Below are 60,948 nucleotides of genomic sequence, written 5' to 3'. Positions count from 1 at the left end.
GGCCATGAACACTCACAGCCTGGGGAAGAAAACTCAGGGAGTTTTCCAGGGGAAGAAACAATGAAGGTCCAAAAGGGAAAGTGGAGTTGCTGCAGAGCTGCAAGTGGAGAAAAGTGAAAAGAGACAGTATTGTTTTGATCATTTTAAGGGCCTGGGACAAGGCCAGAACAATCTGTTAGCACCAGGAGAATCTACAGCCCTGGTGCTGGAGGACTCCAGAAGAAGATCTCAGCATGAAAAAGCAGGTACAAGGGTCTTCTGAGAGCCACAGCATTCTGGGGAGGCTGCCAGGGGGAACAGGGCCTTGGATTGGCCTTGTGGACATTTGAGACTGCTGAAACTGCAGCTGGGTGCTAAAGGACACTTGGAAAGCTGTCAAACATTTGCAGAGAGCCTCTGGAGACTTGGCTTAATGCTTTGGATGTCCAGGTGATGGCAGTGGGGCCACAAGAGTTCAGGCCATCAACATAACCCACCTACACTGAAGAATTTCCATCCCATACCACAACCATGGACACAGCAGGCGGTGGAATTTGTTTTCTGGGTCTTGGGAAATTCTCCACTCACTTTAAACACCTAAGCAGAAGAAAGCGAGGATCTTCCTCACTGATTTAACTCACATTGCTGGAATTCACTGCAGAAAAAGTGGTTTACTGAGCAGGTGAAATTTAGGTGGCAAATGGGTACTTTGCCCCAGCATATGACCTTTCAGCAGCTGCTTTCCCTAGTAGTGCCTGTGTTTGTTCACATAGGAAGAGGAGTACAGGCCCATCTGTCCCTGTGTGTTCCTGCAGCACTTAGTGATGACAGATGAAATGTAGCAGTAATGCCAAAAAAAAAAAAAAAAAAAAGCATTTCAAGCTTCCAAACACATGATAGATGAGAAAATCATGGCAAGAACCCAGCAAGTGTTGCAGAGTAATGCAATCTGCCTGGATCCCATCTGACCACACATGTCTGGAGGATGAATGTATATCTGGAAGCATTTAATACAGCTGTCTTACAAATACGTTGCAATACTTATTTAATTTACAGGCTGCTTCCAGTGTAAAATCCCAGCAGAGTTTAGATGGAAATTGCTGGTGCCATCTGACAGTGAGTTTTCCCGGAGAGCGGGGTGGGTCCTGCGCAGGGACTGCATCCCCGGTGCTGTGAGCCAGCGGCTCTTCCTGCTGGTCCTGCTGCTTCCACCATGCCTGGCAGCATCCAAAAAAGTGCCACCACCGCACTGAGACAGACAGACACCCTTCACGTGATCGGGACGTGGCCGCACAGCGCCGGTGATAACCTGTGGGGAAAGGAAAACCTGCAGGAGTAGGTGGCACCTTTGCCCTGCTACTGTCGGAAAACCAATCCGCAAGGAGAAAAATCCGAGACGTTTTTAACTGAAACAAAGACTTTACTTGTTGCACCTCGTACAGCCACTCCCATGAGCTCTTGCTGAAAGAGTTATCTGAAGGTCTGAATCGCACAGTCCAAGGTCAGCCTAACATTTTTGCAATTACCCTTTCTGCAGAAAGTAGGTAATGTTTGAAGAAGGAGGTAAACTTCCTGCAGCTGGTCCTTGGCTGTTTTTATTGCAGTGAACCGTGACCAGGTCTTTTTATTAATACTATATCTCTAATACCTAGGAGGGGAAAGGTAACTGCAGGGAATTGCTCTGAGGAATCACATTCTGGGGAGATCTGGCTCGCTCTGGCACTGGGGCACAGTAGCTCCAGAAGTCCTGCTGCAGCCTCAGCCTTGCTCTCCTGTTGAGAAGCAGGGCAGCCATGGGAGATCTGTGATGCAGGACATGAGATAATGCAGGATATGGGATGTGGGATGCAGGATGTGGGATGCAGGCAAGCTGGCCTGGCGTGGAGAGCTGGCCTGGCACGCAGTGCTGGCTCTTGTGGCTCAGGGAAATTGTGAGCTAGGCTGCCATGTATGGGCTGTCATTTAGCAGAGTGTCTCCAGTTCCTGGGCTTGGGAGGTGCCAGCACCAAGGAGAGATTTGTAAGCAGATTTTATGCTGGGTTTGGGTGGCTGCAGGGGGAAACCAGGCTCTGCTCCCTTCTCATGCAAAGAAGCCACAAGCACAACTCTGACAGGACAGTGAGAATGCTGCAGAGTGTCTTCCCTTTCCCTCTTCAGATATGAAGAGGCAGGTTTTCAGTGAATCCTGAAAGCCATGAGGAAGACAATGAACAAGATGAAGACAGGAGCAGTCAGACTTTTCCATCCTAGGGCCAGGAACTTTCATGTGTTAGATGGTCCAGTTGGGGCAACAGCAGTGCAGCTTTTCCTGTACCCCAAATTCAGTCCACTCACAAAACCCAAACAAAACCAAACCTTCCCCAGCCTTCTACCACATCCATTACCTCCTCTGGGCTTCTGGAGTATTCAGCAAAACCAGTCACCAACTTTTAAAACCTCTGCAGACTCCCCAGATAACCTGTGCCAGGGCTTGAGAAATCTTAGGGAGTGCTTGATGTTGTGTAATCCATATCTACCCAGATGCAATTTAGCAGCTGCCGTTTATTTACCTGAGGACTGTTATGTCAAGTTCACCGAGCATGATCCCCTTTAACCTGCTTTCTTTCAGCAGGTACACCATGATTTCAGCCTTTGCTCTTGCTCATTAGATGCTTGTCCTTTAGTCTTTCATGCTGGAATGCCAAGGTTCATCCACTCCTTTTTAGATGGTATTTTTTTTCAAATCTTGTCTTTATAAGAAAATTGCATCCAATACAGAGATGTATGTAATTTACTTCTGGTAACTTCAGTTATTTTGATTAAAAATTTTCTCATTTTGCACTTTAGAGTATGTAAGCTTGGAGTAGATGCAGTTGCTTTCATACTTAAATCTCCAAGCAGGGTTGAAGGACACTGTCTCATTTCATCTGCTGAAAGAGACAGAAGTGGAAAATTTTTTAGAAATACTTGTGTTTATGCATCCAAGTAAGACGTTTGCTGTGATTGCAAACAGCAGGGTATTTTTGATTCATATTACCTTTTCTGTCTCTCCATGTACAGAATATCCACTGGAGAGATTGCTGCCCATCAGTCATTTTTCCTCTTGGTTTTGTGCAATGCCTGTGCCTGTTCTTGTGCTCATGGACTCAGATCCCATTCACTGCAGCAGTTTTTCAATTTACCAAGATAATTTTGTATCCTGACATGGCCCTCCAAAGAGCTTGTGGTGTCTCATAGTTTCATAACTTCTGACATTTTGATAAACATTCTCTGTCTCTCTCCATTGCATAATTCTGATTTCAACTCGAGAGCTGCATCTCTTGTCTGAAGAGGGGACAGGCAGCTGGAGCAAGTGGATTTTCTCCTGGGCTGTCCAAGCACATCCCTGCAAACCAGACTCTGCAGGTGAAGGCTGTATGAAGTCAGCTGCTGTCTAACTGCACAGCAGCCTTCTCACAGTCCTGGAACTGCAGCTGACATCACTGTGATGATAATTGCAACAGCAGCTTTTGGGATTTCAGTTTGATGTGTGATATTTTACTCCAATAATGATTCCTGCAGAGGCAGAGGACAGCTCACTAGTGTCCTCCAGTGTACGAACTCTACTAATTTTATCAGCTTAAGAATATAAAATAATACTAAAAAAAGAAGGGATCCCCACCCCCTCAGACATACTTTCTAACTATCAGAACTATGACTGATTATTGGACCCCTGTTAAAGAGCTGCCCATGGAAGGAGATGCTGTGCTGGCTGGAGACCCACAGGCAGTTTCCTGGCCTGTCCAGGGTGGTCTCTTGCTGCTCATGGAGTTCCTCTCCATATTCCATTTCTAAAGGGGTTTTACACAGCATTTGTGATGAAGCAGGCAAGCACCAACAATATAAACAACACAGCTGTTGCTGCAGGAAAAAATTATTGGTTTATTAAGACAAAAATTACAGAATATTTTGCAGTTTGGGCACGATTTCAGAGCCCAACCTGGAATCAGTGCTTTCAACAAAACAGAGACCCACTGAGTGTGAGAAGTGAGACAGAGGTCTGTCACAGGCTGTCCCCACTGCAGGAGAGGAGGGCTGACCTCTAGGCACTGAGGAAGGTGCTGATGACAGAGCAGGGCTGGAGATGGTCACAGATTTGGCCAGGGCACGAGTGTGAAGGCAGGATTTGGTAAGAAGGAAGCTGGCAGGACCTGTAGAGGTTCCCAGACCAGGCCAGGCCAGCCCTTATGGCAGTGCAAAGGGACAGAGAGCGTGGCCATGCCCGGCTGCTCTCAGATCAGAGCCCTGGAGCAGAGGGCAGTGGGTCTGTGCAATGTCATCCCAGCCTGGGCCTAGCCTGGAAAGGGCTTTCAGCTGGTGGACAGAGCACTGAAATCAGGAATTCCCATCCCCAAACCCTGCCCTGCACTTCTGCCCCAGGGGAAACGCTGTCCCATCATCCGCTTGGTCCCTCCCCCTGGTGAAGGCAACATGTTTTCCAGTATCAGCGGATTTTCTTTAAATACAGGGGAATCCCGTTCTTGGAGCGAAGGATGATCCGAGTGATTTTGAGGGGAGGCGCGGCAGGATCGGGCAAGAGTTCGAAGCGCAGCAGGGTCAGCGCCAGCGCCACCTTCATCTCGTTCATGGCAAACTGCTGCCCGATGCAGTTCCTGCGGAGAAACGGAGCAGCTGAGCCAACTCCACCCCTGTGGAGTCAGCACAGGGCAAAGGGAAGGACTGGGAGGAGGGGTGAAGGGGTGCATGAAGGGGCAGGAGGGTGGGGTGAAGGGGTGAATGAAAGGGCAGGAGGGTGGGGTGCAGTCTCTGCGTTGATGAGAGGAGAGCAGGTGAGCTCAGAACGCTGCAGGCTCCCTGCAGGATGCCAACAGGAAGTTCCACAGCTTTGGGACCCAGTTCCCTGCCCCCAGAAGGGGCTTGGCAATGCTGCCTTCCCATTTCGCCTACTGGTATCAGAACCCCTCTGTTGCACAAACACTTATATGCTCATTTAACTATTTAACTATGTAATTCTGCAGGGCCAGGACTGCAGGTGGTGGTGTCTGCCCACTACTCCTTCAGTGTTCAATTCCCTTTACCTCATTCCAGCAGAAAAAGGCAGAAAGGCATGAGAGTGCCTGCCAGAGACATTCTCCGGGGAAAAACGCAAAGGGTCAAACACCTGGAAATGAAGAAAATGCAACAAGAAAAAGCAATTATTTAAAGAACACTTTAAATTATTTAAAGACTGGTATCTTGAGAAATGTGACACCCCTAAATTTCTGAAGAACCCCATGGTAGAGAGAGAATTCTTCTCTCCTGTCAACAGGTGAAGGGGACATGGAAAGAGTTATATCACATACGGAAAAAAATATTAGGAGATCAAAACAAAACTCACCAAAGGATCTTTCCATACTGCAGGGTTTCTGTGAATGAGGTAAATGCTTATTGCAATGACGCTGCCTGGAAAACAATTGATGAGGAGAAAAGGGCTCAGTGACAAACAAACAAGTCAACATCTGCACAGCCCTGGCTGAACATCTGTGCCAGTGAGGACACAGCTGGTGCCTGAGAGCAGGGGTTTGTGCAGCAGGAGTGGGATTTACAGACCTTCAGGCAAGGTGCGTCCGTCGGGGAAGGTGATGGGTTTGCTGAGCTGCCGGGACACGCCGGGCACTGGGGGGTAAAGGCGCAGGCTCTCCTTGATGCACATGGTGCTGTAAGTCATCTTGCCCAGGTCTTCCCTGTTGGGACAGGCAGGCTGAGCTCTACACTCCCCCCACCATGCCCAGCCACAGACTACTGGAGGCTGGGGATGCCAGGACATCCTGAACAGCCACTGAACAAGCTCAAGTGCAAAGTGACAGTGAGAAGTGAAAAGCACATCTGTGATGTCCTGTGGTGAGGAAACAGGAGAGAGCAAAGAGCAGTGCTGGTGGCCCAGGACTTGGGATGGCATCCAGAATGTCCCTTCCAGGGTGGCAGACTTATCTGAAGGATCTGCTCCATCCTGTGAAGTCCCTGTGCATGCAGCAACCTTTAGCATCCCAGCTTTTGAGCCTTGAAGACGTCCCTCACTTAGAAATGGCAGTGATAGGAAAAGAGTTACCAGCAGAGGAAATGGTGCAACCTTACCACTGGATTGTGTCCCGGTCCCCCAGGATGCCCTGGATCTCCTCCCTGCACTGTTGCTGGTGCTCAGGGTGCATTGCCAGGCAGTATAAGAGCCAGGAGATGCCACTGGCTGTCGTGTCATGGCCCTCAAACATGAACGTGTCCACCTCAGCACGCAGGTCCTCATCAGACAGTGCAGCTCCATTCTCATCCTAACAGTCCAGAGACACTCTCAGTGGCCCATATATATAACATATATATATATATATAACATATATATATATATACGGTTATATTACAGTAACACACACAAATATATTAAAATATGTAAATATCCCAGTAGGGGCCATTATATTCTTTCAGCTATTGCAAAAGGGGCATGATGATGCCTGTGGGATACCTGTAAACAAAATCAATGTCAGTTTACACTGAATTCAGAGCCCCTTTCCCTTCACTTTAAAATCTCTTTATCCCTCATATTAAACCACTAGGACTACAAAATCCCTCTGCATTTTGTATCCCCAAAAAGGTGCCTTCAACTGGGAGGGACAGGGCTAATTTTTTTTAATGGCTTGTGCAGTCCTGAGGGTCTCTGGTGGTTTGTGGCACCCTTGCAAAGGCTTTTGCACTCTGTGCCCTGCCATACACACACTCCTTGCCACTCACCCTGGCACACAGCAGAATATCCAAGAAGTCCAAATGTCTCTTCTTCTGGATCTTTTCAAATTCCCGTTCATCTTTAAGGGATTCCTTTCGCTCGTGGATCACCTTGTCTGGGGGAGAAAGGGTTAAAGGTTCAGCAGAGTCAGGAGATGCCAAGCTGCAAAACTGTCCTTGCTTTGAATGCAAACCTCACCAAGGAAGTGAGCACTGCTCAGTCCATGATGCATTTGACCTGTGCTTCTGCATTACAGGCACTTTGGTTTTTTCAGCAGCATGGCAACAAATGCCATGGATACTGTCATCCTTTTCTGCAAACGTCTTTGTTCACCATGAACTTCTCACCTACTTCACACACCCCTTGTGCATTAAAATCACACCTGGCTTGAAATGGAAAATCATTCCTTGCACTGGTGTTGCCTGCAGTGCTCATCCCAGTCTACAGGAGCATTTCCAGAGGGAAATTCCTCCATTAGTCCAGTTTAATTACCCAGGAGCTGGAGACCCCTTTGCTTCATGCCTGGATCAGGTCACTACTGCAAGCTGATGCCCTGCTTGGATCTCAGCTCTAAGCCTCTGGGCTGGATCACTGCACAGGCCAGGAGATGACCTGACTGCCTCTGTCCCAAGTTTTGGGAGAGGATGACAGCAGGGAATACCTGTGTGGTCATGAGCAATCCTGCAGGCCTTCCTGAACCGAAATCCATGGGGGCTGAGCCAGTAAATGATGTCATTGTGGTAGGGGAAGATGCGGAGGCGCTGGTGCACCATGTGGCAGAGGTCGTAGACAGCCTGGATGTAGGTGTTCTTCCTGGGGAGAGGGGAATAGGAAGCTTGTAAATTTGGGAGCACAGTGACCAGCAATTTGCCCACTTCCCTTCTGAACTGCAAACTTCCTGCCAGGGTTTGGGGCAGCCAGCACTGACCTGTCAGTCTGGCAGTTGCTGTCACAACTGAAGGCACATTTCATGATGCTGTCAAGAGTCATCAAGCTGACATGCTCAAAGAGCTCCACTGGCTTCCCATCTGCTGTCAGCTTTTCCCACTTATCCTAGGGCACAAAGGAGACAGAAATGAGAAGACAAGGGTTAACTCTGCATGATCTGCAGTCACCCCCTGGTTAAACGAGTGCTCAGATAGAGATTCATCCCAGAGAAAAAGAAAAAAAAAAGGGGGGGGGGGGGGATCTCTTAGTTGCCAGCAAAAACCCAGAGAAGAGAAGCCAAGAGTGGGATAGATAATAGGAGATTTGCCTCAGGCAGCTGCTATTGTTGGATCCTGGTGGTGGTGAGCCCTGCTACGCCTTATCCTGAGGCAATGGCACCCTGGAGAAGCCCAGGAGAGGTGCATTTCTGGGTGATGGGGAGTTACCTATGTCTTTCTCAGGATGCAGTGTATTTTTCTGTACAGGAGCAGCATATGCTGGCATTTGGCTTCACCAGGTGTGTTCCTGAGCACATTTGAGCTTGGTGCCCAAGATGCAAGCCTCGGAGCAAGGTTTTTTCTGTGTCACACGATCTCTGTGCCAGTGTTTTGCCAGCAAGTAATACAGGAGCTCTTGCTCAACTCTTCGCATAGGGGATCCCCAAAGAAACTATAAATCCTGTCTCTATTCCCCAGCAGACATGAAGTGATGACGAATCCTCTGTCCCCTCGTGGCTTTAAGGAACGAGTGGACTTAAAAGCTGAGAAAGTGAGGGGAGGGCGGAGCATGGTCAAATCTGAGCTCCACGGCACCAAACCAGGCTTATGGGGACAGATGCACGTCCGTAGCACGTGCAACGATTGCCACCTGGTGGCACGGGCTCACACAGCTGGCGTTCTGCACAAGGAATTTCAAACTCCCGGGCACTTCTCAGCCTTGCAAAAGCTGTCCTGGCTCTCCAGCCCCCGGCTCCTGGCTGTTCCCTGGTCCAGAAGGAGGAATCCAGCCAGGATCTATTTGAAGCTGCTGAGCAGGTTGGAGTGAGGGAGGTGAAGGAATAGATCCAGCATCCAAACTCCTCCAGTTCACATGCACAAAGCCTGGTGCCCTTCTCCTGTAATTCCTACTGGTTTCTATCCTGCCCAGCACCAGTGGATTGAAGAATAACACATTTTCACTGTTTATGAGGCATGGCAGGATTGAAGTCCAGTCATGGGTATGTTGACAAAAAACATTACCCTTTAGCCCTAGGTCACAGTTTAGCTCTTCGCCAACCTTTATTTTTGGCAGATTTATTGTGAACATTTATTTACCTAAATCCTTTACTTAGACAAATACCTTATAAAAAGTGGCCATTGGATCTGAGCTCATGCACAGTTTGGGGATGGCAGTAATATTAATCCTAAAATCTCAGCCAGAGATCCCAAGGCAGTACCAGAACACTGTCATTGCAGGGAGGCTCAGCCTGCAAGGGTTGATAAACTTCCAAGGGATGCTCATCCCTTCCAGCTCAAGGGCAGGGATTTGGGGTGGCCCAGAAAGATTGACCACCAGGACATACCTTACAATTACCAGATAAAGAAAACCCTGCTCCAGCATTTACCTCCTAACCAGACAGGATGGGGAAAAGAAAACGGGAGAGAGAGGAGCATCATGAGTCCTACCAGCATCACGTTTGTAGACTCTGCCATCAGGCCCACGTACGGCTTCAAGACGTCGTAGTGAAACCCTGGAGTCAGGAGTTTTCGGTGTTGGTGCCATTTGGGTCCATGTAAGATCAGCAACCCTTTCCCTGGGGAAACACAGGCAAAGCATGTTTTGCTTGGCACAAGCAGGATCTCTCAGCTGCCTGCAGACACAGCCTCAGCCTGCACAGGGTGTGGTTAAATCTGCCATCTGAGCTGCTGTGAGAGGGTATTTCCAAATGCTGCCATCAGCCCCAGGGCTCCTGGAGCTGAGCAAAGCCGTGCTCATCAAAATGGCACAATGGTGTGTCTGAAAAGAAACACCAACACTACTGGAAAAGAAAATTTCAGAACAGCAGAAATATTTTTCACCAGTCCTCCAATGAATTTAAGATTCTCCTAACACCAGCCTTTGCTATTTATGGACATATTTATGTTATGTCTGAACTTTACTTCCTTGAAAACAAATAGAACTACATAGCACCTTTTCCAGTAAATGTAATAATTTCAGGAAGCTTTTAGCTACAACTCTATCAAGGAACAGGTACAGTGCTATTTATAGCGTGGTTTTGACTAACTTCAGAATCATTCCTCCCAGGCAAAGCCCTGGGAATACATACCAATCCATGGGACAAGGTGTTTATAGCTGATGTTATCCTTAGGATCTGTTAAAAAAAAAAAACAAAAAACAAACAAACAAAAACAAACAAACAAAAAAACACAACATAAAGAAAGAGAAAATAAAATGGTAAATATTTCAATAGCATGAATACAGGTTTGCAGTTGAAAGCTCCCTCTGGGCTCTCACTTATGGTTGGGTATGAAGCAAAATCAGTGGCATCCCTGCAGAACTCCCAGTAATTCAACACTAAACAACTTAGTCTCTGCCAAGTGCAATAAACATATATAAAAGCAGATGCTCACACTGGAAAAAATAAGAATAATGGTAGTCCAAAGTCTGTGCAGTGTGACAAATGATTAACCCTCTCAGACACCACGGTTCAGCAACTTTTCTCCTTGATGCACTAAAGATACTTCTCTGCACTAGGAGCCAGAACCTAGAAAAAAGCTCCCAGGTGTCTTCTTGCTGGGATCAGGCACTGAGTAGTTAAACTTTCAAGTAGCACATGAAGAAGTCTGATTTTCCAGCAATGGATTTGGAGCCAGGTCAGCCCTGAAGCCCTGTGCCTTTAGTACCCAGGGCACAGCATGAAGGAGGGGTATCTCTCCATGCCTTTAGATGATTTGTGCAAGAAAACCTCTGTGTGAAACCCTGCCCTTCTGTAAATTTTGAGGCTGGCACAGGAAATCTGCAGGCTGGTATTGCTGCTCCCCAGCTGAAGCCATAATCTCTCACCTCCTCTGCTCAACAGCACCTTGGCATAGTTGGGATCAGTGATAACCAGGAATGCTGAGAAACTCCCAAACCACATAGGGTGAGCATGTGGGTACTTCTGTGCCCAGACCTCTGCCTTGTCCAGCACCTCTTCCTCCTTGAGAAACTAGTTGAGAAGAAAAAAGAGAAAGAATACACAGATTTGGAGGGGAAAAAAAAAATCTCCCAATACATTGTTGTAAAAGTTCAATGTCTTTCTGAGCACAAAACCAGGTAAGGCCAAAAAAGGTGGTTTTCCTCTGTGTTTGCAGAGCATGGGAAGTAGAGATGTTTGCTACTTTTAAAGTTCCTGTAAAATAATTCTTCCTTATCACTTGACCTTAAGCTAGAGAACATCCTTAGGCACCGTGGTGGTGCCTATCAGCTCATATGTGTTATCTGCTCTTTTTCCATGGCTACCCCATGGAAGACTCAGATTTGCCCCAGACAGCATCTGCATCTTGTGGCATGCAACTACAATCTCACTTGAACATGGCTGAGCAATTAGCACCCCACCGCTGGGGGAAAATACAGCAGCCAACAGCATCACTGCTGGGTCTGCCCCATTGCAGCCGTGGGAAACCACAGCCCCCTCCAGATATTTAGGTGGAGAAGGCCAGTGTCCAGGAAAAATTCAACATAACTACTCCAAATGGATTGTAGAGAGAAAGGAATGCTGCTTAATAACATTACATTTAGAATACATTGATTCCTGGGAATTGAATTTTAAAGGCAATGAAGAGCTGGCACTCCTAGAAAGATTTATCTCCTGTCCTTGGAAGCTGCAATCTGAGGAGCAACATGAGCACCAGCTTTCATATCAGCAGCAATGGCAGGTTCACTCCAAAGTAATCACTGCTTTATTGCTTTTATAGCCTATATTGTTATGTACAGACAATAGACAAAGAATAAGTGGAAAGATCCACAATCACAGGCAGAGAAAAAAAATCACAGAGACAAAGCCATGTAAAATTCTTTTTTCTTTGAAGAGAAACTACTCTGGGCCAATATGCAGGGGGAAGAATTTTGGCAAGCCACATCTGACATAGCTGCTGCTGCTTTGACTTGAAGCTTGAAGGTTAATTAAATCAGCATACTGGTGCAGAAATCAGCCTCAAAGTGACCCTATTGACTGCATCAAGTGAATATTTGCTCAGTTGCTTTAGTGCTGAGTTATCTCAGCTTTTAGTCTGGCTGGTGTTTCTCAACCCAGGACACGGCTGGTAGTCAAATGATCACCCACATCAAATAATCAGCCACGTGTGGTCTTGGAGAGGGTGCTCATGAGTCATGGAGTGTCTGCCAGGGGAATGTCCAGGTTCAGCTCCAAGACTCAGCCCCCCTTCCTCACAAGCCGGGGGTCCCTGCAGCACATCCCACGTGACTCCCACATTCAGCAGAATTATGAACTACAATCAGTTATTTCTTGTTACAGAAAGCTCAACTTCACTTACTCAAGTTCAAGATGTTGAATAAATAGAACCATCAATTTCTCTGATTTCAGGAATCAAGTTCTGGGGCAAAAGGAGGCAGCCCTCCTCAGCACTCAACTCTTCAGCAAATGCCAGCAGAAACAGGGCTTGGCATAGTGCCTTTAGCTAAGTGACACATGAACATGTGAAAGCCCTTTGGATACAACTGCCTGTGCTTGTCCTGTCATGAATCACAAAAAACATAATGGGAGTAACTGGGAGATGCTGAGCAAGTCTTGCTGGCAGAAGTCCTAATCCTAGAAGCCTTTGCATCCAACCTTGTTTTGGAGCACCATCCTTGGCTTGCGCTATCGAGAACCATCTCTGTGCAGGCAGAGGGTTGGACGGGTTTATTTCAGAGGAGAGGTTACCCTCAAGGTGAGTAACCTGCGGCACCAAGCACTCCTGGAGCAGAGGGTGCAAAGTGTTCCTCTGTGAGCTGCAGAGGAATAGAAAGCTCTCATGCCTTAATTAGGGCTCCAGCTACCCGGCTCTGCATGAAAGACCATTACTTCTACTTCCCTTGGGAGCTTGAACAGAAAAGTATAAACCCCACTTGGGTCTAAGAAAGAAAGGTAATTGCCTGATCTCCTGCTGAAATGCACGCTTTGAAATAGATCCAACACTAAAAAGCATCTGGGAAGAGGCTTAAGGGCACTTTTAATGACTACACACTGATAGCAAATTAAAGAGAAAACACAGGAGCTGAAATCGGAGCATGAAAGTGTGCTGCATGCAGCCAGAGCCTGGCTGGCTCCTCCCCACACGGGGCAGAAGTGGACAAAGGGCTGCCGAGGGACTGACACCCTCCCTGGGCCAGCAGGGCAGTGACCCTGCTCTCCTCTGCTGCCCACCAACCCCGGCCATGGGGAGTCAGTTTGGTCAGCTCAGGGCTGGCACTCTGGGTTTTAACTTAGTCGTGCTGCTGCAGTGAGACTGAATAGCTCTACATAAGCTCTTCCTGATATTTTAATGTTATTTCTACTGAGTGATTTGGATAAGCAGAGACTAATACCCAGAGAATGCCTTAAAACAAAGCGATGTTTTCCCAGGAGATCCACCCAGAGCATGACAAATACGTTTGATATTCTAAACTGGCCTGGATCAAACCTGGGAAACAATCAGGTAAATCAGCAGAACAGGAAATGCCAGTGCTCTCCCTCTGCTCACAGGTCCTCCTCCAGGTGTGGGCAAACTTTGTGTTCAGTGTGTGTCAGAGCATTGCCGGTTTCTTTGCTGACTCGGAGAACTGTTAGGCTTTGGGGAATTCAGCAGCATCAATCAGCAAATTATCAAATCTTCAAAAAAGGAATTCTCAAAAAAAGTTTGTCTGAGTTAAAAGTTGAACAACCTAGGCATGATGACAGCAAGCACTTGGCACAAATGATCAAATTTCCGCCAGGACAAACAGTCATATCTAACAAACAGGAGAATATACTTTATTTAATCGCAGTTTTAAAGTCTAACTGGAAGTGTAGCAAAGCCCTGAACTGGCCCATCTTCATGCTTACATTGCCAAAAGACTCCTTGTCCCGTCCAGCACAGCAAAACTGGCGCTGCCACAGCACAGAGACAAGCCCTGTGAGGTCTCTTGATTTCCCAGACATTTTACAGGGTGCCAGTTTTTAATGTGCCACAGAGGCGGCCACGGCAGGACATCAGCGGAGCCCAGCAGAGGGCAAGGTGATTCTAAGTGGCATTCAGCACGTATGGAAAAGCCGTTTGCATCAGGCAAGCTCAGTTACACCTCCTGAGGCTGCTGCTGAGGTGTGAAAATCTGTTTGCCAAGGCAGCCATGGTGATCTGTGTGGGCAAGTGCATACCTCGGGGAATAGTCATCCCTACCACCAGACAAGGCTCGCCTATGTAAGTGGGCTTAGTTAGTCATGACCTTAATGCAATGAAGACCCACAGCCCGTGCACTGGATGCAATGCCTGTGTTGTGTTTTGTGGCTGAAATGTGGCCCAGAATTGCCTGGTTCACCTGGCCGTGAGGCCGATGTAAGCCGGCAGGGGAAAGTGCCTTCGGATGCCGAGAGCAGCGAGCATCAGCCCAGCGCCGTCGGGAGAGCGGCAGCGGCCCTGCCCTTGCTGTCAGAGGAGCAGAGAAGTGACATCGGAGCCTGCCCCGGGACAGAGCAGCGCGGCTGTGCTGCCTCCAGCACCGCTGCCGGCTCACACCGCGGGATGACCTTGCCCATACCACACTGTGTTACCGCTCTCTGCTTGCGAGCCAGCCACCACCCTTTTCCACCGTGCATTCAGTCTGCAGCAGCCTGCGGGAGCTCTGCGTGAGCCATGCTCTCGCTAAGCATCACAGACAGGGAAAGCACATTGATCCGGCTGGGAAAAGGGATGCCCGGCTCTCACCTACCAAGCAATTCTCGCGGACCACGGGGACAAGTCCCACCAGCATCATTCCCACACGCCCCTCGGGAAAGGAAGCTGCTCCCCGCACTCCCCCCGCTCCCGGCAGCGCAGACCCGGCTCTCCCCCACCTCGTGGACGTGGCCGAAGAGCCAGTGGGTCGGGTGCCCGGGGAAGTCGGCCAGCGCCCGGAGCAGCTCCCGCCGCCGGTGGAACAGCTGGATGGCTTTCAGCAGCACGCAGGTCAGGCAGAAGACGGCGGCCAGGTGCAGCACCCTGGAGACATCCACGCCCAGCCACAGGAGCTTCATCGTCCCGGTGAGAGCCACCAGCCGCTGCCTCCGGTGTCCCCCAGCGCCCCGGCGGCACCGGCCGCGGCAGCCAATGCGAGGCGGAGAGGCAGGTCCAGAGTCCGAGCGGCTGCCAAATCACGGCAGCGCTTGTTGGGAGGGAAGGGAAAGGAAGGGGAGCATCGCGCGGGAACGCTTCGCTCGCCGCCGCACCGGCTGGGAGTTGCTGCCCGCCCCGAGTCCCCGCCGCCGGCACCGGCTGGCTCCGCGCCGGGCCCTCAGGCTGAAGAGAAAGACCGCACCATGGGATTCCTCCTCCCGAGGTCTTCATCACATATTCCTGCCTCACGAGGTTACACCCTCATCTCCACCCACACTCATCCCGCATCCCGGCTGACAGCTCCCGCTCTCCTTCCCTGTCTCCCTCCCGGCTGCTGACGCTGTGAGCCGCATCCCGGGACAGCATCTCCCGGCAGCGAGCGCGGGGAATCCCGCACCGCGCCGGGCTGGCGATGCCGCGCGTCAGCCGAGGGCCGGGTACCGCGGCCGCTTTGGCACGGCCGTTGCACGGTTTGGTGGCAAGTAGAGGGGAAGCAGCTGCCGGGCAACAGCGCTTCCATGCCACCACTATCTCTGCGAGCAGCAGCCCCCGCCGAGCCTGGTGGGCGAGGGGTCGGAGCGCAGCCACGGCGGGCAGCAGCGACCGGGCCGAGTCCCCCGGCGTCTCCCCGCCCCCTTCCCCGCCCGTCCCACCCGCCGGGGGCGGGACTCGAACCCGCGGCCCTGCCCGCGCGGGGCGGCCCGCGCGGGGCGGTCCCGCGGCGGCCAGTGGCAGCGCGGCTTGCTGGCAGGCGGGCGCGGCGCGGCCCGAGCGGCCATGGCGCGGGCGGGGCGGGCGGCGGCCGCGGGGCCGGGCGAGCCACCGCGGGGCCGGCCGGGGAGCAACAGCCGCGGCCCCGCGGAGCGCTTGTAGCCGCCGCCGGGCCGCAGGCTGGCGAGCCGGGGCGCGCTGGCGGCGGCGGCGGCCGAGGAAGAGGAGGCAGGCGGAAGCCAGCCGCCGGCCGCGCCGCCGCCCCACAAGAGGATGAAGAAGCGGAAGGAGCTGAACGCCCTCATCGGCCTGGCCGCCGACGGCCGCAGGAAGAAGCCCGCCAAGAAGGGCTCGGGCCACCGGCTGCTGCGCACCGAACCGCCCGCCTCCGACTCCGAGTCCAGCTCCGACGAGGACGAGTTCGCAGGGGCGCGGGGCCGCTGCGGAAAGTGAGTCCCGGGCGCTGCGCGGGGCCCTGCTCGGACACGTCCTGCCCCGGCTCCGCGGCCGGGCTGCGCTGCCTTCAGCGTCCCGTCCGTAGCCGGGGGTGGAAGGGGGTGTGTGAGGCTGGGGACTGCCGGGGGACACCCGGAGCTGCACTGAGCGTGTCCGACCCCCCAGGTCGCCTGTCTGGGGATACAAGTATCACCGAGTCGCAGAACGGCTTAGGTTGGAAGGGACCTTAAAGATCGTCTAGTTCCAACCTCCCGGCCATGGCCAGGAACAGCTCTCACTGGACCATCCCCTGGCTTTTTTCTTCTGGTTTTTTTTTTTCTTCTGTTTTGTGCTCAACGCTGCACAAGTCCTCGTGGACTAAACTTGGGGGCAGCTCCTGGGGATGCTGGGCGCAGTTACACGTGTGTGTGTGTGTGTGTGTGTACTCAGCGTGGCACCGTCCTGCAAGCCGGCTCAGTGCTGGTTTTCTCGGGGACGTGCTGTGTTTTGCCAGTAAATAAGCTTTTCAGTTAAGTAACAGTATTAATAATGGGCCTTTGTGCATACCTGAAAGTAGGCATGTCTCAGGGAAACTTGGGCTTTCACAATTTAGAACGCTCTAGAAGTACTTGTCGTAACGTTATGGTAATGCCTTTTCTTGAAGCGTGTTTTTCAAGCTACCAGGCAGATGTGCCTGACATAAGTTTATGTGAGCAGAGCAGGATATTTTAGTAAAGGAAACCTGACAGCTGCTTTTAAATATGCTAGATGTTGCCTACTGAGGATAAACTGAATAGACAGTAACAGCCCTGACCTGACTTTATAGCCTTATGTAGTCCCAAAAACGCTCTTTGTTAGCCCTTGTTAGCTGAAGCGTGTGCTGTTACAACACTGTCCCTTACTTTGCTGGAACAGCATTTAAAACAACACTTTTCTAGGCACTGCTGTATATTCACAAGCTGTTCCTTTGTTTTCTGCAGGGGAGACTACCTGCGATGCTGCAGGTTCTGTTACCCTTTGTGTGCGTTTGTCATTCTTGCTGCTTGTGTGGTCGCGTGTGTTGGCTTAGTCTGGATGCAGGTCGCCCTCAAGGAGGATTTGGATGCAATAAAGGAGAAGTTTCGAACTAGTAAGTATGAATGTAACTACTATTTCACATTTTCTTTCGGCTATATGAAGAGCTTTAGTTGCTTGCCTGCTCAGTCAAAGTGTGAAAATACTGAGTAGATAAATAACATCTGAATTGAGGAGTAGTCTGAGCCAAGAACACAGAGACTTAGCAAGTCTGAGGTGAATGTAATAAATATTCTTGTCTGCCCTGTGTCTTCTGAGGAGCAGGGACACTAGACTGGGTGGGCCTGTAGTTGCTTGTATATACATTTCGAAAATTCCTTACTTTGGTCTTCAGAGCGCTCTCTTCCAAAGATAGACCCTGTTTAAAAAGTTCTGATGAGACCTGTCAAAGTAGTCTAGGGAATTCTGAAAAAAAAAAAAAAATAAGAAAAATTATATTCTTGTCTTGAACTCTTCTAAAACCTCTGATACTTGCTATGGAATTACTGCAGTTTGAATGTTGCTTCAGTACTGTATTTTCTCTCTGTATCCTCTGAATGTTTTTCTTGCTTCACTGGCCTGTTGTTGTTCAACTTTTACATTGGGTTACGTATGGTGTAGAGTTAATATGTTTAACACTTTGAAGTGTGGATTTAAGATGAAGTGTTTTGCTTGTAAAGCTCAGATTTCCTCCATCCATGTCAAGATTTTCATGCCAAGATTTTCCATATAACTTCTGTAGGTTGAGGTATTACAAATGGTGATACGTGCATGTAAGGTATGCTCTTGGCTCTTTGAACCTCACCTCTAGGCACAAGGTGTGTTTTGGTGCCTGATGTTAGTAGTGTTTAAAATCCCGTGTGGATTGAAAAAGGTAAGCAAAGGTGTTGTCTTGCCTGTCGTAAAAGAGGCATTGAGGAAGTGTGTGTAGAAATTCTTTGCTGTTGGTGTTTGGGTGTTCCTGCTCAGGCCTGTGAGGTGGGGAGTTGTCTGCCAAGGTGGAACAGGCTGGCTGGGTGTGAGAGAATTGCTGATAGGTGTGCTTTTGTATTAACTGATACTGAACTCTGAAAGTTAGCTGTAGTTGCTGTCTGCCTGTTCTGGAGGATCCCTTCAGTTCCAGGTGCTGCTTTGTGGCTGTGAGTGTTCCCAGCAGCTCTGCAGTGGCTGTTTCTGTGTTCTGGGTCAGCAAGTGCTGCTCTTTGTGCACTGCTCTCCTTTAAGGGTGTGCTGGTGGTAAAACTTTTGCACGAGGCAGCATTTGCTGGCTTTGGTGTAGTTAAGTTTCATCATTCCTGTTCAACACAGACCTCTTTGTTAAAGCAGCTGTTCTCCCTGACTGTTGTTCTCCCTGTCTGGCAATTATTGATGGGCTTGTTTCCTTCATAATAGCTCTGATAGAAAAGCTGTGCATTTAAGGAGTTGGATGGGAGCCTCATAATGAGGCACAGCATTTAAATACAACAACAAAAAAAGCAGGCAGCAAGAACAACCTGGTTTCCAAAGGTAATGTTTTGCCTTGGTGAAATGCGTGGGTGAACAGAGAAACGAAGGCAGGTGACCCATTTGTACAGCAAGTTTGGAAAAGGAACCTTTCTCTGAATCTTCATCCAGGCTTTTTTCCCAATAAGAGCAGATGTTTGTGGCAGTGTTTGATGTGTTCTGCCATCCATTGCACAAACTGAGCATGGGATGAGCGCTTTTTATAAACAAGACATCTTTGTATCAAGGATGTTTGGAGTAGGAGGATTCCACGTAATGTTTTCTCTTCAGTTGTTAGCAATGATGCTAAGAACACATTTGGCATTTAACCTTCCTTGTGCTGCAAAAAACTCTTCAAGTGGAGTCCCACTGTTCACAGTGAGAGTGGCAAAATGGAAAATTATTTGTCTACAAGAGCCTATGAAAACGTGATTTAGTGTGAGCTGCTTGTGTCAAATGCCCAAATTAGGTTTTTAGCCAAATTTGTTTCGGCTAAAAACACCTTTCAAGGTCTTACTTACCCAGAAGTGTTTTTTGGACCTTGGGTGGTCCAGTTCAGATTCCTTTGCACCTAGAAAGTATTTTTAGAACTTGCTTAAAGAGAAGTGAGGTGGGTTTCTGAATATGCCCAGCTTTCCAGTTTTGTGTGTTTGGGCGTCCACTCCACAGGCTTCTCCTTTTGACTGGATGGGTCACACATGGAAATTTGTCCTGGGATCTGCCAGCTACACATCCCACAGGTCCCACTGCTCTTGGCAGTCTGGTCTGAACCATGACAGTTTGGTGTGGACCTTTCCAGTGCTGCCTTACAGGGTGGACATGCAGATTTTGGAGAACTCTGTCATCTTCATCTCAAAAACCTTTGCTTATTTGTTTCTCACACCTAGGGATTTAGGATTGCCTCATGGCACAGCTAAACAGCTTAGTCACTGCAGATCTGGAAGAACTGCATTTCTGAGGCCCATGGAATTGCTTTGAGCTGCGTGTTTCCCCCTTCCTGTAGTATTAATTGCAGTAATAACTGACTTAATTTCCAGGGACCTTGTTTACTGGTTTGTTTACCAACAGGCATTAGTGTATAAGCTTATACATTATTTTTTCAGTTATCTTTCTGTCACACAGAGCAACTAATTACATTAACCTCCTTGGAATTCACCTCATCTTCAGCAGCCCCTCTGCAGGTTTGAAAAGGGCACTGAGGTTCATTTCACCTGCCTCCTTTGCCCTGGGACTGTTGGCAGCTCTTACTCACAGGCCCATTACTATTTCATGTTCCCCTGTGGAGGTAATGCAAAATAACTGCACTAAATAAAGACCTACTGAGGTTTGCCAGAATGACAGGACTATGCAAAGTGTTAAATTTAGTACATTCTCTCTGGGTTCTCTCTGCAGATATTGGTACTCTTAAAACAAAAAATAGCTGTCATTCTGAGCAAATGCTTCTGAATCCAGACTGGCAATAAACCTGTATGTAGAAACTGTTATTGCCTTCTTTCACTGTTGTAAATGTTGCTGTCTGTAATTTTTTTAATGCCTTTTAATGTTGTTTACCTGGATTTTTGTTTTGGCTGGCTTTTAATTATTTTTTTCATTCTTTTAGTGGAATCTAATCAAAAGACATCATTCCAAGAAATTCCTAAACTGAATGACGATTTGGTGCAAAATCAAAAGCAGCTAGAACAAATTGAGACTGGAGAACTGGGGCTGAGTAAAATTTGGATAAATATCACAGAGATCAATAAACAGGTGAGAGGAGATCAGTCCTTGGTTTTGAAAAATAATAAAATACTCCATTCAATTCTTTTTAATGGAAATTAATTTTATCTAAGGATTTCTGTGACCATATACGTAGCTTTTATTTTTAAAGTTCAAATAGGGTATAAACCTCATTATAAACAAGCAGAAAACAGCTTGAGCATCCAGCTGGGCTGGAGACTGATCACAGGAGGAAAAATTGCATAACTGGTGGAGGGAGTTCAGGCAGAATTTAAAGAACCCGAGAACTGTGCAGTTCTTAATTTTTCTGCCAAATAGTTGTGATGTTTATGATGAGAGATTTGACATTTCAAATTTCTGAGAGCGTTTTGTAAACGTGGAAAAGATTTACTTCACTCAGAGCAAGCTCCTGTTGCTACAAACTAAGACCTGGCGTCCTGGGAATATAAACCCTGCTAACACACATTCAGTCTCTGAGCTGGAGTAAATCTTGGCACTGTTGATGGGGCTAAAACTAAGCCACTTACCAGAGAGCTCTTTGCTCAGCTGCTCTATTAACTCACACTTCAAATGAAGGTTCCAGCAAGGCTTTTACTGAAATTTCTGCCCTGGAGGGTAAAAGTTCAGAGCTGCTCACAGTGAATGTATCAAGAGGTGTTTGTGGGGGACTCTTCTTGACCCAGGTGCTCTGGTTTAATTTGTTACAGTACTGAGGTGCCTGCCTAGATTGATTTTTCTTCAGTCTCATGTGGGGCACATCTGAAAATTTGATTTGCTTTCTTTAGCAGCTCACTGTTTTAGCCGCAGTTATTCAAGCTCTTCATGAGACTTTTAAAATGCTCTTGTCTGCACCTGGCTGTTAAAGATACTTGGACATGGTTCTTGCAGGCCCTCAGGTTACTTCAGGGTCTGGTTACAGCTTGAACCAGATCTTGTGGGGATCAAAATTTCCTTGCTGTTTTTTTTTATCCGTGAATTGTTGGGATGTGCTGCTGGGAATAATCTCAGCCAGTGTTCACAGCTGTGAGCTAGAGAGTCTGTATACCAGCTGATTAACATTGACCTAATATAAAATTAGGATCTTTTCCTCACCTTGCAAAACAACTTCGTTTTTTAACCAGATGAAAGTGGATTTTAGTCTCTGTTCTACTTGTGTAGCAGAGGGTTTGGATGAGAGGCACAACTTCCTTGCCCATCATTCAGCTGGAGAGGTCGCATGGCTTTTCTGGGTTTTGCCAGGCAGGTTTCATTGCTAAATACGAAAGTGGGTGATGGTTTCCTCCACATCAAGACTTCTTGCACAATTTTTAAAGTCTTTCTTGGGCAACAGCCTATCTCTAAGACCATGCATGTAAAACTGGCTGAGGGTACCTTACTGAAAAGACAGGTTTTCTGTGGCTTTCATTTGGTTTTAAACAATAGTTAAATAAAAACTTGCTCTTTTGCAAGAGGCAGAATATTTTTAATGTAGCCTAGGCAGACTTCTAACCTAGAGAGAGGGGTGGGTTTTGTGTGTACATGTATAATTTTGTATTGCCTTATGTTTTAATATTACACATTAAGCCATCAGTATTGGGGGAGGTGAGAATCAGAATTATGTTGCCTAATTCTAAGTACTTCTTTTTGGTTTTAGATATCACTATTGACCTCAACAGTAAATCATCTCAAAAACAATATAAAATCTGCTGCTGACCTGATTTCTCTTCCCCTCACAGTAGAGAAACTTCAGAAGGTAAGTACTGTAAATGTGGCTATAGCTAAATACGTTCTGTGTCTTAAGCTGCAGCTGGGCTCTTGAGGACAGCGCTGACAGCAAGAGCTGCCTGAGTCAAAAGGAATATTTACTTCACTTGTCTTTAAAATTTGACTTCATAAATTGTATGGTCCTATGGTAATGTGTGGCACGTAGAAAATTTACAAACCTTGTTTATCCCTTTTGGAGATGCATTTGTTTGTATTATGCTGTCCCACGGGTACCTTGGAGCTGATCTTTCTGGTTACTTTCCTTCAAGTTGCTAATCTTAATATTGTGTGAGACACTTGGAAAAAGTCTCTCTGCACTTTTATAGCTGCCTGCAAATAGGTGGTTTGTTTAGCTTTTTTAATTGGAAAAGGAAGTGCATTGCTTTCTATTACTGCAATGTCTTCGTGTGTGCCTTTCTGAGCATTCCTTACCAAAGAACTGTCCTGTTTATTTTGGTTGAAAGAATGGCTTGTTGAAACTTGCCTGGTTCTTCCATGGCAGTTCAGTTTATTTAGCAATAAACATTTATGCTGTGCTAACACCTAATGTTAGTCCAGCCTTTGTGGCATTATGGGTTTCCACATCTCATTTCCTCTCCCTACAAAATTAATGTACAATCAACAAGCTAATGATATGCAAAGCAATGAGTGTGGTTTGGCTGATGGGGCTGCCAGGATTTCTTTTTCTGGGAGTACAAAGCTGTTTCCTAAGCTCCTTATTTGCTGCTAACAAGCAGGCTGGATTTTCACTGTGTCCTGGTCAGAAGCAAGTCTGAAGGCATGTTGTTAGCAGGAGGACCAGGGCAGTGACTGTCCTGTACTGGGCACTGCTGGGGCCACACCTCGAATCCTGTGTCCAGTTCTGGGCCCCTCAGTTCAGGAAGGCCATTGGGGGGCTGGAGAGTGTCCAGAGAGGTGCAGTGGAGCTGGGGAAGGGTCTGGAGCACAAGTCTGATGAGGAGCAGCTGGGGGTGTTTAGCCTGGAGAAAAGGAGGCTCAGGGGGGACCTTATTATCACTTGCTACAACTCCCTGAAAGGTGGTTGCAACCAGATGGGATCAGGCTCTTCTCTCAAGTGACAAGTGAGAGGACAAGAGGAAATAACCTAAAGCTCTGCCAGTGGAGGTTTAGATTGCATAACAGGAAAAATTTCTTCACTGAATGGATTGTCAAACAGTGGAGTAGGCTGCACAGGGAGCTGCTGGAGTAGCCATCTCTGGAGGTATTTAAAGGATGTGGATAGGAGCCTGGGGACATGGATTAATGGTGGACTTGGCATTGCTGAGTTAACAGCTGGTCTCAGTCTTAGAGGTCCTTGCCAACCTAAGCGATCCTATGACAAGACTGCATTTCTTATGTGAGATTTGGTTTTCTTGAGCCTTTTTCCTTGTCAGTGCCATTCCTGGAAATAAGGATGCCTGCTAGTGTTAAAATCCTGAAGAATTACTGAGGGAATTCCTCTTGGGCAGTGGCTTTTGTTCATGCTGGTAAAGGATGCTAGAGGTGTCCTGAAGGCCTCCAGGGCAGAGGTTGCTTTGGGTATAATTTGTAGTTTTGAGTGGAAAAAAAAAAAAATCCAAATTCTTCAAACTCGTGTGCATGATTTTGTGGCAGTCTGCCTGCAGCTTCACTAACAAAACATTTTGTTTTGCTGATTGGTACTTTGGGACAGTGCAGTTTGAGGAAGGCTGAGATTTGTCATCTTTTTTATTGCAGACTGTAGCCAACATAGGTAGCACCCTTACCAGTGTGGCTCATGATGTTGAAAATATACAGACAGCTATTGAGGAATACAAGAAATCCATAGAAATACTCCAGAATGATGTGGTAAGAAAAATGCACTGCTTTAACACTGCCTAATATGAAGCAAGTTAAAGAAATGCTTGGAGTTCTGCCACTTACCTTTGAAATACTTATGAGGTTTCAGTAGGTTGGGGCATTAATTAGTTAATCTTCTAATCCCTGTGTGACATCTGTATGGTACCAAGTATTTGTTTCTCTGGAGCAAGAATTGTTCCTTTCTACTCTTTCTCTCCTGCATATTTTTGCTTCCTGTTCCACAGATATGGGCCCTTGGGAAATGCTCCTGTGTGATGCAGGGTACTGCTTCTGGTAACTGTCAGCACTGTTTTAGTTTGGGGATGTCAGAAAATTGAGACAGTTTGTTGGTTGAATTAAGAATCTATTTAAGGATGAAATTACTGACTGCCTTCAGCAGAAACTACTCACTGTATTTATCCTGACCTCTCACTTGGGGTTAACAAACTGAGCCAATAATTAGTTTTTCAGCTGAACTACGGTACAAGAATTCTTGCAGATAAAATCTGAATTAGACACATAATAAAGCTTGATTCAGTCAGTGGGTGCTTTAAAAACATTGCAGATAATGGCAGTGTGTATGGTAGCAGTGAAATGTGTATCATAATACTTCATTAAATGGAGAAGAGTTAATTAGGAGGGTTTAATGAAAATAAATTTGGCCCTTATGTGTTTGAAAGAGAAAACTATTAGCCTAGTTAAAATACTGCATGCACAGCAGACCTGAGTGACTGTAATTGTAGCAAAACATCCTTAGCTGCAGTCTGCCAGTTGTTAAACACTTATTCACAGGGATTTGGTAACACAATTTTCTACTTCTTTCCTTAGAAGGAATTAAAACAGCTGCCTTCACTTCCCTCCACTGTTGTGCCAAGGACTGAGGGAAATCAGACAGAATACTGCAAAAAGGTATTTTTCTCCCTTGCATAAGAAATTTTGGTACAAGTGTCACGGATATGTATCTTAGCCATGTGTTTTGCAGTACTGTATTGTGCAAAAAATACGTTTTTTTATCCAGACAATGCAGATAGCATGCGTTAATGCAAATCATAAGATAATTTTGCAATAGTTTGTTCCTGTGTATGTGCAAACAGGAAAGTGCCCTGGTCTGAGAGTGGGGGGTTTTTTTGTGTTTTGATTGGGTGAGGAGTAAAAAGAGTGAAAGCAATATCTGACAAATTATAGGTGTGCTTTGCTAAAGTAAATGAAAATAAGTTAGAGGCTTTTAGTAGAGTGCATTTTATGGCAGGTACTTGCTAATTTGAGCAAACTTGGGAGTGGCTTGTACTGAGTCACCCTCAGTGTAATGAGGTGTGGAAGGCAGTAATTCAGCAGCAAAAAAAAAAAAAAAGAAAAAGACTAATGTGTAGGTGTTTAGCTGAATGGGTTGGAGCAGAATGATTCACTTACTTACATTTAATACAGTCAATACTTTCCTCAAAAATGAATCCTGTATATAAATATGCCTGGTACATGGTTTCTTGGGAAAAATCTTTGTTGTGCTTACAAAGCTTGACCCGGAAAATGAGATGAATAGGCTTTCTGTGTTCATCGCACAGCTGAAGTGATTATGTTAACAACAAAGAGGCTAGCCCTGGGGAAGAATCTGTTTCAAACTTTCAGAAAGTTGGAATAACTTTCTGGAAGCTTCCAGTTGAATGTTTTCAGTGGTGTCAGTGGAGAGCCAGCCTGAAGTCTGCCCAGTAAAACTGGGTCAATCTTGTTGTTAATAGCAGGAGTTGCTGCAGAGGTTGGGTAAACTGACACGTGCTCTGTTGATATTTCAGGAAAGCCAGGCACTACATGCAGCTTTGGAACAGCTAAATAATACTGTAGTGTTGTACCAGAAGTTGAATGACATCAAGCTTCTAAATGTGGATTCAGCCATTGGCAACCTCAGCCGGAAAGTTTCGCTGTTGGAAAACTCTCCCCTGGTTGTGAGAAACCTGGACAAAAAAGAGAACTCCTCTGCCATCCTGGTAAGTGTTTGATGGCTCAGGGTGTCTCCTCAGGCTACTGCTTCCTCTACACTCCAGATGCAGCTTTTCAGACCTAACTAAAGAAAACGTCAGAGTGAAATTTGAGATGCTTAGGAGTTGGTTTATAAAAGGCTGGAATTTGTTCCTGAACAGATAACCTGCATTAAGAGTGTCTCAGAAGCAGTATTTAATTTCTTTCCTGCAGTATCTACAGGAAAGTGTCCTAAACACTGTGACATTTAAGAGTTGGGTGGGTGCTTTATGAGGTAGGATTCACAAACTGAGCTATGTTTTAGGAATCACTCTGGCATAGATCTGTTAAGACCCACTGAGGAGCTAAGTGGGACTCTGCATTTGTTCAACAGTGGTTAAATTCTGAAAAACCCCAATAATAAAAAAAAACCTCCTAAATAAGTTCATAAGTTCTTCCAGTGTTTTCTATTTGCCACACTGGGGCCAGTCTGTGAGAACATGTTCTGTATGTTTAACAATAAAGGAACATGCTGACGTTGCTGTGGTAAATTATATTACCCATTTATATGACTTCATGTTTATTCTACAGTGTGTCTGCCCTGGTTTTTCTCTGCTTAATGTCTGCCAAATTTGAAGGAAAGAAGCTGTTGTAGAAAATAAAAAGAACATGAATAAACACGGCTCTGTTTTTTCTGTAGGGGAATGATGCAACTACCTCTCTAAAAGTGGAAAATGAAGATCAACTAGATATTGAAACTCAGTCAAATAAAGAACTGAAGGTAAAGTAAGGAAATACAAATTACACTGGATTAGTGGAGCATGTAATTGTCTTTATAAAGATGTTTTAATTGGACCTTAATTGAGCAAAGGTCTGCAAAGAGGCACTAGTGGAGTCAAGGACTTGCTGAAAGCCCCTCTCAGTAATGGTCGGTCACTGGCTGGGAATGAGTTTAACTGAATGACCAAATTGTGGGCTGGGGATAGGAGGGGATGCTGCTGAATTTAGTTTCCATCTGCTGGAAAGAAGGTGGGTGAGCAAACAGGCTGCACTGTCGGTTCTGGGCTTCTACTGATGTGAACTCAACCTGTCATCTGGAATGTACCAATGAAAGAGAGCTGCAGATTAAAAAAATATGGGGTTTTTACTTTAATAGAGATGCAGTGGCTCCTGCACAAAGGTATTCACTACTGCACACAAACCTTTGAGACAGTGAAGCAGTTTAATTAATGCATAAGTGTTCACTCCAAGGATACTTGATTGTTTTATATTACAGCTTTCCAGTGTCTTGCTCTTTTCTCTAGGAAATACAGAAAGTAAAGATCAGATTCTTTTAAAATGCATGTATGCAAAATAATTGCCTGTTTTTCAGGTTGAGGTACTCCTTCTGTTGTTTTCCTACAGACCATGTGAATTTTTTCATTGTATCTTCCCATAGATTATTTGTTTGTTTATTTATTTATTGAGTTTAAATCTTGTTTATAATTTTAAACTTGATCAGCCTGGATAACTCAAAGTCAGTCAAAAGTGCTGATATATTTTAAATTACTACCTCTTCTGGTCTTCTACATCTACTGAAGGGGGTGCAATTTAAGATTTTTTTTTTTCTGTACATATGCAGGAAGCAGGAACTAGAGATTCTCAGGTATCAAAACTAAAAGAGACTCTTCAGCTGATCAGTGCTATCACAGGCAAGTCAGAAAATGACAGACCCATTGAGGCATCAAAGAATGGTAAGAATGTCTGGTAACAGTAATGCATAAACCTGGAGGTTCCCCTGGAGTAATTCAAAGAGTAACTAATGAAGGTGGATAATTTAGACTCTTCCTTAAGATTTTGATGAAGGTTTTTTAGTTAAAGCAGTAGGAAACTGATGTTGCTAAAACAGAAAACTCTGCATGACTCCAAAATTTGAAGGTGACTTAAAATGTGTACGGCACCATTCGTGTGGATTGATGGCTGGTGTTTGAAGGCATGCACTGATTAACTGTAGAACTTTATAAAACCCAGTAACATCTGGTTTTGCTTTTTCAAAATGTAGAGTGTAACAGAGAGGAAAGGTCTCTGCCTCTGCTGACTTCAGTTCTGCACTTCTGCTGACCATCAGATTTTTAAAAACTTCATTACAATAGAACTGTGCTGCTTGTTCATTCCAAGCAGGAGCTTGGCAATTTAGCTGTTGGGGAATATTGGTATTGATAAGGTGAAAGCAACCCAGGTGGGCTGATGTAATTTGCTTAATGAAGCTTCTTCAGCACCCTCAAGAGTGGGGAGCAGAAAATATTCCCAAGTCATTCTTTTTATGGGAGTTTACAAACACACACCTCCTAGTACAGAATGGAAGATGTGTGACTGTCCCAAAACTGTTCTTTAAATTAAAGCAAAAAGGGACAGCACTGCTGCATTCTAAAATACTGCAGCATTCTTATCCCATACAACTACTGTGATTAAAAAAAATCAGTTTTATTGGATTTTTGTTTGGCTTTGCTAGCTGTAATTCTGTGCAATTAGTAAAACTAATAGCAATTGTTTTGTAACAGTTGAAAGTAGTCAGAGTACTACAGCAAAGCCCACAGACCTTTCAAGGGTGACTTCAAGGTCAGCTGGTGACAACGCAGAGAGAAAAGGGCAACTGAGCCATCTGTCCTTACCAGGAATTTCCAGCATTGAAGGTATGTCCTTTTTAGGCTGACCTTTTCTTATGAGTATTTCATTTAAGTGTTTAGGAGAAGATAAGTATAAATATTCTGGGAGATGTGAAGTCCGTTTTAAAAGCTTGAGGACTTTGAGTTTGTTTGGTTTTTTTTAAGAAAGCAATTAAGAAAAAAACTGAAGGGAAAGAATAGCATGTAAAAGAAAAGAAACTGAGATTTAAGCAGGAATGTGCATTATTAGTGAGTTATAATTGTTTTGAGTACCAAAGTATTACACTGAGTGCCCCAGAGACTGGGGGAGAAGTCAAGGGCATAATTAACATGCTGAAGGGAAAAGAAGTAGCTATGAGTGTGTATGTTCTGGGGCTTTTTTCTGTTCTGTATTTTTTTTTTCCAAGAGAACACTGCCTGGTCAGATGAATGGTTTCTGGATCTTGCTGTTCAGTCTCTTCAGCTCCTGAAAGGGCAACTCTTTCCATCAGGAAGTGAATAGACACTTTTCCCTTTATATCATCTGTCCTGTTGGTATAGCAACAGTCATTCAGAGCTTGCTTTTGTGGGGGATAACTGCATCTGTATGCAGTTAGTGGTTGTAAAATGGGCTGTTAGTTGTGGCCAGAAATAGGGATTACTTTCTTCAGATTTAGTGCAATTTAATCCAGAAATGTTCATGCTTTTTTTTCTACTAAACTGTTACCAGCAGCTTGTGACAACATAGGAGGCAAACTCCTCACTCAGGGATGCTGTATGTAATTACTGGGTACCAAGAGACAGTGCTGTAAAACTGGGAAAGCAGCTTACAGGATATTCCTGTGGACTTAAAGGAGCTGTTTCTCAATCCTTGTTCTCTTTACAGATCTTCAGAAACTGTTTGAAAAAGCACCTGCGGATGCTGATGGAAAACTCTCATACAAAGATCTTCAAAAGCTGCTTGGCTCCACAGCCCAAGAATCACAGAGCTTTAAGGAGTTTGATACTGATGGAGATGAGAAATACACACTGAAAGAACTGAGATTAGCATTAGGTGTATAGGGTATATATTTAGAAATGTGATGTTGGTGGATGTTACTGTAGCTAACAGAAGCTACAAGACATGAAAAACTATGGCTGCACTTTCCCAGTGTTTTACTGATCTTTGGAGCTAAATTACTGTACACATTGCCACCTCTCTTTTTCAGTTGCATTTATTGAAAAGAAATTTACAGATTTATATGTCAGTAGGACATAATATTGGGACTTCGTTAAATCCAGAAAAATCCCAAACTTGGAAACATTTTCCTCTCGTTATTTCCTTATCAAGGGAGTTTATTGGTTATAATTTAAAATGTGTACATACTAAAATAAAACTATGGTTTTGTATTTCACTGAAATTTGCCTTAAATTAGAGAGCTGCACTTTATGTAGAGCAGAAGGAAAATCTGTCTTGTGAAGATGGGCTGCTTCTGCTTGTAAATATTTGAGATAGAGCAAATTATGCATATTTAAGGAGAAATTGTGTCAGGGGCTGTGTTGGTAGTAGCTGTTTATAATGAGAGACTGAGCCTGGAATAGGGGTTTAAGAGCTTCAGCTAAACTTTTTATTTTTCCTAAGGATATCCATGAACAAATTTGGGCCCAGTCAGAGGAAAGCAGGAGGGGTAAGTCATGCCCATCTATAGCAGGATGTATTTTTGAAGGGAAGAGTTGAAAGTGTTTTTATATCATGAGCCTACAGGAGCAATCAACTTACCAAGTGCTTGGGTTTTCACTTCGGCATTCTTTAGGCTTTGCTGTGTTGCATTCAGATTATATTTTGTGAGATGAGCCTGTCTATTTATTTTTTTTTAAATGAACGTATTTAATAGCTTTAATAGATGCTTAAGAGGTAAAAGCCTATAGTGCAGCTTGCTGAGCAGCACCTGAGCAGTTAATTTCTCAGTGTTGCTCTGACACACTCCAGGAGTGTGAGCGGGTAGGAAGGCCCAGAGGAGAGTCGTGAGCTCTTTCCTGACTATTGTGATAGTGATCCCTTCTTGGTACCTTTATTTTTTTGTCTTCTTGCCAACAGAAGGATGTATAAAGCTGTGGAGGCATGTGCAGTGGCATCATCATTGTGTACTGACACATGGTTTGTAAGTGAAGTTTCCTTACTAGAGGAACTTAAAGATCTGTTAATACTTGTGGATCTAAACACAGAGTGTATTTATTACCTTCTGGAACATAGGAAAATCACTTTTGCAGAGGGGATTCTCTCTTGCATGCTGGATCAGGGCCAAGTTGGGTGATTCTGCTCACAAATATCACTGATCTTGTTAAGAGTTTTTTGCATGATTAGTGAGTTGAAGTTGCCCACCTCGCTGAAACATCAGCTTCTGAGGAAGTCCATTTGTAATTGTTGACTTTTATATAACTTTAGACTGGATGTTTTATCAGTAATTGTATTTTGGAAGTATGAATCAGCAAAGGAATGTACAAAATGGAGCCCTGTTACCCATTTCCTAGGCTTCTTTCCCTGTTGCTCTTCTATCCTGTTTGGGTAATGCAGATGCCACGCAGTACCAAAATGCTTTTGATGTGACGTTTGAAAATGCCGTATTTAAAAACAAAATCAACCAACCTTGGCTTTAGAGAGGGCAAGAAGCCAACACTTGCTTCTTGCCACTTCCCATTTTATACACTACTGTATATTCCTTAACCAAATAAAGAAAAAAAGCAATAAAATGTAACCATTCTGATATTTTATTTGTACATACTGTATCATAGCCATATGCCAGAGTTTGCAAAATATTTTTGGAAGTTTATTTGTATGAAATTTGACTTTACCTTAAAATTTTAAAAGATTATGGTGAACCTCCTTGTGAATCTTTTAGTGTTTTGTTGCAGTTTGCTTTACTTTTAGAAGGCTCTTCAGCAGCAGTAGTGAAAATGCCAGCTCGACCTGATGTGTGCTGTTCCACTGCCCGAGTCCTCTGCCTGTGCCCAGGGAGCTCAGCTGGGACACGGCTGCCCAGGGCTGCTTTTTAACTTGCATGTCGAGGGCACAGTCGATGGCTAATTGCTGTGGTCACTTGTAGGATGGGCTTGTGCTGTCAATTAGACAAAATCCGAGCATCCCTAAGTACAGTGGTCTCTTGTGTGCTGCAGGCTGGGAGCACCGGTCCCGTCCCTGTATCTGGTACCCACTGCTGTCCATCCCGCATGCTTCCCAAAGCCGTGACTGTGGGCAGGGTTCCTCTCCCGTGTTAATTCACAGTGCAGATGAAAAGCCGTGAGTGTAGTAAATGCACTCGTCCGGATCACCTCCCTGCCCTAATTCGTGCAGCTGCTGGTGGGATACCCGCGGGGCAGCTGGGTGCTCTGGGCAGCAAGTCCTTGAGAAAAAGGCGATATCTGAGTTAAAAAAAGCAATGAAGTAGTGAGAGCAAACTGTAACAGGAAAAGAGCTATGTTGGGTGACCACTGTGTACCTCTCCCCGCGGTTACCGACCTGCGCGGGGAGCGGGGCCGTGCCCACCGCGCTTGTTCGCTCCGCGGCGCTCCATCATGTAACGCGACTTTTGTCTCAATAAAAGCTCCTTTCCAGCGTGCGGCTCCCGCCGGTTCCTGGCAGGGCGGGTGGAACGGGGCGGGCCGGGCTGAGGGGAGCGGCTGGGCCGGGAGATGGATGGCGGGGCGGGCTGAGGGGAGAAGGGGGCGGAGGGCGGAGCGCGGGGCGGGCTGAGGGGAGAGGGCGGAGCGCGGGGCGGGCTGAGGGGAGCGGAGCCATGGCGGGGCCCCTGTGCCAGGGCTGGGGCCTGGGGGCGGCCCTGCGGAGCCGCGCCGCGCTCCGGCCGCTCGGGCTGCTGGCGCCGCCGGCACGGGGAGTGCTGGGGCCGGGAACGGGAACGGCAGCGGGATCGGGAGAGGCGGCGCTGGAGGAGAACCCCTTCTACGGGAAGTACCGGCACAAGATCCAGGAGCTGCGGAGGTGGGCCCTGGGGCAGGGACGGGGGTGGGCGGGCTGTGCTTTGCCGAAAGGGCGTGCCTGGGGAGCTCGCTCTTGGAGGAGAGATGTCGTTCTGTATTAGCTTTTCGCCCTCGTGAGAAACTCGATTAGTGCAGGCCGATTGCCTTGAAATTCATTCATCAGTGAGAGTCGTCTCCCAGCGCGGTCAGCTTGATGAGAGATGGTGTTGCGAAAAAGAAATTAAAATTTTGCGTTAAGAACGTGAATCAGTGTCATAGTAAACATTTTAAAAGGCCAAATGATGGTAATCGGCTAGCACTGCTCTCCACCTTTGGAAACCGCTGGAGCAGGTAAAGACTATTCCAACTTTGGAAATCACTGGAGCTAGCAAAGAGTATTCCAACTTATAGTCTTCCATCATGTTATAAAGGAGGATTTGGACAGAAAATGAATATGCAGAAGTTGGTCTTATTTTAGGTGTAAGTCCATCTGCTGTCCAGGCCACAAATCAAAACAGCCCATCGAAGAATCATGGTGTTGAATTATCCTGATAAAGATGGATTACCTTATTTAGCAGTATAAATCAGTGAAGCAAAAGACTTCACTGACTCACTCACAGAACCATGGAATGCCTTGGGTTGGAAAGTACCTTAGAGATCAACTACTCCAACCCCCCCTGCCATGGGCAGGAACAACTTCCACTAGGACAGGTTGCTCAGACCCCCATCCAGCCTGGTCTGTGCCAAAAACAAATCCAAAGCCTTGGGACGGAGGAGATATTGTGCAACAGCTTGCACAGTTTCCTAACTGTGCATTGATTTTTCCTGTTTATTGTCATAATTAAAACCTCAGGATTATTTAACCACAAACTGGAATGTTTTTGTTACAAGAATTTACGTCCAGTTGGACAAGGAGCAGGGGGGTGGACTTGGGTGGTCTTTATGGGTCCCTTCCAACTCGAGCTGTTCTATTGTTCTGTTGCACTGTTAACACTCCCTGTTCCAATTCAGATCCAGTCCAGATGTGTTTGAATCCCGTATGGAAAAAAGAAGTGAAGTGAAAAAGCAGCCTGTGGGACATTCCAAACAAGGGGAGTTTATCAGATGCATGGAGGAAAAGGCAAGGCCAATTTTCTTTGTAAATCACAAACATTAAAGCTATGTTATTTTTATGACATCAGTGTAATGTTACAAACTTGAAGCACCCCTGTTAGTAGGAGCCCAGGAATTTCACTGTGTGATGGCTAAAAGCATTCTTCTGTATTCCTCTGTATTATTTTTTAGACTGTAAATTCCCTGCTTGAAACCTTCTTTAAGTTTAATTAGTTCCAGATTAGTTTGGCCAGAGGAGTGACACAATCCTGCATTTATCATTTTTTAGTGAATGCAGGAGAACCATTCAATAATACTGGATCCAAAATGTGTAATAGTTTCCTTTTGACTAATCCTTTCTGGCCTTGAAATTCATGATTCACACTAAGTTTCTAAGTTTCTTACTTCATCTAATCAAGCATTTATTTTATTAAAAATAAACTGCAGTAATCTTCAAGTATCTTGAGCTCCCACTCAGGAGTTTTTGTCAGCAGCCAGGTTATGTGGGCCAGGGAAAGTAAATCAATGGTACTAAAGCATTAGGTGTAAAAATAAAGAAGAATGTTTTCTTGCAGGCAGAAGGCTTGGGCAGCAAGACATCAAAGGGAGGATTCACAAAGGATAAGGTAAGGGAGATGAACCCAAGTGTTAGGAGGGGACATGGTGGCAAGGCAAGGGTGTGCATTAACTTGTATTGCCCCAGCCAGGGCTTGTGTCAAGAACACTGATATAAATGTGGTGTTCATTATGCTGCATTTGAGTATAAGATCTTGGTTTACTGATGGGATCCCGTTGGGATCACTCTGGGGTTTTATTACTCTGTCCTTTCTCTGTGACACCCTGGAAGTTCCTTCCAGTCAGGGCATCTCTTCTGAACATTAAATGGAAAGGGTTAAGCTGCTTTTGCAGCATGGAAATACATTTGCAGTGATCAGCCAGCTCAGGGACAAGAGAATTCTCTTTCACGTTCTTTTATTTTGGTAAATATTCAGTGTAAGTCTGCCAAAGAGCACATTTTTGAGATGGCTGAAGGCAAAAGGCTGCAGCTCCTCTTGCAGCTTCAGTAGACATCCACACAACTGGAGCAAAGCATGTGGTTTGTCCTGAAAGAATCTATTCTGCCTCAGTGTGTGAATCTACATCTCAGTGTGTTGCTGCTGTATTTTATTTGGCAATTAAGGGGACTAAGTAACACTACAAATTGGATCAAGTTCCTCTAGGTTGATTTTGTTCTCTGTAATTGCATCCATTCATTCTGGATTCTTACAAGGTCAGAGAACTGTCATCATGCCAGATTCTTTATGCTTTCTCTTGCAGACACTTGATTCAGTTCTTAATGTTGAGATGGTGAAAGAAAAATCAGCAGAGGAGATAACACAGGTGATGGATTTAAATGGAATGAACTTGGCTTCACATCTGTGCTTAATAGTAATCTACATGTAAGGATGGAAATTTTACTTAAACTGAAAAGTAAAACATTGCTGTGGATGTGTATTTACAAAAAGCATATTTGCATGGGGATCCACAGGAGAAAATCAAGTTTTCTCCATCTAGGTAAGTCCTTCTAGGAGGTGCAGGTGCACTGGGTATTGCCATTCTGCTGTGGTGAAGAAAGACTTAACACAGAGGAGCACCATGCAAAGACTTGTCTTCTTTTGAGAATGTTTTGTAAGTTCTTCATTAAAAAAAAACCAACCAAACAAAACAAAAACAAACAAACAAACAAACAAACAAACCCCAAAAAACTCACAAAACCAAAAAAAAAAAAACACCACCAAAAAAGCCAACCAAAAGTCATTAGTGTGATTGTTGGGAAAAATATGAGAAACATTTCTGATGGTTAATAAATACCGAGCCACCTCTGAGCCCACTGCTGATTTCTGGTTGGAATCTGTCCTTTGGTACATTGGAACCTTTGGAGAAGTGTGTTGCATTAGCAGGAAGGTCAGGCTTGACTGAAAAATGACTTCCCAAAGTGCTTACAAAGGTTAGTTTGCATTTTAAAGCATGTAACATTACTGCTAAATGCTGGATTTAACTGTATCTCATTTCTTTGTTTCCTACAGATTTGGAATCAGTATTTTTCTGCAAAAGACACAGTTTATGCTGTTATTCCTGTAAGTAGTTTCTCTATAGTTCTGCACTTGAAAGCCAGCATGCAAAGCTTTCCTTTCCAACTGAGGTTCTGCTGCTTTTGAAAGCAGTCATTAAAGGAGGTTGAGGTTTCAAGAACAAACTTACTTTCTGGGCTGAGTGATTTTATTGCCCCAAACAAAGGCTTTTGTTTTCAGAAATGCATCCCCTTTTTTTTCCTCACTCAGAGGAGTCTCAGTAAATCAAGGACCTTTTTCTGCACACCTGGCTGGAATTTCCAGGCTTATTTTAATATAAGCATCCAATACTCTTCACAAGGCCCTAGTGTTTATTAAGTAGCATTTGTATTTTTAAAGTTATTTACTTTTTCTCAGAGTTGCTTGTTTCTTTGCCCTCTTCCCTGCAGCACAGGCAGCTGCCTCAAGGTTGATGTGGCAGTCCTAGAGCACTTGGCTGGTAACTTGCATGTTGCTAATCACTTAGGACTTAATTTCATATATTCACAATTATTGGCAGCACTGTCTTTCTTGAGATTGCAGGGTGTTTCCTGAGATAAGATCATACTTCTTACTCCTGATGACTTTTCCAGATGTTAATTGTTCTTAGTTTGCATTAAGCTGGAGGAGGCTTTTTTCACTTTGGGGATTTCTCTTTATTCTTCAGGGTCATTCCGTGATTGTGATCTCTTAAATCTGTCTTTTCACAACTGTGTGTTCCTTGAGTTCTTGAAACCTCATTTAGATCTGGGGTCTGATTTATAATTGTATTTGACCCTTTGTGCTGCAACTGAATTCAGGGGGAGGCAGTGTTCTAAATGTGTGATGGGCTGTATGCTCTGAAAGTGGAAGTGTGGGATTTGAAGTCAAGCAGCCTCATGTTTTGGTTTTCCCGGCATGTGGATGTTGTGAAAATAGTTTGACTTGCACTTTTACTGTAGCACAGGGCCAAAGCCAGGGACTCCAGTTAAAATGATGTAGGTCTTTCATTAGTGGGGCTGGCACTGTGCTTTGGTGCACTGTTTTAGGAGGAGTGTTGGAAGCTTTTTAAGACTTCAATGTAAACCAGATCCCAGGCACATTAGGAAGCAGTTCTTGGTGTCATCAAGGAGAAAAACACCCTTTGTCTTTTGCCAGAAGCTTTTTGTTGGCTGGAGGAAAGCTGGTTTATAATTCTCCCATGCTCAAAAGTACACATGAAGGAATTTCTTGTTGATGAATGGCATATGTTTTCTTTCCTGAACACCTAAGATTAGATATTAATATAGTGCTGGGAAGAAAAGAAAAAAAAAAAAAGAAAAAAAAAATTTGGGCAAAAGATTTTGGGAAACACAGAGAACATGTAAATGAGATTGCCAGGTTTCATCAGGACTGACTAAGTAGGGTTGTGGTTTTAATTTAAACCTAAGCAGAAAGTATGTTATTGAGTGTATATTTATACTGAATGCATTTTTATACTGAGGAACAGATGACAATGATGTAAATCCACAATTTGGAGCCAGGGATGTGTTGTCTCACTCAGCTGTTGACACTACATGATGCAGTGGAGCAATTACTGAAAGAGGATGTAATGTAAGCCTCAGGCCTGGGGCCCCCACATCCAGGGAATGAAGCTCTGGATCCAAGGATTTTGCTGCTGCATTTTAGAGACAGCCTTGTTAAAACGGGTTGCTGATGACTTTTAGGTAAATAAGAACTAAATGCAACTTTCCATGCACTCATTGCCACCTGTCCCTGCAGTGGGACCTTCTCCAGGTGGAAGCTGTACCCTCTAAAAATTAATGAGGTGATTGTGAACAGCTCTGCATCCATGTTTGTGTTAGTAAAAATGAAGTTCTCTTTCTTCTTCCCCAAAGGCAGACAAGTTTGATGTGATGTGGAAGAGAGCCCAGAACTGTCCATCGGTATGTACAGCAGTGCAATGCTTCTCTTCAAAGTCTGATCCATTAACTTTTGACCCTCCTGTGTTCATGCCCATTGTATCAGCCTGATTAGTAAAATCCAGGTGTTCAAACACTTGTCCTGGTGCTCAGATAAAACAGTGCCCATTCATCCGTATGAAACCGTTTGATCTAGATAGAAGAGATGGAGGGTTGAGAGAACAGCACAGAATCTCCCAGGAAATGGAGACTTTACTGGGTTGATGGATTAGTCCTATCTACTTCACTTGCCAAGAGCAAGATCAAATGTATCTGGCTTCCCGAGCTACTTTGAGATTGGGAAGTTATTTATAGCCTGAAGTGCATCTCTGTACAGTGCCCTGGCATTCAGTCAGGTATCCTGCAAGATTTTCTGCTCCCGTGTTGCCCTTCCATTGGTGTGGGAAAACAAGTCTGTACCCTGTGGAGCTGGACAGGCTGTAAATGTCTGAGAGGTGCTGCCTGTTCTGGAGCAGCTGATGAAATGACAGGATGAAATGCTCTGCTCCTTACCTTGTATTTGACCATTTCTGCTGTTAGTTTTCTAGATGAGAACAAAAAGGTCAGACTCTGAATGTTCTCCACTTTCCTTTCCTTTTTATGTCTCAAAATACTGATAAAAGTATTTGTCAAGATATTTGCTAATGAATTAATGCTGATAGGGTAATTCTACTTTATTGTGTGCTTTGAAGTCTGGTTTTTGCTGTCCTGTCACTTGTGGTGGGACAAAGAATGTCTTTTTTTCTGTTGTGGTTCTGTCACTAAAACACTAATGCTGGAGACCAGTGTGACACAGGCAGCATTTTGTTCTATGTAAGGGAAAATTGTTTTTTGGTGGGGTTTTTTTGGTTGGTTTTTTTGGTGTTTTTGTTTTGGTTTGTTTTTTTGTTTGTTTTGCTGTTGTTGTTGTTTGTTGGGTTTTTTAAAAATAATTTTTCTGCAGTTTCTGTATGCTTTGCCAAGAAAAGAAGGTTATGAGTTCTTCGTGGGGCAGTGGTCTGGAACAGAATTACACTTCACTTCCCTGATAAATGTTCAGGTGAGTGTTTGAGATAAAAACTTCAAAATTGACTTAGGATCCAGAAATAGATAATATCAGCATATTGCAATACATGGTATTTACTAAATAGTTTAGCCAACACGGTGTCTAGCTTAACTTGATAATAATAATGACAAAGTCTATTATTAATTCTGGTTTAATTGTACATTAGTTACAGGTAAATTAGTAAGTGTCCTTCTGATGTAGAGGAGAATGAGGTAGAAATTCAGTAGTCTCAAAACATGAGCAAGAGCCAAGCTTTTTAGAACTGTTGGTGCAGGCTGCTTAAAATACCAGTAGATGCTGTAAGATGAAATACCTTCCTAAAAATTGTGGGTTCTTTTAAATGCAAAATGGTCTTTAGTCAAGGAAAAAAAAAAAACAAAACAACCTTACTCTGCAAATCCCTTGTTTTCTGTAAATACTGAGAATAATGAACTTCTAATTGGGACTGACCCTTAAGCCCTGGGAAGTAACTGCCTCTGTGGCAGTTAATGCTCAAGGTTTTGTAATCAAGCACCCAAATCTGCAGTGGAGTGAAGGTTTTTATGGGATACTGACAGGTTTCTTTCTTTCAGACCCAAGGTGAAGCTGCTCCAAGCCAGTTGGTCTTGTACCATTATCCTGATCTGCAGAAGGAGAAAGGGATAGTACTAATGACAGCAGAAATGGACTCCAAGTTCTTGGTAAGAGAGGTCTGCTCATTGCCTTCCTTTGTTTTATGCTGCAACTCCTCCTACAGTTTTGAATTAAAATCAGATTACAGTGAAGCCTTTCAAAGACCCTTTGCCAAAGAATGGTCTCACTGTCTTTCTTTAACCTAATGTACTTAAGGCTAGGGAAAGCCAGAAGGGAATCATCAGTCTTTGATTTCAGTTTATGCATTCCTTTTTTTTTTTTTTTTTTTTTTTAATTTGGGTATTATAGTTGATCATTGTAAAAAAACAAAGCTTCTATTTTTCTTACTAACAGAAGCAAATTTAAATGAAAGCTGTTGCTGCCTGCAAACAAGTTAAAACAGTGTTTTGAAGCTTAATCCTATTTGTCAAAGCAGGAGACTCCAGAGTTGTGTGTTCACTTTGTGCACACTGGTCTCTGTGTAGGCACACTGTTATTGGCAAAACTGTCCCAGTGCCTGGACTGGTGGCACTGGGTACTGTAGTGGTGGAACAGCATGGTTAAAATATCCCTTCTCTAATTGAGCTCCTGACACCCCTTCTGAAACAATAAGCAGAGTAATTGGTAATGCTTTTCCTTTTCCCTGTTGGATCTCAGAGCAAACAATCAGTCTTTGCAAGTAAGTCAGCTGTTAGAAGGGAAAAATGAGGACTTGGTGCATCTTGGAGTGGGCCGGGCTCACAAAAGGCCCACTTGACCTCTAAGGCAGATGCACAGCTGGACAGTTGCTAAAACACACAGTGTTGGAGTGTTTAAGTAGGTCAGGAGCCACAGGGAGGTGGTTTGTTAAGAGATTTGCTGAACTAAGGCGACTTGGAGTTGAGCCATGTCGTGAGAAGGGCTGTGGCATTTCTTTCCCAATGGGACACTGGCACAGCCCGATGGTGACAGCTCTGTTCTCACTGCCAGGTGGTGCAGGATGCCCAGTGCTTGGCCAACCAGGTGCAGCTCTTCTACGCCACGGATCGCTCCGAGACCTACGCCTTGGTGGAGACCTTCAACCACAGATCCAGTGAATTTAAATACATGTCAGTTATTGCAGAGCTTGAGCAAAGTGGGCTTGGAAGAGAACTGAGACCTGGGCAGGCTTCTGACAAGTCATAGAGCCTGGCCCGTGGTGAAAGGAGCCAGCAGCAGGCAGGGGGCCCCAGGAGGGGTGGTCCCAGTGTCTCCTGTTTCACAGCTTGGATTTGGCCACAGGAAGAGTCTGCAGACTTCTGGAGAGTGCTGTCAAGCCTGTCTGGCACTGATGCAAGATTAGGACTTGGGCCATTTGAACAACAGTAACTAATTGCCAAAAAATGGAGCCCAGTACTTCAGTGTAACTTCATCAGAAAAAGCCATTTTCCCTGTCCTTTTACTTTCTGCTGCCTGCTGGGTTGTGGAAATCTGAAATAAAGTGACAGAAGGGGAACTGTGTAACAGGCTGTACTGACATCAGGAAGGAGATAACAACCAGCGTTTCTTCTCAGTAAAGGCATTTTAAATGCCCTCCACCATTATAATTGCATGGCTCAGTGCTTTTTAATCTCTGTGGAATTCATACAGGCTTGTCCATCAAGAAGAAAGAATAGGAGCAATGGCCTAAGACAGACACCTCTTTGTATCTCTGTGAGGTTTCTTACACAGATGTATATTGTGGTCTGAGCTTTTCTCAGGATTAAAAAAAACAGTCACTAGATTTGATCTGGGAAATTTTTTTAATTGATGTATTTATTCTGTTGTGATGTTTCTGTCTTTGAGATGTTGTTTTTGAGCAGTATGAACATGGTTTTATTTTTTTAGCATATTTTTAATAGTGTAGAGGAATCATTGCCTGTTTTACAGGATTATTTTTTCTCAGGCTGGCATCTAGTCAGCCAACGCACAAATGGCATTTGAAGGAACAAAAAATAACTCTTGTTACCACTTCAGGAGAGGCACTATCCATAATAAAGGGAAGATGGACTGGCATTGTGACAGGGAGAGTCACCAGCCAGCTTCTTGTTTGTCAAGTGAAAAAAAAGTCCTGGTATGAGCATGCAGAGCTGCTTTAACACAGCAGTGTTGGTCAGAGCCTGGTTTCACAGACTGCAGCAGACTGGGGGTTTTAAACCTGCCTCCAGCAAAAGAATCCCAAAACTGATGCTTTGAGCGTCTCTAATGTTCACTCCCCGCAGAGGCAGGCAGCACATCCATGGACAAGGACACTGCAGCAGTGTGATCTGCAGCCAGCACTGTCACCACTGCACGGGGGACACAGGACAGCCAGGATCTTCCAGAAGCAACACTGCAATGCTTCTCATGTCTACATCAAACCCCAGCACTAACTCATCCTTAGCACTAATTATCCCTGGGCCACATTGCACCTTGTCAGCCTGCTGGAGCTGGCAAGCATCCATTCCCTCCTTTGCCAGAGAAAGGGGGGAAGGAAGGATCTGCAGTTTGTGTCTCTGTTGGAGGGCATGGCTGGGATCAACTTTCTTCATTAACCACAACCTGACACAAAGCTGTGATGGGTTATGAAGGTTTCTTGTAGCATCTTTTTGCCGTGTAGTTGTAGGATCCCATTGCTGTAATTCCCACTGTCACTGTATTCCTCAGCCCATTCTTGGCACTACATGACCTTTGAAAGGTCCCTTCCAACCCAACCCATTCTCTGATTTTATCACATGAACACTTCAGCTGAGCACTAAACCTACACACTGCAGTTTTGTGTTGAGGTCTATTTTACCACCAGCTCATAGATGTTATGTGTGAACTCCCATCCAGTCAGAAAATTGCAGGATGTTTCTAAAAGAGGCAGATTTTCTCTTGGGGCCTTGCTGAAAGGAGATGGTCTTGCTCCCTGGTAATGTCTTTTGGTTTCTGTTCATTGAGTGAGTACAGAGCAGTCTGCAGAGCAGGGGAATAATCAATCACAGGAGGTGTGGATAGGGCTGTGATAATCTGAACAGCAAATCACCTTTATTAAAAGGCATTTCTACTTCTGGTTTATAGTGTTCATGCTCCATTTATAATTTTTCCTTTGCTGATAGAAGGGCTGTTTTGATTAATTATTCACTTCCTGCTTTGAAGAAGTCAAAGCTGCTGCATTCATTTTTAATATAGCTGTAATGTAACATCCCTGAGAGTGAAATCTATGGCTTCCAAACCTACACCACAGGCTCTTTCTGAGCATAAAAGATCAAATTCTCAGGTATAACGCTGTAGTGATCACTACCTGTAATTTTGAGAAGTGTTTTTTTCAACCCATTATATTGTAATTTTGCAGAGACTCCATTTTCTTAATATTGGAAAAGCCAATTCTTTATTCACTTATCTTACTTTATACGGTTTTTACAGACTGTTGTTTCGTGTGCAACACCTATTGGCTGGTAGTCTTCTTACTACTTCATTTTTTTGGTCTGAAGGGGATTTGTGTGTACATGCTAAGATTCGGGTTCTTTACATTTTTCCTTTATGGATTTCCTTATGGGTTCTCATGAAAGAGATGCTCTTTTTCAACCCAAGAATAGGTTGTTGTGTGACTCAGCCCGCCACAGCCCTCCTGGGGCTGCTGCATCCCCGTCGACCCCCAAAACACCCGCGGTAGAAAACCGGAGGGGAAAAGCAACACAAAAAAAACGAAAAAGGGAGAAAAGCACCGCAAACACATGCAGAAAAGGTTCAAAAGGCCCAAAGCGCTTGTAGCTCCCTCCTCCGGCCCCGGCAGAGCCGCGGGGGCTGCTGGAAAGGGCGCGCAGAGCCCGGGAGGGAACAGATTGGAGCCGTCAGCTGTGGGGAGGAGCTGGGAGTTGGAAACGTGCTCCGCTTGCTGCCGTCCGCAGCGCGGGGGCGTTCCGCATGGAGCTGCGAACCGAGCGGTGCCCGGGGCTCGGGGCTTTCTGCAGCATCAAACTCACCCGCGCGGAGCCACCGCGGCTTCCCGAGGAGCGGGAGAGGCCACCCCGCATCGCCGCCCGGGGACACTGTGTCCCGCCGGAACCACTGGACACAGCCACATGCACACAGATCCCGGCTCCCGGCTTTTTTTGTTTTTTGTTTTTTGTTTTTTTTCGGTTCCCGGTGCGGCCGCGTCTTCACCTGGTTTGGACTGAAAGAAGTTTCCAAGTGGATATAACATTTTTAAATAGTCTTTTCAAGATGAAAAACGGATTTCAAAGGAAGCTTTTCCATCGTTCGTGGGTAGAGCGAACAGAAAAGGCCGTGCAGACACGGGAGCTACTGACCCAGAGGTCTCTGGAGCCCGCGGGGGGGGCGGTTGCCGCAGCAGCTGCGGTCCCTTCAGCAAATTGTAGTTTTTGTAACGAACTTCTAATAAAAGACCAAGTCGGTAACGATTTTGTGGCTACCATCTCTTCCCACATGGCCGCTGCCCACAAAAACTGCCCCAAGTCGTCCCACCTTTCGATGGAAAAGGCATTTTGTACCTCTACTCTTGTGTTGTTTTCTACGCAGTAGTAATAAAGTCGGCAATTTCCTTTTCTCCCGTTCGATCCCCAGTTAGCGCAATAGAAGCGCCCGCCCCGGTCTGAGCTTTTCCGTCAGCTGAAATTGGTGGCTCCGGGATTTCCCGTCTTTGAGCCCTTTTTGAAACTCCCGGTCCGGACGCTCCCCCGCGGCCGCGCTTCGGCGCGTGTCCTCCGATAATCGTGGCGCGGCGCGTAATTTCCTCACTACGCGCCGCGTTATTTCATACCCCGCGGCGCGGCGCGTAATCTGCTTACTGCGCAATTTGCATAATGCCGACCACGTAATTTGCATATTCCGCAATTTGCATACGATGCCCCGCATATTTTACATAGCGCGTAATTTCCATACGATGCGCAGATATTTGCATATTGCATAATTTGCATACCACGCACATGATTATTTGCATATCGGGCAATTTGCATATTGCGCAATTTGCATATTGCGCAATTTGCATATTGCGCAATTTGCCTGCTACGCGGCGCGTAGTTTCATAATGCGCGCCGCGGCGCGTATTTCCACATTCCGCGGTGCGGCGCGGATCCTCCGCGGCGTGGAGCAGCTCTCCCGCTGTCTCCCCGCCCCCCGGCTCTGTGGCCGCAGTGCATTTCTCCGTGCTCGCTGCTGCCCCCTGGCGCCGCCCTCCCGGCAGCTCTGGTTGTTTCTGTGTTTGTTTCTGTGTTTGTTTCCCTGGTTGTTTCTGTGTTTGTTTCTCTGGTTGTCTCTCTGGTCGTTTCTGTGGTTTGTTTCTCTGGTTGTTTCTGTGCTTTCCGCGCCCTTCGCGGCCCCGGGCGCTCCCCGCTCGCCTCCCGCTCCGCCGCCGCTTCTTGTCTTTGTGCCTTTGGGGCCGTCCCACGGCCGCCTGGAGGCGCAGTCTTTCGCTGCTTTGTGCATTCGCCGCTTGAATTTCCTGGCGCTGCGGGCTGTTCGTGCGTTCGCGGCTTTGTGGATTCCGTCTCTCAGGTCCCGGCTCGGCTGGGCCCGCCTCCTTTTTCCCCGCAGCCTCGTCCGTCGCCTCCCGCCATCGCCTCGGGTCATCACATATTGGAATGTGTCAGCCGAGATTCCGTTTTCTTCCTGCGGAAAAAGCCAAGGCTTTATTCACATCACTTCTTTGATACAGACTGTTGTTTCGTGTGCAACACCTATTGACTGGTAGTTTTCTTACTACTTCATTTTTTGGTCAGAAGATGATTTGTGTGTACGTGCTAAGATTCAGGTTGTTTACATTTTTCCTTTATGGGTTTCATGGAACAGACCTTATTGTTTACACAGATGCATTTATTTTTCAACCCAAGAATAGGCTGTTGTGTTAACAAACCTTTCATACCAACATTGCTTTTGGGAACTTGCAAATTGCTTAATTACACTTAGGAGATAACAGGCTTGCTATTAGATTAATAGATCAGGCGTGATTTTCTGAGGCCCTTCTTTTGTAATTCTTATACCTGTCTCAACACCATCAGGGTTGGTTTCTTTTTTTTTTTTCTTTTTTTTCTTTCTTTTTTTTCCTAAAATAAGAACTTCTCTGGGGCTTTAAAAGAGGCACAAATGGCCAGTGATGAGCCTGAAACTGGGATGAAGACCCATAATAAAAAGAACAGAACAGCAGAAATAACAAAACAGAATAACAAAAATAACAGAATCTCTAGGTCTACTCCTCAGCCCCACTGAATGACTGCTGCAAGGGGGAGTAACCCAGCTGAAGAACTGGCCCTACAAACTGCCCTTACTGCAGAAACCAGCGGTGGTTTGTGGCTTCTCCCGTGCCTGGGACGCCCTTGTGCATGAACTGTGCTGCCCGGCACAGCCTCGGCGCAGGCTGAGTGTGGGCACTACAGGCTGCGGGGTGGACACAGACCCCCGGGGCTGCCTGGCTTTGTGCAAATGAGCGGCTGCGCCAGTTTTAAGCCACGAAAAACTCACATAGAATTTTTAAGATTTGATGCCCTCAGGATCTGTGCTGAGCCTTAGGGATGGTGAAAGAAAAATAATGCTGTTAGGCTTGGCATGCGGAGAGAGGTAACAGAGAAGGTGGCTGTGGGATGCATGTGCCATCCAGCCACTAGAGGGAAGGTTTGTCTCCTGATGCTGAGCTCACACACGGCTTGCCTGAGCCTGTCTGCTCAGCTTTGTGAACTTTGTGAGTTGTGTGCTGAGAACCATATAGATGCTCATGCTGCTCCTGTATGGTCCATCACGAGCTGGGCTGAGCTGAGTTCAGCTCATGGTTCCACCAGCCCCGTGCCCTGGATCCCACCTGAAAGCGTCCCACCTCGGGGAGGGCAAACATTCTGCAGTAGTTTCCCAGCATGTTTTACTGATTGCCAGTCTTTTTTTGGGCCAGGATCTTCCCAAGATGGATGAGTCTGGTTTGAGTAGCCGTGAAATGGGCACATTCAGGGAGAAGAAGCCCAAGACTCCCAGTGGCCCAATATAAACTTCAGCCTCTTCAGCATCCTCAGCAAGGACTTGCTGGCTGAAGCAGGTGCTGTAGGAGCCCCCTCAGTGCTGGCTGTGGTCTGCCTCCAGCTGGAGGAGAGCCCAGGACTGGGAAGTGGAAGGAATTCCCTGCTAGGAGTGGTGGAGCAAGTTTTGCAGGCAGAAGTTCTTTGTTACCAGCATCTCAAACTTCTGGCTTGCCCACCTGCCCCTGTCACCCTGGGGAGATAAATCCAGGGCCCATCCTGCTCCCAAGGGAGTAAAGCGTCAGTCAAAGCAATCAAGGAAGTGCAGATTGATGGACAACATTCTTACCCTCCCTTAAAATGATGACTCCAGTGCTTTTTCATCTGTGCCTGGCTTTTTTCCCTGTGCCTTAGAAAATGGCAAGGCTCCAGTGCCTCTGGTCCAGAGATGAAGAAGTTCTCACTCCCCGTCTCTGAGTTTGCCCAGGACACAGTGGAGCAGAGCACGGAACTGACTGTTCCTGATGCTGCATAGCTGAGGCAAACTTTTCTGGTCACGTCCCATTCCTCCCTGGGAATAACCAGAGCAAACCCACTGCTCCCTCTGCTTTGTCTTCTGGTCTGCACAGGCATTCACAGCCTTCAAGCCCTGCCTGGGAACAAACATCTCCCTGGTTGCTGAAGTGGCTGTGCCCACGAGGTGCTGTGCAGGGAGGGCACTGTGTGAGGGCCCAGCGCAGTGGTGGGGGCTGCGAAGGGGTTCCCCCATGCTCCCCCCTGGTGCAGCCGTGTCCTGACAAGGCTTGCAAAGCTGCTTCACTGTCCTGGGCCTCTTCCCGTGGCTGCCCATGAGCTCTGATGGAGACGCCCAGTGCTCCGGGCTCCTTCCGTCCCTGCTTCCTTCCCCTGATAAATTCAGCCATGCACCTGCCTCCAGGAACAAGGCCAGCATTCCCCTCTTCCTTCCTCCAGGGCAGACAAATGCCCTCTTCACAATAACACATCCCTCCTTCCCCAAACCTGTCCCTGGAACCTTTTCCTCTCTCCCAAGTGATTCCTGCTTCCCCTCCCCACAGCTGGGATCCCGGGGGGCTCTGGGACCCTGGGCTCTCTGCTCTGTGAGGTTTCCAAAACCTCATGAGAAGGGGTAAGTCCCTGAGCAGAAGGTGCTGAGCACCTCTGTGGACTTGTGGTGCTACAGCTGATATAACTCCAGCCCTCCTGCTGTTCTCCTGGCCCCTCTCCTTTGCCTCCAGACCACTGACAGTGGGAGGACCCCATCTCGCCTCCAAGTATTTTGGCTCTATCGTGCCTGGATGTAAATCCTGGCTATGATTTGCCTTTGGGATCTTTGCTATTCGGCCAAGCCCCCTCACTTTTGGATTTCTGCCCATTTTCTGCAGGGATTTCAGCTGAAAGTTTCCTCCTGGCTTGGCATTTGCTGTGGGGGTTACATCTGCTCCACAGACCTCCATCTCCCGCTCACAAGATCTGAGGACATTTTGTTGTTTCCTGCATCCCAGGTCCCCAGGATGGAGGACAGCAGCATTGCTCAGCCCTTGCTGGGACTTGGGATGGCTGTAATGAGCATCCAGCATTGGGGATGAGAAAAGACTTCGCCTGAACCTGCTGGAGTCAGGAATGTGGCTGGTTTGCCAGTGACCACGAAGAGCCTGCTGGATTACTTGAGCTTGATTCTGATTTTAGGGGTGTTACTTTGACCTGAGACTACCTGCAATGATTGCAATTGCCCTGCTCAAGAGAGATTCACTCACGAGCAGGGCAAGGCTGATGTGGAAAAGGCTCAGCCTGCAGGTCTGGGGAGGGTGCACACACAGAGTTGAGCTCTGAGGTTATGGCTGTTGTCCTTGGTTAGCTGATGGTGGGGGTGGTGGAAGCAGCTGGACAGATGAATTTGACAGCCTGTGCTTCCCTCCTACCTCAAGAGCTGTGCAGGGCACTTCACCTCAGGGTTTTTACCTTTTCTGCAGATGTGAGACACCTCAGCCATCTCATGCTGTAGTGGATGCAGAGCACAGATGAATCCTGCATGTCCTTGGTGTGTCCTTCTCCTGTCACCTGGTTCGGGGCCTGCCCTTCAGCCATGTCCCAAACGGGGACAGGCAGAAAAGCAAGGGGCTTCTGGGGTGTGCAGGCTCCAATTCCCTTCAGCTCCAGTCAGAAGTGATCAACCAGTGGCTGTTGCCCAGTGAAATGGGCCCTACAGTGTCTTCTTCACTTCTAATAGGACACTGCTACAGGTGCCAAAGGGTGTCGATTGCACCTGCACCAAACCAACCTCACAAAGAGAGGGAGGAAAGGAGAGTAAATGCCTTGCAGGGCTGGGCTGAGCTCCCTCGTGGCTGGCTGGTCTGGGAGGCTGCTGGATGAATGTATTTTTAAAGGCTGCCTCTGAACATTGTGCCTCTAGAGCAAACCCTGGTATCACCTGCAGCTGAGAAGCCTTGTCGTGGGGAAAGGAGTTTGGATCCTGCTGGATGCACAGGCTGCATGGGGTTGGGAGATAAATCCACAGCTGCAGCACCAGGGGATGCCAGGCAGAGTTCAGGAAATCAAACCCTCACCCTAAACCCTCCAGCTTTATGCAAACATGCCCATTAGCCACATCCTCCTTGCCCTGTGCCCCACTCCCCAGCTTGCCCCATCACCTTCAAACACTTGGCTCCACCCGAGTTTAACACACATGTAAGAAAGGCTAGAAACGTTTCCCTCTCTAGAACTGTCTCGGTGCCAAACAATTTGCAGACATTTCAGTGAGGCCAGAGCATCACACATCTCATCCCCTGGGAGCGACACGTCACCGTGCCAGGAAGGGAACCGTGAGTGTCAGGGCCGCGCTCTGCCTCCCCCTGCTGCGACACGCACCGGCATCACCCGTGGGGTGCACACCGGTGTTCCAGCCCCACGCGGGACTCTGACCCCAAAGCAGATCCCGGCTCCTGCCAAGCCATCCCACGCTGACTGGCCGCTCCTGCCGGCGCCGAGCGTGCTGGCTCAGGCTTGCCTTTGCTGAGCAGGATTTAAATACCGCAGCGCGCTTCAGAACTCACCCCACCTCCGACTGAGACGGAAAGTAAGTGCTCTGTGCAGAGAAAGTTTTTTTTTCTTTTCCCCTCTCCGGCATTTCTGTTTTGGATGGTGTCCGGCTTGGCCTGGCATGGAAACCCCCGGCTGCTTTTTTGTGTGTGCAGAGCGGGGAAGGATGAAGGGACCGGGACTGTGAAAAGATGGGGGGAGGAGGGGAAAACACTCCGGGATTTCATCTCCTTTCCTCAGCTCCCTGCTGTCCTGTGAAAGCCGGAGCCAGCCAGCGGCACGGTTCTGCACGCCAAGAAGGATCTCAGCCTCCAGGAATGGTGCGGGGGTGTGGGTGTGAGTGAGCGCCCACCCATGAGTCTGCGAGCCCACGGATGGTGGGGGCTGGCAGACCCGCTGCCAAGCGGGTTTTCCAGGGACAGCTGGAGCTGCCGGCAGGGTCAGGATGTGACATCACTGACCGGAGAAAATCCCTCGGCCCCGGTTTCTCTAACGAAACCCCCGTGAGCGCTGGAGCGAGGCAGTTCTCCCTGCCGCTGTTGCTGCTGCGATCCCCAAACTGCCAATAGTCCCGAAAGAGAGCCTGGCTTGGACTTTGTATCTTTTTAATTTTTTATTTTTTTTCTTTTTCCTGGATAAGAGCAGAAAGTGCAGCGGAGGGATTTGAGACTGGAAGCCGCCGCGCCGCGGGATGAGGTGAGTCCTGGGAGGTAAAAAGTCAGCACCGCACCCCTGACGACGCTCCTGGGGTGTTTTCAGCAAGAGATGGCCAAGACCTGGGTTGGCATTAGCCTAGGAAAGAGCAATTCTTTACCCAGCCGGGCCATGGACGCCTGCAGAAGCTCTTCCCCTTCCTCTGGGGTGTCTCTGCTCAGCAGCCAGTGTGTAAATACCAGGGAGCCTGTTTTGGGGATGCTGGGCAGGGATCCGTGCCAGTGAGCGGCGGTGCGCAGGGAGTGGGGTCCCTCGGGGGCAGGGGCACAGGCAGGGGACGGCAGCACACGCCTTTCCCGAACGGGACGGCCCCGGCAGCGGCTTTGCCGGTGTCGGAGGGAGGGCGGAAAGTTGTGGGCGGGGGAACTGGTTTGAGAGCGAGCGGCGGAGATGGGTTTTCAGCAGCTGGCTTATCTCCTCTCGTCTTCTTCCTTGAGCTCGCAGGCCTGGAGCTCCGGGTGTTTGGAATTACGGCTCTGACAACAGAGTAATCACCCTTGGGACTGAACCAGAGCTGTTGGACACCACTGAGGCCACTGGACGCTTCTTTTCAGGGCTCGCAGCAAGTTACTGATAGTAGCAGTGAGATCTCAGCTCCCAGGAATGAGGTACTCCCAAAAAGCCCCCAGCGCCACTGAGTAGCGCCTAAAATGAGCGAGTCATGCTGCCTCTAACCGGGAGAGATGCTGCTTTGCTTTTCTGCTTGGAGGTGTCTTGCGTGATCCGGGAAAAACTTTATTGGTGCCTCTGGGCCACAGAGCTGCTGCTCTGCTGGTGGTGTGGCAGGGAGGCAGGGCAGAGGGCAGGACAGAGCAGGGGGACTGCAGGGGACATCTGTAGGGCGGGTGTAAACAGTCTCGTTCCTGGAAGCCATCCAGGTCTGATTCTCACGAGCTGGGGATTTCCAGGCACCATGTGAGTTGGGGGAAGCACCAGCACAGCTTCCCGCTGGCAGCTGTCCCCAGCTGGAGTGTGGGGGTCTGAGTCCTGCTCTGCTCCAGGGATTTGTGCTCATGGATGCTCTCATGGGTCTCTGCGGCACCAGGGGAGTTTGCACAAGGAAGGTTTGGCACTAGGGAGATGCTGCTGAAAGCCCAGGGCTTCTCTGAAGTACCCCCAGCCCTTGATCCCCTGCCCAGCATTTTGTCTTGGCTCATTTCCTGGAATTTTCTATCGTTTAGGTTATATTTGGGATCAGCAGCCAATAACCCCATTTCTCACGGACAGCCCAGCTGGGACTTGGCTCCAGCAGGAAGCACAGAGGCAGTGGGACCAGTGCCCCAGGATTCTGCCCCCCAGCACCCTCCTTCTGCAGCCCCTCTTCCTTAGATCATTACAAGGCTGGAAAGGCTTGTAAAAAGAGGGAGTGTGCTCCCTTCCCTGGAAGCACCATTTGCCCACAGCCCCTCCCTGGGTCAGGGCTGCAGTGTCTGCTGTTCAGGGTTGCTTGGGAGAAATCTTTGAAGCATGAATCCCAAGAAGCAGCCCTGGTTGCAGAGATGCTCTAGGACAGGCTGAAGACCAAACTGCATCTGGACTTTTTTGGGGCTTGAGGGGAAGCTCAGGACAGGGCTGCTGACTCCTCAGCCAGGCAGTGAGGCTTCCAGAGCAGTGAAAAGCCAGCTGGGGCCAGCAGGTTTCTGGGCAGACTGTCCATCTGGAGGCTGTCTGTCTGTCTCAGGGCTTTGGCACATGGTGGCTGAACTGATGCTGTCCTTCTCCCTCATCTGGGATGGGACTGGGTGGGACTTTTACACTGCCGGTGGTGGGGAGAAGGGAATCCCCCTAAAGCAGAGAAGCAGCAGATACTTGGGTGCCCCAAAGGCAAGATTCCCTGGGGAAGCCCGAGGGGGATGTGCAGAGCTGGTGGTAATTAACCTACACTTTGCTCTAAGGTGTCTGGAGCTGTACAGGTCTGTGCTCTGCCTCCTTGGCCTCTCCCCAAAGCAGCAGGAGCTGGGATCTCCCTGCAGGTTGCCCACAGTGCTGGACCCCTCGTTGTGGTCCCCAGTGGTTGCACTGCCCACAGGGGTTGGAGTGTGCTGCTAATGCAGCAGTTTCCAGGCAGATGCTTCTGCCAGTGTGTCACTGTCTCGGGATGGATCCAGGGAGGATGCACTTGGCACTGGAGCCATGGAAGGTGCTGGTGTCAGAGCTTTCTCCTCTCCTTATCCTTCACGGTTGTTAGTGCTTCCCAGAGATGCTTGCAAAGCACTTTTCCCCCTGAAGCCTTTGCTGTTGCAGCCCTTTAATATAAAGGGAGTCTGGGGAGGGAGATCAGTTTTGAAACTGGGTACACTGAGGCAGGGAGACAGGGACCAGCACCGTGACCATCATCCTGGAGTCTGGCAATACATCTCTCTGATCTTCCTGCTGAGTTTATGGCTAAAGCTTATTTGGGGTCAAAACAAGAGGTTTTCTTTGGTGACCTTGCCCCCATGCCTGCGGGACAAGAAGGAAGAGGACGCCACTCTACCACAGCTCTGCCCGCTCTGCCTTCTTGTTTTGTTGTCTCTAAATGGACCTTTCAGAGTTGTTTTTAATTTACAACAAAGTCTTCGCCTTGTTGTGTTCCTCTGTGGTTTTCAAATGATAGGAAGGAAGGAAGGAAGGAAGGAAGGAAGGAAGGAAGGAAGGAAGGAAGGAAGGAAGGAAGGAAGGAAGGAAGGAAGGAAGGAAGGAAGGAAGGAAGGAAGGAAGGAAGGAAGGAAGGGAAGCTAGTTTAGATTAAAAAAAAAAAAAAACAACCCTCAAACCTGAAATGAGCAGCTAAGTCTGACCCTGAACTTGCATCCCTCCGATCCAGTTCATTTCCTTTCGTCTCTGGACCTGCCAGCAATCTAGGACATCAGTTTTTCACGTCTGTGCCTGCTGCCTCCCCAGCAGTGGTCCTGCCTTGTCCTTGCACAGCTTAACCCTATGCTTTTTTGGTTCTTGCTAAACCCCACTGAGTTTTCCTTCTGCTGCTGCTTTTAAAACCAGCAGCAGGACTGAAGCCAGCAGCAAAAACAGGGGCAGGACTGAAGCCTAGCAGCCTTCATGGCCAGGGATGGGATTTCTGGCCACTGAGCTGGGTTTGTAGCCAAGCTCCTCAAAGCTAAGGCTATTTTGGGAGCGTGGATGGGGGGTGAGCACTAAGGACACCACAGTGTGGATGTCCCATGGGAAATGTCAGTCTCTTTCCTCCCAGAAGCTTTGCTCGTCCTCTTCCAAACATCCTCTATGGGGACACGGTGACAGCTAGGCAGGTCTCCAGCTCCACCTGCTTTACTCCTTGTTCACTCCCAAGCATAGGATGAGGTTTGATTTGGGGGTTTGCAGATGCTTCAGAAAGGGATTTGTGACCCCCCCGCAGAGTGCCAGCACCACCCTGTGATGGGAACTGTGGTGTGGGGAAGAGGGTTTGCAGCCTTTGCCAAGGTTCCTCTTGGAAAAGCTTTGATTTTGCATGTGGGAACTGAGGGCAGAGAGCTGCAGGCTTCTGCCACGGCGCTGCCCACGCCGGCTGGGGCGGGACCTGTATGGTCATGTTGTAGGAAGTTGCTGTCTAAGCTTGTTGGATAGCACTGCGCCCTTAGGATTTCCCAAAACAGGCAGTCTGAGCAGCAATTAGGACTTGGACGGGTCTCCTGCCCCACCCCAAGCCCCAGTGGGCCACAGCATGATTTCTAGGAACACGACAGCCCTGAACATCAGACTCAGCTGAACTTTGCACCATAAGCCTTGGAAGATCTCCCATTTTCCATTTCTTTACATGGATCTGCCCCTAATACTTGGTCAATGATGGAAGAGCGCCGGTCGGGTTGGATGCATAAAGGTGGAAACTGAGAATTTGATTTTGCATTGGCTGAGGCCCTTTTCCACCAGCTAGACTCAGGATGTGTCCTGGTCCATTCTCAAGGGATTTTACTTTTCCTCCCAGAAAACAGGTGGGTGCTGAGTCTCTGCCTGAGGGGAATCTGAGGCATGGGTGACTTTGCAAAGCCTGTTTGCTCCAAGCTGATGCATCCCATCTCATCTGCAAGGGCCAGAACTGGGATCTCATGTCCTGGTCCTGGCTACCACTGCTCCCATACTTCTCCCTCTACATGGATCTCTCTGGGTAGTGAAAGCTCTGAAGCGAGGTAAAGAACAAATGTGTTCTTTGGCTCAGTGCCTCTCTCTGCTTCTTCAGGTCATAAATCCCAAGGATGTATTTTTGGCTTTGTGTTAAATGTAATTTCTGGAGAACATTTTTGTCCAGTAAGGATTAACAAGGTCTTTTAATGACTTGGTGATTTGGTAGTGGTGATGATGAGGATCCTGAAAAGAGAACCACTGCCTGGGGAGCAGAGAGGCTGTGGTGGCATGCTGGCATCCTGCAGGCTCAGGGACAGGTCAGCTCCGAGCACTTGGGCAGCAATGCATTTTACTCTCCATTCCCACTCGAACAGATGCATGTAGGGAAACACCTGGCAGATGTTCAGCAGTTTTGTTGCTCTTTTTTTTTTTTTAACTGGTGTTTTATTCAGATGGTGCTGGACCACGAAACACATTCCCACCTGCCTGATGAGTGAGAGCAGCTTGCAGGGTAACACAGAGATCCAGCTGTGGATGATGCAGGGATGCACTTTGCAGTTGTAGATGAGTTACAGGTCTGGCTTCAGCAGATGTTTATTTTCCAGTCAGTGGCTCAGTATTTGTGGAGGACTTGCAGTGTGAGGCACTGAAAGAGAACTGGTTTCACTGCTGCCATCCCCTGCAAGTGACATGTTTGATGGGATATCATCTGCCAGAGTGGCTGCTCATCACCATGGAACAACCCAGGCTCTGTATGGAAGAGTCTGCAAACAGCAACAGCTCCTGAAGCAGAGCAGACACAGCCAAGGCCAGGAGAAATGGTGACACAGAGAAATGTCTCTTGGCATGACTTCCCTTGCTGAAATTCCAGGGAAACCTGGCTGCAGGGCCAGGCACTGCTCAGCCCCATCATTCCTACTTTGTCCTACGGGCAAAGCCTGCTGAGTGCCTCATCCTGAACATATCCCAGCACTTCCTACATTACTAAATTAGGATCCCTATTGCAGTGGTTATATATAAATATATATGTATGTATGCATACTTATTTTTAAAAGCGTTATGTGTTAGCAAACTCTCCAGAAGGTTTTTTTTAGAGGTGTTATCAACAGGATGTGCTTGAATATGTGGAATCCAGGAAGCCCTCGATAAGGGCTTTTCTTTAGAGCCTGACTGTGCCCGGAGCCCCCTGGCCTCCCATGGGATCCATAAGGACTGCTGTAGCGCAGGCCATTCCCAAGGGACAGATAGGAGTCATGACATCATGCTGGCTTCATTGGCTGGCATTTTGGAGAGATCGTGCCCTTTTTTTTTGAAGTGGGAAACAAGCTCTTTGCCATGGTTGGAGCAAGTTGCTTGGAGCAAGGGAAGAAAAAGCATCCAAGAAACATCTCCCAGTCATTGCCCTGAGGCAGTAAATGAGGATGACAGGGATATGACCATTAAAATCCCACCCAGCCACAAGAGATGGGGAAGGTCTGCAGATACCCTGGTTTTGAAGTCATACTGCATAACGTTGTGTGATGGCTGTGACCCCCTCTGTGGGGCAGAAAGCACCTAAAACCACACTTTTTTGGTACCTGGGTACAGCAGAGTGTGGTGGGGTTTGGTACCACTGTGCTGGGAGCTGTGTAAGGGTGGCAAAGCTCTGGCTCCAGCCTATGGGAAGGACCATGATTGTGCACTAATGGCATTTGTGCTGGACTTCCCACCCACACCAGGGTGTGCATCCATACAGGGTTTTACACGTGCAGGCTGCAGTGCAGAAATCCCTGCCAGGCAGATCCTGCAGGAATTGAGATGATCACTAGGTCCTACTGCCTCCCAGTGATGACCCCGGGGTGAGCCTTAAGGGGAGCAGAAGGTTTCACTTGAGAGATATTTAGCTGATCACAAAATAGGATCTGCCTCAGGCTCGGGACTGAGTTTAGAAAACAGAATTTAAATAGTAAGCTTTTGGCTAAAGTTGTCTTTTTAATGATGAATGTTCATACAAGGTTTGCACCATTCCCTCCTGCTTGTGACTTTGGGTCAGTCACTTCCCTTTTCCATAAATATTTTCCTTCCTTTTTCTTAACTGCTTCTCCATCTCTTCCCATCTGGGGGAGGCTGTTGGAGGACTTTCTCTTCCCTAAGCCTCAGCGAGGCATTAAGCAGCAGGAGGCCTTGGTCTCACATTAACACCACTGGTGATTAATGCAGGTAACAAAATGCACAATTTCAGCCCATCCAGGACAGCCTTGGGCGGATGGGATTTCCACTGGATTTCAGGAAGGAAAAGGAAAATACAGCCCTCATCTGTGCTGCTAATCTTGGGCAGGAAGGGGTGAGCTCAGCACTTTGCTGAGCCCTGGAGTCACCCAGAGCATCAGCTCCACCACCCCACGGGCTGCCCTGTGCATTGTGTGCATGCTGGGAGAGCTGGCGGCATCCTGGCAATGTTGTTCTGCTGTGCTGGGCTGCGTTTCCCTTCTTCGGATGTGGGTTTTGTTTTCTTGGACAAACATACCAGGCAGAACAACAAAAACAATCCCCCCTTTTCCCATTGATCCTGGTGCTGAGGCTGTGTGAACCAGCAGCCAGCTGCGCTCGCAGCGTGGTCCCTGGGGCCTCTCTTGCCAGCTGCTGCTGCAGGGTCAGGGGTTATTTGTACTGACAAGTCCCTGGGAAAGAGATGCTTCCCCTTTGCCAGGAAAGGAAAAGGCCACCAGAGTGGGACTGCCCGAACTAGTGAACTCTGCTGATATCATGGCCCTCACTTTATTGCAGCTCTTGTTGGTAAAAGCCTGGAGGGAAGAGGTTGGCTGAAGCCTGGTGTGCTCCTGGGGTGCTCAGAAGGCAGGAAGGGCTCTGTCTGCCATCAAGCATTGCATGGGGCACATGTGGCAGGGCTTACCCTCTCCAGTGCCAGGAGCTGCTGTGTGAGGTGGCAGCAGCTGCTCCAGATCACCCTGGTGGGTGTGAAGGGACCAGAAGCTCGCTCCAAGTCTGTGTCCCCATGTGCTGTCAGTGGGGTCAGTCAGCATTCTGGTGCCAACCCCTGCAAGTGTGTCCACACATGCAGCTGTCTGCATGTGTGACCGAAATGTGTCTCCTTCTCCTCCCAGAAACCTCCATCCCTGAAGACCCCAGCCCTGGGTTTCATGTTGCTCTGAGCCCCTGCCCTCACCCTGGCTGGCCCTGCCCGCAATGGCCCTGTGTCTCAAGCAAGTCTTCAACAAAGACAAAACCTTCCGTCCCCGGAAGAAGTTTGAGCCAGGCACACAGCGCTTTGAGCTGTACAAGAAAGCCCAGGCCTCCCTCAAGTCCGGGCTGGACCTGAAGGCAGTGGTGCAGCTGCCTCCCGGCGAGAGCATCAACGACTGGATTGCCGTGCATGTGGTGGACTTCTTCAACCGCATCAACCTCATCTACGGCACCATGTCAGAATTCTGCACGGAGAGGAGCTGCCCCATCATGTCCGGGGGGCTCAAGTACGAGTACAGGTGGCAGGACGACAGCAAGTACAAGAAGCCGACCAAGCTGTCGGCCCCGCAGTACATGTGCATGCTGATGGACTGGATCGAGATGCTCATTAACAACGAGGACGTCTTCCCCACCAGGATAGGTGAGTGTGCTTCCTTGCCTTTCCTCAAGAGGTTGAGCTGCAGGGCTGGTTAGTGGTGGTCATCCCATCCCTGCTTTTCTCTCAACTAATCAACTCAATTTCTTTCTGGTTTTCCATGTAGGTTCATAGTCCTAAGATTTTGCTGCTTCATTCCTCAGCCCCTTTCCATCTCAGTCCTGATTGTACCTCACATCTTGCTTTGTAGCTGAGACACTGCTTGAGCAGAGATGCCCATCCCCAGGATGTGGCCTTGGCAGTGGCAAGGTGTATAATACACCTCTTCAAAAACTTCAGCCTTAGTAGCTTGCAGCAGCTGCCAAAGGCAACACAGATTTCAAACTAACCCCTCTGCTGCTGACCTGCAATGCGCAGCAGCTGCCAAGGCTGGTATTAGCTGCTACTCAGCTGCTTTTTGTCATTTGGAGAGATGAGTTCAAGGGTTGGAGCTAATGGGGCTTCCAGAGTCTCAGGTCATGCCTTGGAGAGGTTGTTTTTCAGATGGAACATGAAGCTACTTGAATGTAAAAAAAGATTTAAGGAGTTTAGGAGGGAAAAGGCATAGCTTTGCAAGTCTGCTTGACCTTTTTCTGTTTGCCAGGCAGACAGAGCTGTATGAAATCAGTGCAGCTTATGATCAAGATTTTCATTAATATGCTGGGAAGCATTGAAGAAAATGGTTTGTGTGGGATTATTGGCATTACTCACTGTTGTAGCCCCATTTGGCTGTGCTGTCCATGTAGCTGTGTGTCTTTTTAAGGAAAGTCCCTGGCCCTTGGAATCTGAGAGGGGTCATGGGTCTACGCAAGCAAGAGGGGAGGCAGTGCCTGCAGCCTGGTTGTGCCAAAGTATTTTGGCTTTGGGATGGGGTGACTGATCTGATCTGATCTGACTGCTCTGGCTTTGCCTGGAGTTAGGGTGGGACAAGTCCCTGAAACCAAGACCAGCAAGCACTCATTGCCTTCCTCCCCTTGCTGGTAATCTTGGGCAGGCAGGGTGGCACAGTGCCAGCTCCTGATGCTGGAGGACAGGCAGGATGCCTTTGGCGCATGTGGGAGAGGCACCCCCTGGCATTCCCTGGGGGCATTCACTGTGCTATGGAGGCATCTTTCCCTCATGGGCACAGTGGTGTCCGTGCACTCCAGTGAATGGAGGGGTCTGGAAGTGTGGCTGGCTGGCAGTGTCCGTGCAGGATACTCTGGGCCAGCAGTCCCAGCTCTGCTGGGAACAGCAAAGTCCCTGTTCATTCTGCCTGCACGGACTTGCTGCTGCTGAGGGGTGAGACAGCAGCCACAGGGAACAGGGCATGTGTTCCTCTTCCTGAGGTGGCTTGTCCCCAAGGAGAAGATCTGCATGCCATTAAAAGCAGAGGCACAGATGTGGATTTACTCTGTTTTCCCTCCAGCCAGAAGGGAGTGTCATGATGCAATTTCATGCCTTTCAGGTGGGGTTTGAGATGTGATGCTCTTGACACTGCTCTGAGAAGTAAAGGTGTACTGGGAGTATGAACACCTCAAAAAGCAGGCAGCCATGGGAGGGACATTGCAGCACCCTCTGCTCTCCCACATCCCTCTGAGGTGCAAAAGTCTAATACAGTCATGGTCCTGGTGGCTTTCGCCTCAGTTCTGGCACTTCTCCCTCTGAGTTGTAGCACATCCTGATGTGGAGAGGGATGGCTGGTGCCTCTGATTTCCACTTCTCCTTTCATTTCAGTTTGGGGGCAGTTCTGGGTGAGATCCAGGATGACTGTAGGTGAACATGGGTCATATCCATATTTTTCTCTCCCAAGGTTGTTTTTGGGGTCCCTTTTCCAAGCCCTTTTGTTGTGGGGACCCTTGTGTCCTCTGACTGACTTCAGGCTCTGTGTCAGCACATCTTGAGGCCACTTGTTTTGGCCTCACACAAGTGAAAGGGAACTCAGGCTGAGGTTGCACTCTAGAACACATGAAAGGCTGTTGGGGGAGGCAGGGGGAGGAGGGAGCTGGTGGCACTTTATCATCAGTGTATCCCCAATTATCTGCCTTTCACTGGCCTGCCTTGTTCACTGGGTAATTGCTTGGCAGCTCCGCCATTTCAGAAGATGGAGTGTTTGGCTGAAGGGAAATGCACTGGATGACAGAGGAGGCTGGCCAGGATGTGGGGTTCAGGGACAATGGCCAGGGTGACCAAACAGAGGTGCTTAATCTCTCTCCCAAAGAGCAAGCCCTTGGGAAAAGACCCAGGACAAGGGGAATGAGGCACTGAGAGAAATTAATGTTTCAAGAGGACACAGAGGAGATGTGAGCTGTTTTAAGGAGGGGAAAGGAGCTTGATGAGGTGAAGAAATTTTATGAGGTGAAATTACAAATGTTATGCTTTGGAATTGTGGTGAGACTCTTGGATGTTTGCAGCAGAGATGGGATTTAGCATGAAGATTTGTTTCACTCCTGCTTGTGCTGGAGAGGTCCCTGGGCACAGCTGCCCACTATCTCAGCTGATGTTTAATGAGCTTTGTGCATCTCAGCTTCTCCTCCCGACCCCTCTTTGCCATGTGCAGTAAAGCTACCCCAGCACAAAGATTTCCCTGGCTAAAGCCACCTGACTGCAGACAAAACAGACTTTTCTCTTCTTTGAATTTGTTTTTCTTAGAAACAGCAAGTGTTCCCCAAACTCACAAACATTGTGGGAGGCTAACCTCAGCATCCTCCTCCACCCAAGAGCAACACAGCCTGAAGCAGCACATGATTCAGCAGGGCTTGCTGGTAGGCTTCTGACAGTTGAGAGAGATCTCATGGGTCAGAGAAGGGAAATCTTTCACCCCGGGGCGAGAGGCCCAGCTAGAAAAGTGCAGAGATGGTTCACTGACTTGTGGGCTCACAGGCTCCTTAGGCATCACAGGGGAGACTTTGGCTGGGGTAAATGGTCACAGCTCCAGTGACCAGAGCAGAGCTGGGCTGATTTGCACATTAAAGCATCTGCTCCTTCAGCACATGTCGGAGGTGGGAGGGGAGCAGAGTGACAAACACCTTTGGTTTAGCCAAGCTTCGTGATGCAGAGCTCTTGCCAGCTCTGCAGTGAGGCCAGAGGGACAGCTGGCATCCAACATGGCAGGAAGGGAGCCCGACACCAGCAGACAGTTTGTGACTTGGCAGAGTTAACCAGCAGGACTGCAGCCCCCGGGTGGCACCAACAGAAAATCCCTATGGTGGAGATTATTAGCAAGTCGGGGGGGGGGGGGGTGCGGCCAAGCCCCCTGCATACCACAAGGGTTGGGGGAGATACTGTGTCTTCCCTGTGCCCAGGGAAATCTACCTGCACGGCTCCATCCCACTGTCTAATCCTTTCTCTGGAGTGGGAACCTGTTTGTCAGCCAGTTAAGATGAGATGAATCCCTGCATGGTGTGAGCTATGCCAGCCTGATGGCTATAAATCTACAGAAGCAGCAGCTT

The 60,948-nt window shown here is 47.5% G+C and overlaps 4 protein-coding genes across 5 annotated transcripts in view; 3 read left to right on the top strand and 1 right to left on the bottom strand.

Annotated features, from left to right (window-relative positions):
* Nucleotides 1–3,855: 3,855 nt before the first annotated feature.
* Nucleotides 3,856–14,874, bottom strand: LOC136294733 (cytochrome P450 4B1-like). Its single transcript, XM_066192770.1, has 12 exons — nt 14,667–14,874; nt 10,679–10,823; nt 9,942–9,986; nt 9,301–9,428; nt 7,638–7,762; nt 7,371–7,522; nt 6,718–6,824; nt 6,073–6,263; nt 5,548–5,681; nt 5,336–5,400; nt 5,037–5,119; nt 3,856–4,610 (listed from the first exon to the last, which is right to left on the bottom strand). The coding sequence occupies exons 1-12, from the start codon at nt 14,844–14,846 to the stop codon at nt 4,442–4,444; spliced, it is 1,524 nt and encodes a 507-aa protein (XP_066048867.1). The 5' UTR covers nt 14,847–14,874; the 3' UTR covers nt 3,856–4,441.
* Nucleotides 14,875–15,707: 833 nt separating this feature from the next.
* EFCAB14 (EF-hand calcium binding domain 14) lies at nt 15,708–32,049 on the top strand. Of its 2 annotated transcripts, none has more exons than XM_066192769.1 (11): nt 15,708–16,085; nt 17,052–17,200; nt 20,207–20,352; nt 21,956–22,054; nt 23,782–23,892; nt 24,712–24,792; nt 25,671–25,862; nt 26,534–26,614; nt 27,455–27,524; nt 28,374–28,505; nt 29,344–32,049. In XM_066192769.1, the coding sequence occupies exons 1-11, from the start codon at nt 15,910–15,912 to the stop codon at nt 29,517–29,519; spliced, it is 1,413 nt and encodes a 470-aa protein (XP_066048866.1). In that variant the 5' UTR covers nt 15,708–15,909; the 3' UTR covers nt 29,520–32,049. The 2 variants fall into 2 exon arrangements, with proteins under 2 accessions (XP_066048866.1, XP_066048865.1); XM_066192768.1 differs by having other exon boundaries at nt 27,455–27,566.
* A 152-nt stretch (nt 32,050–32,201) lies between these two features.
* Nucleotides 32,202–40,725, top strand: ATPAF1 (ATP synthase mitochondrial F1 complex assembly factor 1). The gene is made up of 9 exons (XM_066192767.1): nt 32,202–32,433; nt 33,423–33,531; nt 34,079–34,129; nt 34,821–34,883; nt 35,570–35,620; nt 37,450–37,497; nt 38,456–38,551; nt 39,130–39,237; nt 40,139–40,725. Exons 1-9 carry the CDS (start codon nt 32,231–32,233, stop codon nt 40,331–40,333), a joined length of 924 nt encoding a protein of 307 aa, XP_066048864.1. The 5' UTR covers nt 32,202–32,230; the 3' UTR covers nt 40,334–40,725.
* An 8,881-nt stretch (nt 40,726–49,606) lies between these two features.
* Nucleotides 49,607–60,948, top strand: part of MOB3C (MOB kinase activator 3C) — a 22,081-nt gene continuing 10,739 nt past the window's right edge. Inside the window, exons 1-3 of the mRNA XM_066192766.1 lie at nt 49,607–49,842; nt 50,298–50,468; nt 57,024–57,523. Of these exons, the coding sequence (XP_066048863.1) occupies nt 57,106–57,523 (418 nt within the window). The 5' untranslated portion in view covers nt 49,607–49,842; nt 50,298–50,468; nt 57,024–57,105. The remainder of the gene's footprint in view (nt 49,843–50,297; nt 50,469–57,023; nt 57,524–60,948) is intronic.

Source organism: Chamaea fasciata, unplaced genomic scaffold (genome assembly GCF_029207755.1).
Source record: "Chamaea fasciata isolate MVZ Bird 193981 ecotype frontalis unplaced genomic scaffold, bChaFas1.0.hap1 SCAF_10, whole genome shotgun sequence".
Classification (NCBI taxonomy): domain Eukaryota; kingdom Metazoa; phylum Chordata; class Aves; order Passeriformes; family Sylviidae; genus Chamaea; species Chamaea fasciata.
This window is presented reverse-complemented; position numbering and strand designations above follow the sequence as displayed.

Excerpts from the sequence above, each read along its gene's own strand:
- ATPAF1 (XM_066192767.1), top strand. The coding sequence starts at position 32,231 with ATGGCGGGGCCCCTGTGCCAGGGCTGGGGCCTGGGGGCGGCCCTGCGG. Across the intron at positions 37,498-38,455 it reads GAGCCCAGAACTGTCCATCG|TTTCTGTATGCTTTGCCAAG; the intron begins GTATGTACAGCA and ends ATTTTTCTGCAG. Across the intron at positions 39,238-40,138 it reads AAATGGACTCCAAGTTCTTG|GTGGTGCAGGATGCCCAGTG; the intron begins GTAAGAGAGGTC and ends TCTCACTGCCAG.
- LOC136294733 (XM_066192770.1), bottom strand. The coding sequence starts at position 14,846 with ATGAAGCTCCTGTGGCTGGGCGTGGATGTCTCCAGGGTGCTGCACCTG. Across the intron at positions 5,401-5,547 it reads CGGACGCACCTTGCCTGAAG|GCAGCGTCATTGCAATAAGC; the intron begins GTCTGTAAATCC and ends ATTGTTTTCCAG. Across the intron at positions 4,611-5,036 it reads CCTTTTTCTGCTGGAATGAG|GAACTGCATCGGGCAGCAGT; the intron begins GTAAAGGGAATT and ends GTTTCTCCGCAG.
- EFCAB14 (XM_066192768.1), top strand. The coding sequence starts at position 15,910 with ATGAAGAAGCGGAAGGAGCTGAACGCCCTCATCGGCCTGGCCGCCGAC. Across the intron at positions 20,353-21,955 it reads TCACAGAGATCAATAAACAG|ATATCACTATTGACCTCAAC; the intron begins GTGAGAGGAGAT and ends TTTTGGTTTTAG. Across the intron at positions 22,055-23,781 it reads CAGTAGAGAAACTTCAGAAG|ACTGTAGCCAACATAGGTAG; the intron begins GTAAGTACTGTA and ends TTTTTATTGCAG.